The following is a 68,574-nucleotide window of genomic DNA, read 5'->3' on the forward strand; positions in this document are numbered from 1 at the left end:
ATATTAGCATTATATATTACTATATTGAACTATACCACTATACTGTAATATTATTAGTAATATTATATATAATATAGAATATATAATTAATATTATTATATGGTATTATTATTAGTGTTATATTGTATTACATTATAATATTATTATCAATATTATATGTATATACAATATATTATATTATAAAACTGAGGGCGGGGGCCAGGTAAATGACCTCGGAGGGCCGCATCCGCGCCCCCCCCCCCCCCCCGGGCCTTAGTTTGGGGGCCCCTGATCTAATGCATCTTTTAAAACTTGGAGTTTGTAGTTACTGCAGCTGGCTGTAAATCCAGAACTGAGCCTAGAGCGCCCTCTAGTGCTTCAGTTTGCAAAGTATTGAGAGGGCTTTCTTGTTTTGGTAGTGGTAGTTGTTGACGTTGCTTGGCTGTGTAGTACTGTAACTGTAAATTTGAGTCAACAGGAAGTCTGAAACGACCCTGCATCCTTAAAACACGCCATAACCTCTGCCCTCCTGTACTCTCATGAAGTTGGGATTGGCACAAGTGGATTTATTTTGCTTGCATAAACAATGAAATAAATGTCACAATTATAACTGCGGCCACTGGAGTTTGTTCCAGGGCCAAACCGGTTTGATGTGGGGGATCTGCCAGTGATTACAATCTTCTGCAGAATTTAAAAAATCTGAGGTCAATGAGACAGGGGCACAGCTTGGAGAAGGGGAAAAACTTGCTGCTACACAAGAGGGTATATTTAAGTAGGTATTAAGTGCAAAGGCAGGTTTACAGTTGAACACAAAGAAATCAAAAATAATGATCACAGACAGTTTACATAGCTTTACAGACATTTAAATAGTTTAATTTTTTTCTTTAAAATGACTCTTTATTTTCTCATTTCCCCAAAGTAGTTGAAATAGTGACATTCCCATTTATCTTAACCCCTGCCCTGCAAAGAGAATGATACAAACTGCTGGTCTATGGGGACAAGCAAACTCTTTTCACACCTGCCTTCTTACAATATCAAAAGCCACAACAAAATATAAGACAGCAGCACAAAGTTCAACACAAGCCTACACTGGGACCACACACACACCATTCCTCCTTCACCCTTTAATGAAGTCATATCCGAGAACTATAAAAGTAACCTCAAAATTATGATTACGTATGTTGGGAAAAGGAGCAAGTTATTCCTTGCCAAGTTACAGTTGTGATGTAAGATAGCTATAATCTTGTTGCTTGAAAAGGAAATCACTACTTAGAAAAAGATTTATTTGTAGCTAGTTACTTTTAAGCTCTGGTGACATCCTGAGAACTTTTCAGGCAAGGGCCAGCATCCTGTTGGTGACATTCACATGCACAATATTGAATTATCCCTGCTCATATCAGTGTGGGGGATGTATTCAATGCATCCTTTTTGCAATGGTCTCCCTTCACACAGCTTCTTCCTGTACCCCCCCCCCCCCCCACAACCATTACAATCCCCATACAACTACGGATAGTCCTGGGACTACCCGTGGGCCTGTCCCCACAGGGCCTATGGTACATTAGACCCGGGTTAATTTGGGATACAGCAGGGTTTTCCTGCTTTGTCTTCAATTAATCCCTTTTACTGGAGGTGTCATTTGGACACCTCCAGTAAAAGTGTGAGAGGACCTGGGATATGGGTCCTATCTGGATGGGCCCTTAAAGAGCCAGTTTGAGGAAAAAGGCAAGATACGGGGTGTGAAGAGGAGTATATAAGGGAAGATAATCACAAATTGTTCTTGTTCCGTACCTTCAGGTAACCTGTTTATGGGGACCCTAAGGTCAACTAAAGGAGCCCCGGTGGCAAAGTGCGTTAAACCACTGAGCTGGAGACCGAAAGGTCCCTGGTTCAAACCCCGAAAGCGGCGTGAGCGGCCGCTGTTAGCTCCAGCTCCTGCCAACCTAGCAGTTTGGAAACATGCCAATGTGAGTAGATCAATAGGTACCGCTCCGGTGGGAAGGTAACGGGGCTCCATGCAGTCATGCCGGCCACATGATCTTGGAGGTGTCTACGGACAACGCCGGCTCTTCGGCTTAGAAATGGAGATGAGCACCAACCCCCAGAGTCAGACATGACTGGACTTAACGTCAGGGGAAAACTTTACTTTTTTTAAGGTCAACTAATCATGGGATTTTCTTGATAAGATTTATTCAGAGGGTTGTTGTCTTTGCCTTTCTCTGAGACTGAGAAATTGTGACTTGCTCAGGTTCAGCTGGTGGGTTTCTATGGCTGTACTGAGATTCAAACTCTGGTCCTCCAGAGTCCTAGTCCAATGCTCAAACCACTATGCCATGCTGGCTAAGTTACAAGGCACCATATAAAGGCTGATAAAAGAGGCAATGGATCTAGACGAGCTAGCTGTAGAGCATCATGCTACTGAAAATAATGTTGGATGCAAGAGTGTTATGGAAAAAGGGGCACCAGCTTTCTCTGTACTTATATAATAGATGGGATCTCGAAATACCATTTAAAGCAGTGCTACCTAAAGTGGTGGCCTCTGGACCAGTATCTGTCTTTGAGCCATTGGATAATGGTCCTTGGTGAGTTTCCAGAAAATCAAGAAATATTTGTGGGCAATGGGCACAAAATCGAGCAGCAGTTCCAATTGAGAGCCTTATTCAGCCTAGTGCCTCCTAGATGTGCAAAGGTAACGGAACTTGTAGTTTAAACACAACTGAAAAACAATGGATTGAGAAAGGTTGAGAAAGTGATTTATCATGTTTGGCTTGGGATAGGTAGATCGAAATTCCAATGCCAGCTTGGTTTGGTGTGATGGAGCCCATCTCTTTCAGCCTGACAATCAGAAGTGAGACACAAACTTCTCATCAGACCACAGATCTTTGGCAGGAGGAGGGTGAAAATGGCATTCTGCTGCACCCTGATCACCAGCAAAACAGATGCCTGCCACTTGATACAGCTGCTGATTGGTAAAATATGTTGGGGGGGGGGGCGGTCAGGTTCAAAGATAATATACAGTTCCACATTTATAATTAGGTCATGATATACGATCTCAGTGAAAATTTGTAAAAAAAATTGTGTTGTTATTATTAGCACTGGGGAATATTAAATGCACGAAGTTTCAATATTAACTTCATTAGCTAGCAGTTAGGATTTCAACAACAAAAAGTGGTAGTGTTTCATAATGCTTTTAATCAGATGGTTTAACACTATGTAGTTTAGGATTTCCAATTGCTTGCATTTGTTCTGGAGATGGAATAGTTAACCATGGGAGTGGAATGCTTTTCTGTCAGGACCTCCAGTTGGAGAGATATTTATTATGGTATTTTTGTTTAACAAGAAAGGGGGTGGGAGATTGGGAAGTTGGTTAAGGCTTGAGAAAAACAGTTGGCAAGGAAATAATCAGGCAGGAAACAGGAAATGATGTCACTACATAAAAACAGGAAGCCATGATTATAGCACAATGAGAGCTCCTTGCTTTGGGTTGAAACTTAAGGGGGGAAAACCATTGCCACCTACCATCTGCACAGCCAGAGGGGGCAGTTTTGGCTCTAGTTATTTCAGCCACAATCTTTTATGTTATGAGAGGCAAACTTCTATCTTGTCTAGTCTGGGAGATGGGGCAAGAAACATTTAATGTAATGTACTTGATTTTAGCCAGAAGGAGCCCCCAGATGGCGTAGTGGACTAAGTGACTTGAAGGTTGGGTTGCTGACCTGAAAGCTGCCTGGTTCGAATCCCACCTGGGGAGAGTGTGGATGAGCTCCCTCTATCAGCTCCAGCTCCATGCGGGGACATGAGAGAAGCCTCCCACAAGGATGGTAAAAACATCAAAACATCCGGGCGTCCCCTGGGCAACGTCCTTGCAGACGGCCAATTCTCTCACTCCAGAAGCAACTCCGGTTGCTCCTGACACGAAAAAAAAAAAAAGCCAGAAGGTAGCTGCAGAGCAAAGTGTGGAGTGAACCCTGGTACAACATAAACTCGCAGGGATGGAGAAAACCTAAAAGAGTCTGAGCAATGTGGAGTAATGAATCAGTATTCATTTACCATGTCTGAAGCGGATTGCGAATACAGTTATAATGCATAAAACCCCACAAAGTTAAAGACTTGGCATTGTCTTAAATTTCCTTTGACCAGAAGCTGGCCATTTGGAGTGCCTCTGGAGTTGCTGTAAGAAGGTCCTCCGTTGTGAATGTGGCAGGGCTCAGGCTGCGTTGTAATAGGTGGTCTGTGGTTTGCTCTTCTCCACACTTGCATGTCATGGACTCCACTTTGTAGCCCCATTTCTTAAGATTGGTTCTGCATCTCATGGTACCAGAGCGCAGTCTATTAATCGCTTTCCAAGTTGTCCACTCTTCTCTGTGCCCAGGAGAGAGTTTCTCATCCGGTCTCAGCCACTGATTGAGGTCCTGGGTTTTAGCCTCCCACTTTTTGATTCTCGCTTGCTGAGATGTGCCTGCGAGTATTTCTGTAGGTCTTTGAAAGCTATTTCTTGTTTTAAGGCATTGGCATGCTGGCTGATATCCATACAGCCGATGGGTCGGAGATGTCACTGCCTTGCTCCTTTCATTACTGGCTGCTACTTCCTGGTGGATATTAGGTGGTGCAATACTGGTTAAAGAGTATAATTTTTCCAGCGGTGTAGGGCATAGACATCCTGTGATAATGCGGCATGTCTCATTAAGAGCCACATCCACTGTTTTAACGTGAGAGGTATTTCACGCTGGGCATGCGTCTTCAGCAGCAGAGTAAATTAATCAGTAAATCCTTGGAAATTCCTAACTGCAGTACAGATTTGCACACAGACGTTTCCTGTTGCCCACAGCTTGGCTGTGCAGATCTGGAGATTTAACAATCTTGTCTCCTGCCTGGAGATGACCTATGAAAATCAGAGACTTCGGAACATACCCTGAAATTTAGCAACCCTAATTTCCATCCAGTGTAATTTTTCTCTCATGCATCCTCAATACCTATTTCAGCCAATGTTGAACTTCTCAGTGGAGTTTGGGGTGGGGGTGGGGGTGGAGGGCATCCAGAAATGTCCTGGAGGTACTATTATACTTCTAAACAAGGGATGTGAAAAATATACACACAGTTCTAAATTTTAAAATGTGGATTGTGTGTATATTTTTCACATCCCTTTCACATCCATATAAGCAGATTATGCCAAATCCCACTCTGAAGTTACTTTTTATTTCCATCATTTCTACCCTGCCCTTCTCACCCGAGGGGACTTTTAAAAATGAACAATTTATAGCTTCAAAGGGCAGCCCAGTTGGTTACTTAACATTCTTGCAATTGCTAAAAGACATTCTTGTTATTCCAAAGTGATCAAGATAATTATTTTAGCTACTGGTAAGCTCCTGCCAACTTAGCAGTTCGAAAACATGCCAATGTGAGTAGATCTATAGGTACCGTTCCGGCGGGAAGGTAACGGCGCTCCATGCAGTCATGCCGGCCACATGACCTTGGATGCGTCTACGGACAACGCCGGCTCTTCGGCTTAGAAATGGAGATGAGCACCAACCCCCAGAGTTGGTCACGTCTGGACTTAACGTCAGGGGAAACCTTTACCTTTACCTAAGAAAACTTCAGAATGCTACAAGCTATCAACCTGTGGTACAAAACACACTTGAGTAGTATGGTCACACATCCTCTAACTATAAAAAGTAACAAACTATAAAAGTAGTAGAAGTGACACAGTTATGAGTACATTGCATAAGGAGTGAACTGATCCCTTGCTTCGGTAAAAGTTATAAAGCAACAGAGTTATGCCTTATCGATTCCGAAATGAAGAAATGACATAATGGCTGGCATCTTGTTAGCAACTTATGTGAGTATAAGTGCAGCATTTGGATGGGGTGCAGCCTCAGAAGGGGCCCTGTTGCTTACCAAAGAGGAGGGGAAACCATTCAGACCTTGCAGATCTAGGTTCTTAAGGAAAGGAAGAAACAGATGCACCTCATTTGAGAGCACACCCCTAATTTCCCTCCTCCTCTCAGATGAGACCAACTCCTCCATGGTTCAAATCACCTTTTCCCTTCCAATCAATAAGTGACAGCATGGAAACTTCACTGATGTTGGGTGAAGGGAGGATGCAAAACTATACAGTACGACTTCAATATCCCTAGGGCCGATATCAGTGGTTTCATTTCTCCACATCCTCTCTAGGCATTTTTTAGGTCCTCCAGTATGGTATTCTTGGGCTAGATGTCCTTAATTTCAATCAGGCTCATTATTATCCATGGTTTTGTGTATCCATGCAAAGTTCAGGAACATATCCCCTGAGGATACAGGCATCGTACTGTATGTACAAAGCTACATGCATACTGGATGAGGGATGTCGGCCAATGTCTTACATATAGCAAGTTCCTGCCACAGACTGAGTGGGTTCTTTCAGTGTAAGACTGTAACAGTTCTTAAACTGTGTACAAAGACTTTGATATCTCTGAGACTGTGCATTGTTCTTTACCTCCATAAAGGAAATGCTTCCTTTTCTTCCTGCAGACTGAGTCTTTACTCATTTCATTCCATTTTTATCCCACATTTCCCCCAAGATACACAGCATAGGTTAAAACAAAAGGCAGCAAAAAACAAAAATGTAAAGAGATAAGAATCAATGTTACTCAAACATCACTTATTTAAATACCATACATGCATTGAAATGTAACATTAAGCATAAAAACATAGCACTCATACACTTATTAAGGCCTTCCTGTGTAATTGGTTCATCGCGCAAAGCCTGTTTAAATATATGGATGGAAGCCAAGCAGAGAGGGGCCAATTTAGTCTCTACCAGAAGTGAGAAGGCTATCCTGCAGATTTCCACCACGCAGTCCTGAGACAATGGTGGGACCAAGATAAAGTCTTCCTCCTAAGATCCCATAATGTGGGGAAGGGAAGTTCATATTATGCAGATATGGTTTTCAATTACAATTTTCAGACAACTTTTTCTTTCCACCTGCCACCCTGGTTCTGATCTGGTATCCTTCACCTTACTCTTGGGCTGTCTTGAGGCAGAAATTGAGAGATAAGCAGACTAGGAAACTGTTGAGTTAGGAGTTCATGCTGTGTCTGTCTGGCCTGCATAGCTACTCAGAAACTAGTGGGTATAGGCATCCTCAACCCGGAATAATTCAACCTGCTGCAAAATGGCACCTGTCATTTTTACAGTCCTCTAAAACCATACACCTCAAGCTGTTTTGGGTTATTAGCAGTTATTCCCCCCCCCCCTCTTCCCTCCAATATGCCAGGGATAGGCAATATGTCTGTATCTGTTGGCAACCATTGTTAATTTCCTGGAAATTCACTAGGGACTGGCAGCTGATGGACACCACTTTGAATGACTAGTACAATCCTGAGAGAGAAAAATCACTATGTGTAGCATAATTTAGATGGGATTATACAATATTCAGACCTGGCACTATCATTAGGAAGATCTGGGGTATAATATAAGCGGAGGAAAGATTGGTATTGTACTTTGTATTATTCTTGTATTTTAACTGCCTGGAATTTGAGAAACTCGGGAGATTTCCGCTTTGTGCACCAATATAACTTGATGTATGTTCTATTTTGATATAGACACTCTTTTTATCAGTTTGATTGTTTGCCCATTTATGTCCATATTGGACCTATTAATGCTGTGGATGATTGTTTACATTTCCTGCTCTTAATTATGTTTTTTAAACTATGACTTGTTTAATTTGTTTTTAAATGTGATGCTTGTTGTTTTAACTGTTTAATTTTATGATGTTATGTGATTTGTATTGGACTTGTCCCTGTGTGAGCCGCTCCAAGTCCCCGTTGGGGAGATGGAGGCGGCATACAAAAAAAAGTTATTATTATTATTATTATTATTATTATTATTATTATTATTATTATTGTCTCGCTTTTGAAGACTGTCAACCTTGACTCAGGGTGGTGAGGAGGGATACAATTTGATGTCATCGTTATCATTGTCATCATAATTGTCAACATCATCATCTCTAGCCTGCCCTGACTGCATCACCAATGGAACAACACCCTCATGTAGCCGTCAGTGCACAATTATGTGTGTAGTTTTTAAGGTAGATATCTGAAGAAGATCATCATGGTGCAGGATCTGAGTGTTGGATTTAACTCCAGTTCAAATTCCAACTTCCCATGAAAACCGACTCAGGTGATTTTGGGTTCCTCTCTCCCTGTTGAGATGCTAGTTGAGTACAATCTACTTTGTACTTTGAACTAAGTTTGCAGCAGTTGAGGAAAGCTGAAAGCAAAAGAGGAGGCAAAAGAAATCAGGACATTATAAAAAAAGCTGAAGAAGTGTGACAGCAGAGGATTCATTTGGTCAGTGCCTGCCAAATTGAGATTGCTAGTGGTTGTACTAGAGGGCTGACGTACATTTGAAATAACCCGAAGGCACGAAAAAACTAGCTTAATGGTCAAGGGTACAAGGCCGTCTTCCCTGGCTGTTGCTCTTATCTCTTTACAGTTTCAGGAATGTAGCTCACCTGGGAGGGATGCAGATGACAGAGTGTGGTGAGCTCTTATATAAACACAGTATATAATCCCATGGGCCAAGTGTATTGATATCTTTTGCAGAATTTGGTGATCTGGGGGTCTTTACTTAGGAGTGACTTTGGTAAGAGCAAAGTTCCTGTTCCCAAGAATGAAGAGCGTTAATGCAAAGCTCAATTTTTCAGACAATACCAGAGCCTACAGATCAGTCCCACCTTATGTTTTGTGTGTGTGTGTGGTGTATGTAGTTCTGTTAGCCAGAAACAGGCCAAATGTTTTAGAAAACAAACCTTGACCCACACCCTGCTGTGTTTACACTGTCAGCAAAAACCAAAACAAAAGCAAATATAGGTGAGGAAGGAAGAACAGTACAGGCAGTCCCCATGTTACAAACGGGGGGAGACAACAGGAATTGAGAGAAATCTACCCCTAGGAAGGGAAATTCATTCCCTGGAATAGTTATCATGGAGAAAATAGGACAAAAAGTGAGGCGAAATCTTCTGAACAGGGGCACAGGGAGCAAAACAAACACCACATGGGTGTTCACCCTTCCCTATGCTATCCAAAACTGAAATATATTTATATTTGGCTCTAGTTACACTTAAAAAATGTACCTGTTCCAACTTACAAAAAAATTCAACTTAAGAATAAACCTACAGAATCTATCTTCCTCGTAATTTGAGGACTGCCTGTACACTTATTTTCAGGCTGCAGCAGATACAGCTCTCAGACTTGCCCCTTGGTATTGTTTTCGGTTTTATCTGGAAACTCCAAAAACTGTGTTTGGGTCTCAAAATGCAGGTTTTCAGTCTTTGCCTAAACTGTGGGAAGGATTTCCTTACTATTTTTCTGCTTGACTGTTTTTTGTTTGAAGCAGGACTTTCTGTTTGTGTAATCCCTGTGTTCAATTAAGAGAAGCATCTGTTGGGTTTATTTCCCATTGCCAAGAATGGGCTGCAAATCAGGAGCATCTGCTCAGCTTTTTTTTTGTCAATGGCTTGTTTTTCATAATTTGCTCTATGGGGCGAGTGTTTAGGAACGGGAGGGAAATCTTTTTATTTCTGTGTTCCATCTTGATTATTGTTTGCCTCAGATGGTAGTCAAGGAGACTGATTAGCATTTCCAACTAGGAAAAGAATTAAAAAGGGAGGCACATGAGTTTTGGAAAAAGTAAACAACACTGGATGTTGTTAAAACACAGGAAAACAAAGGTTTGTTGATTGTTTTTATACTATGATTGTGCTTTATGATAGAAATTCTGTTGATTTGATTCTTAAATTTATTTCAAAATATCTGTTGCAATCCGTTTGCTATCAGAAGAGTTGGATTTAAGCTGATTTAGTTCCACTGACTTTATGGGCATGAATTCAGGTACTTTGGAGTAACTAGGCTGGGGTTCAAGAAGCATTTACCTTACAAAAATGAAAGCCGTTTTAACAAATTTGTACCAAACAGGAAGCCTTTAGACTGAGATTTATATAAGTGATATACTTTTTTTCATTCATAATCCACAGGCTGACTGAGGAGCAGCAAACAGATTAGAGAGCAGATGAAAAACTAACACAAAACCATTAATAGTGCAATTGAACCCTGGAGTGCTTTTGCTTACAACTTCTGTCTAGGCCTAACTATTGGCTTGGGGAAGGGTGCTCAAAGTTTTTGAGACAGATGCACTAATTTATCAAGGCTTTTGATTATAGGTCAGTAAAGGAACCTTTAGAGTGTGGACAGTAAGTTCTATAAGTAATTAGTTACAATTATAAACCTAATGCCTCCAAATCTGCTCCTTTTCAGTTTGTTGCATTTCAAAAGTAATTCTGCTCATTCATTTCTCAAATACAGTTAAAGAGCTGCACAGGTATGAATGCTCAGAGCTGACTTGTGATACAAAATGCTCAGAGCCGGCCCTAGATCATTTTCAAGTGTAGGCGAACAGAATTTTGCCCCCCCCCCCCAAACCAATCACTGAAAAATAAAAGTGTTGGATAAGCGAAAATGTTGAATAATAAGGAGGGTTTAAGGAAAAGCCTATTAAACAACAAATTACATTAAGATTTTACAAATTAAACACCAAAACATCATGTTTTACAACAAATCAACAGAAAAAGAAGTTTAATACATGGTAATGTTATGTAGGAATTACTATATTTGCGAATTTAGCACCAAATATTGAACAGGGATATAGGGCAGTGTGGACTTAGATAACCCAGATAGCCCCCAGAAAAACTCTAAAATCAGGACAATAAATAAAGAACAACACTCTGAAAACAGAAAAAATCCAGACAGTAAACAATCAGGGACAGTTAACACCTCCCAAAAAAGATTCTCCCAGGCAAGAAGAAGCCAGGCCTTGAAGCCACAGGGCCATTAAATGCTAATCAAGGTGATTAATTACAACATTCACACTTGTTTCAAAGAAGAGTTCTTTCTCCACCCTGGACCTTCTACAGATATATAAACCCCACTTACCTAGCTTCCAAGTTCCCACAGACCTCACAATCTCTGAAGGCCCCAAAGGTGGGCCCGCACGGCACGAAGGCGGGAGGCCCAGGACGGGCACCGGGAGGCCCAGCGCGGCCGCCAGATGGCCCGAAGGAGAAGGAGGTTGGGGGTGACGCCATCCTCCTGGGACGAAGGTGCCCCCAGGACGATGGCGCCACAGGCAAGTGGCCTAGTTCGCCTTATGGTTGGACCGCCTCTGAAAATGCTCCTTTGTTTACCTGGGTGCAGCCACCCTGTAGAATTAATGCAGTTTGACAGCATTTTAAATGTCATGGCTTTTTTTCCCTGTCAGGAGCGACTTGAGAAACTGCACGTCGCTTCTGATGTGAGAGAATTGGCTGTCTGTAAGGACGTTACCCAAGGGACGCCCGAGTGTTTGATGTTTTACCATCCTTGTGGGAGACTTCTCTCATGTCCCCGCATGGGGAGCTGGAGCTGACAGAGGGAGATCACCCTGCTCTCCCTGGATTCAAACCGCCGACCTGTTGGTCAACAGTCCCGCCGGCATAAGGGTTAAACCCATTGCTCCACCGGGAGCTCACTGTCATGGTTGAACACTATGGAATCATGGGAGTTATAGTTTCTTGAGGCCGAGAAGGCTAAAGAACTTGTAAAACTACAGGATTCCATGGCAGATAAAGTGGTTTAACCCTTTTTTAATTTTTTAAAAATTTTTTGCTTTTTGTTTTTTTTGTGTGTCGGTATATTTTTGTAGATTGTAGACTTTTATCTTTCTCTCTTTTCCCTACTTTTCTATACCTTGGTTGTTCTCACTCTTTCGATGTAGTAAAAAAAATATAATAAAATTCTTTAAAAAAAAAGTGGTGTCAAACCCATAAGCAAAATTGCTTTTGTCATTTTCTCAACAATTACAGCACAGTGTGAAGCACCCACATAAGGCATAGCACAATTGTCCTCCACCATTTAGATAGGTTACATTCAAAAATGTAGAAGTAACCTTGAATTATCATTACTATAAAAAAGTAAGTTTATCTCTTGTAAAATCATACATTCAATTACACCTTGGTTATTAATTTGCACCTTGGTTATTAGGAAATAATTACAAATAAATCATTTAGAACTAAGGTCTGAGAACTTTAGAATTTGCTAACCAAGTATAAAGTTTATTATTGTCCTGGATTGTTTTCCAGAATGATCAAAACAGACATAAAGTGTACTACTTCTTCTTGCTTTTTACACTTTTATCCCCAATATAAATACTTTTTAAAATGTTGGCTTTTAAAAAAATACAGGATAAAACTTATTCAAAATGAGTGTTCACCAGCTCAAAAGAAGTGGATTCATTTTCCAAAAATACGAATGTAAACTTTGAAGAGGTAATGCCTGACAAAAATATTGTTACGTCAAAGCCGCTTAACCTCTGCAATACTGAGATACACCTGGGAAACCTGTAGGATCATGAAATCAATGCCATAAATCAAGAAACCACAGTAAACTTTTTAGTAGCAGGAAGGTATTTTCATTATTTGAAAAAAAATAAAATTAAAACTTTTCTCATCACATAAAAACATTACATAAGTAATAAACATATTTACACTTCTGTCTTTGATTATAAATATACATTATATACAAAATAATGTTATAAAACGTAGAAAGTTCAGTGCTTCTGATTTTCTTTTAAATTACTGAAATACTAGACTTCAAAATAAACTACAAACAGACACTAGTATAAATCCATATTATTGATTTCTGAAGGTTGCCTCCATGAAGGTCTCGAGTTGCCAGACCAGAAGGTCAGTAGTGAATACTCCAAGCAAGATCTTGCCTGCACAATTCAAGGCTGTAGGTGGACTAACCCAATGCTGGGGTTTACAAGGTCAGGAACATTGCTCTTCCTCCACAGAAAGTACAACACTGGCTTCCTTGAAGGAAAATTTGCTTCCTCTCTCTGCTTCCGCCACATTCTCAACTTGTTTATCACTACAAACATCACAGCACTTCCTATCTGAAATGTCTATTATTATTGCTGTAAAGAGTCTGTGTGCACTATGTTTTCAAATTCAGAGCTGCTCCTTTGGGTTCAAAATTATAAGGTTATTCCCCTCCTTGTAGGACTGTGAAGGAACGGACAAGCAGGTCAATCCAAGAGATTGTTGACCCCCCCCCCCCCTCCAGAAGTCCCTTTTATAGCTTAGTGTTTGCTGGACTTTGGGGTAAGGGACTGAATGGTAGTGATAATTGTTCTTCAGCAAAAGGTATTAAGGCAGGGCTTATGACACTTCCCTGTCTGTATAAAATAACAGTTTACCCTTTGAGATTTATGGTGGCACCAGACTCAGACATCTAACACAAAATCCAAGTCCCTTCCTTATGCATATGAAGTAGAAGCACCCTTCTCTTCATGGTGACTAGTAGTGCAAAAGGCATCAAAAAGCTGATTGATTTTAAACGCACTTGTAAGGCTTTCAACAAGCATGGAATTAAGTTTCCTTGTATAATGGAGAAGGAGCCCCCCTTCTTTCCCATCTAAGTCCACGAATGTTCCTGTGGCTCAGTAATAAGAACGGATTCCAACTTGCAGCTTAGTTCACCAAAGCATAATCCTCCTCCTCAAGCAATAAGATGCTCACTCAGAATCCATCTTTCCTTACATTGTCTCTGAGCAATACGCAGAAGGGAAAGGAGATGTAAAACAGAGAAGAAAAGGGATCAGTTGCCACTTCTGGCCAATACTGCTTGGGTACTGTGCGTTGGGAGGCAGGTATGTCTTGATTTGGGCTCTCTAGATTCTCAGACACGCTTTAGGCACTTTCAAATCCAGAAAAAATGGTGATGTCATTTATTCTGTATCCACTTTCTGCATAGAAAAACATGTTTCTTCATTCATTCTTCTCACAGTATTGCTGGTAGGCTCTGTGATGATGCCTTCTGCATTGACTGGCACCTCCCAAACTGAAGTTCTGTAAAGTCACACAAGTGTTCATGAGCAACTGGCAGCAATGTACTTTCAAAGGCTAGAAAGAGATACACTCTCTTCCTCTCTTGTCCCTGTAGGACAGTTACATTCCTCCTATTAGGCTTCAAAATAAAATAACAGGAGACGAAAGGTATATTGCATCTTTTAAATTCGCAGTTCTGTCCAGTTCACCCATGTCCGTCTCTCCTCCTCCTGAGAGCAGCAAATTGCATATCATTAAAAATAGTAAAAGGTCCAATCCAATTCTGAATTGTAAACAATGTAGCAGGAATGTCCATCTTGTAGCGCTGCCAAAACTGAGGTGCAAAAAGAGCAGCCTTCATTCTTATACCTGTCCACAAATAAAACAGGAAAAAAGAAGAATGAGAAAGAGGCATATTAATTTGTTCAATGTAGATTTAAAATTATGTGTTGGCAAATAAAAACTCGGAACCTCCAACTTATATCACTATCTTAAGTCTCCTTTTAGTTATAGTACCAATAAGGTCTTTGGGACATGCATGTTTCTTCTTTTTCTGTGTACCCCCTTAGAGAATCATAAAGTTGAAAGAGACCACAGTGACAGATAGTCCAACCCTCTGCCATGCAGGAACACACAATCAAAGCACGCTTATTTAAGATGGGTGTTCTAGATCAGTGGTTCTCAACCTGTGGGTCCCCAGATGTTTGGCCTTCAACTCCCAGAAATCCTAATAGCTGGTAAATTGGCTGGGATTTCTGGGAGTTGTAGGCCAAAACACTTGGGGACCCACGGGTTGAGAATCACTGTCCTAGACTGATACAGAATCATGGTCATAAAAACATAGAATTGTAAGAGGTCTCATCAAAAATCAGGTCCAAACCTTCTGCTCAATGCAGGCTCTCTAGCTGAAGCATCAGTGACAGGTCGCTGTCCAGCCTCTTTTTGAAGACTCCCAGGGAAGGAGACCCCAAAACCCTGCTGAGCAATTGGCTTTATTGCCAAAGTGCTCTCACTATCAAGAACTTCTTTTAAATAGTCAATCAAAGTCTAGCCTCATTTGGTTAAAACAATCAGACTTAGTTCCAACCTCTGATGCAGTCGAGAACAAGCCTGCACTCTCCTCTTTGTGTCAGCCCTTGAACATTTCTGGACTATCAGTTTTCATGTATTTCTTTTCTATGTTTGGTATTCTTGTATACCATGGATTGATCCCATATGTAACTGCGCTGGTCCCCAACAAAGGCTTATAGAGAACATTTAATTTTTTTTCTTATTCTCAATAAGAGAAAGAAACCCTGTTGACACTTTGATTGTGGCGTGAATTGATTGCATATCTGCTCATGTAGAAATATTTCCAGATTTTCTCCAATCTTCCCTTCTGGCTCCCTCCCTTTTCTCTAGCACTACATTCCATTTTGAAGATTACTCCACAGGATTACCTTTTCAGAAAGAGTGCAGCAGACATATGGGAACATTTCAAAAGGACTCTTCCATGGGAAGAAAATCCTCAAGGAAGTAAGACGCAAACTACTGGTAGAAACCTGAGATTTCCCTCATTTCTGTTTTTGTTTTACTAAGCTTTATTTGCTGGGATGATCTGAAGCAGCAGTAAAATGTGTCATTTCCTCCTATTAGTTTTCATCACAGCTGATAAATGTGATATATGTAAATGCTTCCCAACCCAAAAATGCATTTCTGACATTATCTACAATATCACATTATCTATGTATTTATCATTTCATAGGTGACATCTGCTTGGGAAATGTACCTACCTCTGTGGCTATAACACACTCATTTCGCTCTTCTGTTATCACAAAGACAGACTGGTACATGGAATCCCTTGGGGAGCATATTGCTGATATTCTACATTCTGGCTTTTCACTGTAGAAAAATACAATGACACATAATTAAAATCAACACATAAAGCATTCTAGTTTCATGAATTAATATGTGAAGAAAGAATAACCTGAGATAGTTGCAGCTGAAGGAAAACATACTGTCATGGAAAAAATACAGCTATGTAACTATACTAGTCCTCAACGAAGGCTTATAAAGGGTAATTAATTTTTTCTTGTTCGGAGTAAGAAAGAAGTTGACATTTTGATTGTGCACAAGAATGAAAAGACTATATTTTTAAAATTTGTGCACAAGTTTTTGTACAAAAATGTTTTGTATAACATTTGTTATTTCACCAAGAAGAGAGAAAAAATTTTTCTCATTTATGCACGCAAGAATCAAAGAAGGAAATATTTACATCTCCATTTCCAATACATTTTAGTGCTACATTGTACACACAATGGAACACAGAACTGAATTATGAAAGGAAAAGGTATTTGGAAAGAACAGAAACTGATCCTTCATTTCAAACTAGCTGAATTATAACCTGCCAGCCATATGGTGTACCTGATTTTATACCCCATACATAAAAATGGCTACCATTCTCTGCTATGAAAGCATTTTCAAACAACATTGCGGTGAAAGACAACTGTTCACCATTCCTCATACAGGATATGACTTGCATACAGGATTGCAAGTCAATCTTTGAGCAATGCGCAGTGTGAGAAAGATTTAATTATGTTCTTCCAAGGAGTCCTTCCACATGGAAGCTCACTGTGGGCGTCATCAGATGGGTTTACAGCGCTGTGGAAACAGAGCCACACAGAGACCATCATATGATATTAAGGGACTCTGTGGAGCTCCATGTCCAAAGTGCATGGAAACGGAGCCCTAGGAGTTGGGTGTCACCTGACTCCAAACATCTTTAAGATGCGAGAAAGTGGGGGAAAGACAGGCATCAATGCGGTAAGGACGTGGGATGGCTGACCATCCCACAAGATGGGGAAAGACAGGAGGGAATGTTGTAAGAAAGTTCCCTCCACTTTCCCACAGAAAAACTCATTTGATCAGTTGGTACTAAACTGTATTTCTATTTAATGACTCTGACAGTATGCCACCATCATTTCTAGTGCTGAAGGGGGAAAGGAAGACTAAAAAACTACTGTTAGCTTTTGGATGGTTTGGCAGTTTAACGTGATAATAAATGCTAAAAACCCAGACAGTTTTAATGACAAATTTTAAACTTGCATCTTATGTTTAAGCTTTGTTTCACGTATTTTAATATGTATTTTGCGGAAATATGTTTTAATATGTGTATTTTAAATAATGTTTTAGCTGAATGTGTGTTTTAGCAATGTTGTAACCTGCCTCGAGCCATGAGATGCGGGCAAGAAATAAAGTTGTTGTTAATAATAATAATAATAATAATAATAATAATAATAATAATAATAATAATAATAATAATAAATTATGGCCATTTTTCAAAATATTCACACACTAAAGATTTGAAACTTATGAGGCTCTGTTTATCATTTGGCCACATGTTGTTTTAAACTGTGCTAATAACATCCCTAACCCACAAAACCAATGAAATATGCTAAGTAATTCAAGTTGACTCTGCTGAAGGGGAGGTGCCTTTGAAAAATAGATATCTCTAAGAGGAAGAATCACAAAACAACCTTCACTTCAATAATGACACAATTTTTGTTCAGGGAATTAGTGGCTTCCATTTGGGCTGTGCGTCAACCCAAGGTGTCTCACACAAAGGGGCTATTACCACCAAGGGAAAAAATAGACCAGACGAAAGACTAAAAAAACTAATACTAGACAGGAAGAAAAACAGGAAAACTTTAAAGATGATTTTTTAAAAACCCAAATAAGACTCTAGAGTATACAACTACTATTGCAGACAGAGTAGAATGGGAGCAAGCCACCTGAGCATATTAGTAGCAAGCCACCGGAGCATATTAGGAAAGAGAGGCTAGGACTATTTCAAAAACTCTTTTGTTGTACGCAGTTCCAAAGCAGGGTTTGTGCATGTGCTAAACCCATGCAATACACAGAAAACAAAACCAAAAAAATTGCCTGGCTTACAAAATTTTAAAATGTGATAAAAAGTTATATTCATCTAATTGTTAAAAATGGACTGCAGATTCTATGACTTGTGGAGACAGTGTATTGTACAATAAAATTAAAACCTCAAAGCTATACATTTCCATTTATTTGCAATCCTCTAAGAAATCAAGCAAATCTTTGATTTGCTCTCTTCTTACATTTTTAATACTCATAAGTAAGTGTTCACATTTTCCTACTATAGAGAGAAATGAGGTTTCTGAAAGACATGTTTGTACCTGTGTAACCAGAAGGCTGATTTTTCTCCTATACACTTTTCACTTTTATGGTATTTGTCTTCCTGAACCCCTCTACTTGTCAGCTCCTTCACCAGGTTATAATCCAATGTGTGATTCTTCAGTTTGTAATTTGATTTCTCCAGCACACAGTCTACTTCGAGGTCTTTATTTTTATTGGTGTTTTTAAGTTGTGCAGTCGGGATGAGATTTTCTTTCTGGAAGTCAGTCAGGTTGTTCATGGTTTCAGAGTTATGTTCTGGCCGCCTCTGCATTTGCCGGATGACTATTGCAATCATGCAGCATAGGATGAGGAGAGCCACTAGCCCAACACCCATAGAGATCGCCACCCACGGAATCGGTTTCAGAGGCTCTGGGTCTGTCACTTTAAGAAGATACACTGACGATTCACAATAGCGGCCATTGAAGCCATGGGGACAGTGGCAAGCAAAACTGGAAGCAAAACGCCCAGTGTAGCATGTCCCCCCATTCTGGCATGGCCCAGAGGCACACTCATCTCTAGTTCTTATATCACAGTTTCGACCAGTGAAGCCTGGCAAACAAGTACATGTGTAATCATGTTTATTCAAAAGATCATGACAGGATCCTCCATTGGAACAGGGATTTCTAGAGCATTTGCTGACGTTTATCTCACACTTCTGTCCAGAGAAGCCAGGGCGGCAGATACACACATGTTGCTGGCCCAAGACAAAGCACTGCCCACCTGTAAAATAAAACACAGAGAAAGGTCTATTTAGTGATTTCTGGATGTCACATTGAATGCAATAGTTGCATAGCTAAATACAAGTGTTATACATATTTCCAATCAACAGAATTAGATTTATAGAATATATACTGCAATATGTAATCATCAAATATGATGTGAATGCTGCCAGTTCATGTGAGGTGGCCTAGGAAAGCAGTGTGGAAGAGGTGAAAGGATTTATGGAAGGCTTTAGTCATTAGGAAGCATTGAGTGATGTATCCGGAGAGAAGGAAAAGAGAGGATCCAAAGGTAAGGGTATGTAAATGCAAAAAGGAATTCATCAAAAATATTTTTATGAGTAGAAAGGAATTAATAACAAAAGGAGATACAGCAGTTTGTTTGGATCTAATATGTCCAGTTTCCTGAGAAAACCAGGAGTAAGGGTCAGGATTCACATCTGCCTCTCTTGTATGCCAGCTTCAGTCCTATACTACAATCCATTACTTGACCAATGATATATGACAGAGTCCCCCATTTCAGATATAAGAGGTTACTCTGGTTCAAACAAAATAGGACTGAAGTGCTGTAGCGGAGAGGGAGAGTAAGGAAAAAGCACACCTAAACCATTATTTGTGCTGCCAAGATTGTTAGGTCTAATGGGTACGAAGTTGTAAAGCTTTAGAAGCAGTATGAATTGCTATGAATTATAAAGAGCTAGTGCAAAGACTAATAGGGTACATCTACACAACACTCATAGTTTATGTGTCTATTTTTAAAACTTCTTAGTTCTTACTCAACCTCATTTTAAAAAGTGTCAACTAGATACACAATAAAATCATACCATCAGTCTATTAATATCCAACAAACTAACAATGCAGCGAAAACAGGGTTAGGAAAAGTCATATATACAACAGCAATGTACAAAGTGCAGCAATACAAATTCAACTAAAGCCTGGGTGAAGAGATAAGGCTTTAATTGATGCCGAAATCTCATGAAACTCAATGCCAACCATGCCTGAGGAAAAAAGGAATCCTGCAGTTTGGATCCCAGCAATAAAAACACACTTTCTCAGATTGCTACATATTAAAACTCTAGAAATTGCAGTATGATAAAAGGGCATGACCACAGATTCTTAAAATCTGAGCAGTCAAAAAGTTAAAACCAAAATTGGATTTAAGTTGCTCGTACTATTATCCATAAAATCATTTTGATGAAAGAATATACCATTAGCACAGGGGTTGTTGGTGCACCTGTCTTCTTTCTTCTCACAGTTAGATCCGGTAAAGCCCACAGGGCACACGCAGGCATAGCTGGTTCCTTGTTCCCTTTCCAGGCATGTGCCACCATTAAAACATGGAAAATCCATACAAGTCAAGGCACTGTGCTCACAGTTGACCCCATCATATCCTGTGGGACATGTACATTTGTAATCTTTCACTAAATCCTGCAAAAGAAACAAAGAAGACATTTCAAATTTAATTATGATTCTTGAGATATTTTGTATTATTCAGTTTCTCTGAGCATTACAAATGAACCTCAAACAAATCAAAATAAAAGGAGTTGGCAGCTTCACTTATAAATGGGGTTACAACAAATATCTAGAGCTAAGTTCAATAGTTGTTTTAGAGGCATAGCCCCAACTAGAGTAGATCCAATGAATCATTGAGAACAATATTTATACTCCATGGATGTATAGTTGGGACTAGATATTGGATTCAGATCCTAGCTGGAGAAAACTGATTCTATGATGGAAACTCAGGAAGCATTCAAATATTCTGATTTCTGCATAATCCCTTCGCTTTCTCATTTCACTTCTCTTAAGAGCAAATCTCATTATAACTGCATTAGACCTATGCATTATCTGACAGTGAAATTCTAACACAGGAGCTGGAATTGTGTTGCCCTCCAGATCGCAGCATACCCATTCACCACAGCAAATGCAAGGGGCAGTTCAACATCATCTGGAAGGCCACACAATCCCAATAATTAACATAACATAGGTCCCATGGATTTCAATGGGTCTAATATAAATATGACTAAATCTTGATCCTACTCAATTATTAGAAAGTCTTACAGGTGAAAAAGAGGGTTTAAACCCTCATGAAGTTAAATGAGACTCCTCAAAAGAAATGCACATCCAGTACTGGAAGCAACATTGAAAACACCTTTATACTTCAATTACATTTGAGCAGTTTGAACCACCAAATATCTCAAGAAAATAGTAGTGAAGGGATGGTGTAGGATACTGTAAGTTATTTGGATCTGATGGGGAGGGGAAGGAAGAGGAGAAGAAGCTGGAAGAAAGGGATGAGGAGGAATTAAGTTTTCCTTCCAATCGGAAGCAACATTTCTCAAGAACATATGAAGAGTTCTGTTGGATCAGACCAAAGGCCTCTTTCATCCAACACTCTGTTCTGAAAGAATAGTTGTATTTTGGAAACCTACTAACAAGGCAAAAATGCAATGGTACCCTTCATCTCACAGAGCCATACTGCCTCTCGTCTTGGAAGGCACATAGAATCATCCAGAACAATAGTCATGGATAGATCCAACCTCCATAAAGTTATCCGATCTTCTGTTAAAGCTATTCACAATGTTGGCAATCAGCCTAATGTTTTTGATTATGTACAGTGTTAAAAAATACTCCCTCGATTGTCCAATCATTTAGCCACAGTGGATGACTGTATTATGAGTGAGGAAGGCAGCTACTTTCTACGCTCTACCTACTTTCAATCTATTTTCCCCACACCATACATAGAGAACCCGCTTGCAACTTTTACTCTTACAACAGTAGCTCCAGCCCCTTGATATTTGGTTGTCCTTTTTCTTGTTCTACAATACACTTAAAAAAAATAATAATAATAATAATACAATGTTCAGAAGTGTACACACCATTCTAGAGGTAGTTTTCTAAGAGGATGACACAATATTGACAATTTTACTTTCATATGTAGGAAGTTACTAATTTGTGGACAAGTTTGCGCTCACTATTGAAGTTCATAAGGGTGAATATACTGGTAAAGCTATGGTGCAGATGAAAGAAGGTGCCCACGTGTGAAAGAAAGAGAGTTTCCCTGAGCTCTTTAGAAGTATAGGATATAAACATTTTACTTGTATGATAGATATGGAAATCAACTTCATTTCTTGTTTTGTTAGATTTATGTCCTATATATACATAATTAGTTCTTACCGTGCAGCTGCCTCCATTCTTACAGGGATTACTGTCACATACACTGATATTCCGTTCACAGTCAATGCCAGTAAAACCTTCTTTGCAGGAACAGGTGTAACTCCCCTGGCCGGTATTTGTGCAAGTGGCTCCATTTTTGCAGGGTCTGTGATGTGTACAGTAGTTTAGATCTGGGAAGACACAATGGACAGAGGAGAAAAGGTAAACTTCCAGTCAGTGACATGCCTATGTCTTAACAAATAATAGCATTTAAGATGATGCATAAGTGACATCAAAATGTACAAATTTGGTCTCAAACACCTTGAATTATATGTCCACAGAAAAAATATAAAATATCCTGGCTTCAGGATCAACTTCCTGAACCAGATGAACTACTCTGCGTATCTAATATAAACAAATGTGCCTAAGGCTGTGTAAAGACAGTATTGTTGTCTGTAACATCGTTCTCAAATGTCATCACAATGTATATATGTTTGTTTGCTGTTTTGTTTGTTTATTTCAGTGCAGTGGAATGTGAGAATTGCTTGGAATTTGGTGCCTGTGTATTCACATATTTTGCCTGGGACTGGGGAAAGGACACAAGGGAAGGTGATTCCCTGAGTATTATCCTTTTCTCTTTCATGATGTGATTTTCCTATGTGATTTAGCATCTGTAGCTCAAATCTCACCTATGCCTAATACTGAAAATTCTTGCACAATCCAGTTTTCTTTTAGGCTTACCAGTTTGCTTATTAAGGAGTGCATATGGTTGGCCACACCCAACCATGGCAGATATTTTGAAAACCAGAAGGCACTTCCTTCATTTCAGTCATTCAATGAAATCACATTCAAAACAGCAAATTTATTGCACAGTCCTGGGAGCCCTGACTTCTCTTTTGATCCACAACATGATCTACCAAGGAAACACCAAATAAGATGGATTTGCAGGTTTACCATGAACTTTTAATGTGATAAGCATAACCAATGCTAGGGCATGCTGTTGAGCACTACACACTTGCTGTTATTGTTGTGTGCCTTTAAGTCATTTCTGTCTACCCTATGGTGAACTTAACATAGTTTTTATTTAGCAAATTTATTCAGGTGGGATTGCCCTTGTCTTCCTCTGAGGCTGAGAGTGTGTGACTTGCCCAAGATCATCCAGTACAGTCAATGATCAAGAGGGACTTTGAAACCTGGTCGTACAGTGTCCATCCATGACTACACCATGCTGTCTCTCTACAATTGATGAAATAGCCACAATCAGTGATCACACTAAAATTATAGCATCCCCGTCATCTGTATGCCAACTGACCTTGATCACAGAAGAGGCCTCCCCATCCTTCGTCGCAAATGCACTTCCCTGGTTTTGTACAGGTTCCGTGTCGACAACCCACATGAGGAATACATTCATCACAATAAAGGCCTCGCCAACCATTATTGCGACATCTGAAAAGAAATTAATTGAAATGTTTCAGTCTTTGTGAAATGATTTGGAACTATGGAAGTCAAAGGCAGTTGTTATTTTTTAACCAGTGATACCAATTCAAATATGTAGATTGAATACAGCAAAGAGGTGGATTTTCTACATTAGTATTCTCATTCAAATCTAGTATAACAACTTACATGCACTCTCCTGGTTTTTGGCAGAATCCATTCTCCGAACAACCAGCCAAACAAATAGCTGTGAAAAAAAGTGGAAGTACAGCATTGTTAAAAACCAACATATTTCAAAACACTTATCACATTTGTATCCTATCTAAAAAATAGTATCTAAAGGTGCTATTTATAACTTGCACTCACAGAAAAACAAACATCTTCAGAAGATAACTTATATGCTTTGCTGAGAATTATGCAAACCAAGGCCCCATTTACACTGCCATATAATGCAGTGTGAACTACATTACAGGCACTCCCCGAGTTATAAACATTGACTTACAAACGACTCACAGTTAAGAATGGGGTAAGAACAGGAAATGACAGAAATGTACCCCTAGAAAGGGAAATCAACTTCTGAAAGAGTTACCATGGGGAAAAGGTGTCTCCACTGAAGCTTTATCACCAATTTTTGTTTCCACAACAAGCCAAATTTTTCAAAATCCAATTCTCACAGGGTAGAAAGTGAAATGAAATCTTCTGAACAGGGGCATAGGCTGTCCAAAGCTACACACATACCTATCTATCTATCTGGCTGGAGTTACACTTAAAAACTACATTATATGTGTGTACGCTGATCATATAAAACATTTTCAAACTGCATTATATGGCAGCGTGAATGGGTCCAATATACAGTCAGCAGATATACTTGCTTTCTGTAAGGTAGCACATTTATATACATATGTGAATCCAACATTTAAAGAGAGCTAGCAAAGCCTACAACACCCACATTGTTCCCACAAATACTGTTTTCCTGTAAAGCCAGGTTTGCCTTTGTTTCCACAACAAATATAGATCAGGTTTCCTAAGGCGAGGAAGAACACGGCTGCATTTTAAAAACCATACTAGTTTGATCAGGTCTGGCAGCAACAATGGTGTCTGTACACACAACTTTTAGCAATGGTGCAACTCTAAACTTATCTAATGAACCTAGACTCAAAATTATAAGGTCCATATGAAAAAAAAATCAGTAGTTACTATTAAGAACCCCTTTTCAAAAATTGTTTTTATATTTGGAAGTGTTAAAAATGAAATGAAGGTGAGATCTAATGACAATGAAAATACTTTGTATCTTCAGCTCAGTCTAGGGGCATTTAATTATATCACCTGTTGCATTTGGTGCAAACGAGGGGACAAAGTGAAAATGGTTTAGTTGCAATTGGAGCATGTATGGGAAGGAGTCCAAAGACTGTATTTCCCTATCCAAAATTCTCTTTTGCACACAGAAACCCTGATCTTGGAGTCCACAAGATGTATTGATTGACAAAAATCTTTCACAAGAAATGTAACAATTGGTACCAAATTGGCAAGATATCTTGGAACAGTTATATTCCCTGTTTACAAAAACAAAACCCCCAACCCTTCAAATGAGATGTGATGACAAATTGTCTATAATTTCATAGCCTGTTCAGAACCTCTTGCAGGGGACATTCATCTCCACTGACTACTGTAGCAATGAAGTGGGGAGCATTTTACTTTCTCTTCAGACTGAGCCCATGTTTTTTATTCTTAAGTTGGAATCCAGGGAATGGGGGAAACAACTGCTCTTTGATATGGCAACTATATTTTTGGTAAACTTATCGAAACAAACGTAACATTCCACACCTAATTTATTACATGGCAAATGCAAACAAAGGGTGAAGCTGATTTACAGGGGTAAAAAGTTCAAGGGGTTTGGAGGAAGCCTTTCTTTTCGGTCTGCTCCAGATAAGCATCCATTGAAGAGTTTCCTCACATTATGAGGGGCCCCTGGGAAGGCAGGAAGGGAGCAGCCTCCACGCCAAAGGGACTTACCACTGAACCCACATGCAGAATCCTCTCCTGGTTCTCAAATGAACATGCGGCGCAACAGTGGATGGATCTACACTGAAGAATGAAGGCGGGTTGACACCACTTTAACTGCCAGGACTCAATGCAATGGAATCCTAGCAGTTGTAGGTTTACAAGCTTTCTCTGTCAAAAGGTGTTGGTGTCTCACCAAATTACAAATCCCAGTCGTGGCAGTTAAAGTGGTGTCAAACCGCATTAATTCTAGTGTGGATACACCCCATGCTTGGCAGGGAATGACACTCCCACCCAGCACATGTCAGAGTCTGGAGTCGGGTTCTTTTTCATAGCTGCCTCCTATCTTTATCCCAAATTCAAGAAACTCCCATAGAGTTGTGAGTTTTCCGGGCTGTAGGGCCATGTTCGAGATGGCAGTTGGTTTTATCTACTGTTGTTTTAGAATTGTATTATTTTGAATTTATGCTATATGTGTTGACGAGGGTTGTTGTTATAATTTTATATGACTTGTTTTATACTTTTGTAATGTTTTTACCTGTTGTATGTTATACGTGCATGCTGAAGTGCCTTGTAAGTCGCCCCAAGTCTCTTTGGGGAGATGGTGGCGGATATAAATAAAGTTTATTATTATTATTTGGAGCCCTGGTGGCGAAGTGTTTTAAAGCACTGAGCTGCTGAACTTGCAGACCGAAAGGTCCCAGGTTCAAATCCCGGGAGTGCAGTGAGTGGCCACTGTTGCTCCAGCTTCTGCCAACCTAGCAGTTCGAAAACATGCCAATGTGAGTAGATTAATAGGTACTGCTCTAGCAGGAAGGTAACGGCGCTCCATGCAGTCATGCTGGCCACATGACCTTGGAGGTGTCTACGGACAACGCCAGCTCTTTGGCTTAGAATTAGAGATGATTACCAACCCCCAGAGTCAGACATGACTGGACTTAACGTCAGGGGAAACCTTTACCTTACCTTTATTTTTATTTATTATTATTATCTCCTGATGTTTCGCCCACATCTATGGCAGGCATCCTCAGAGGTTGTGAGGATTGTTGAAAACTAAGAAAGTGAGGTTTATATATCTGTGGAAGGTCCAGGGTGAGAGAAAAGACTTGTCTGTTGGAGGCAACTGACCACTTTGATTAGTGTTGATAAGCCTTGCAACTTCAAAGCCTGGCTCTAACAACCACTATGTCAAACTACACAGAGAAGCCACTGAAACCCACAAGCATGTGGACAATTTCAACAGAAAGGAGAAAACCATGAAAATGAACACAATCTGGCTACTAGTATTTTAAAAAACCTCTAAAGTCAGGACAGTAAATAAAGAATAGCACTCAGAAAACAGGGAAATTCTAGACAGGAAATAATCAGCGCCAGCTAATACCTACCAAGAAAGGATTCCCCCAAGCGGGAATCAGCCAGACTTTAAAGCTGCAAAGCTTTTCAGTGCTAATCAAGCTAATTAATTGCAACATTCACACTTGCTTCCAACGGAAAAGAGTTCTTTTTCCAACCATGAACATTCCAGATATACCGGTATAAACTCCACTTGCCTAGTTTCCAACAGACCTTACAACCTCTGAGAATTCCTGCTATAGATGCAGGCAAAACATCAGGAAGGAATGCTTCTGGAACATGGTCATACAGTCCAGAAAACGCACAGCAACCCAGTGATTCCGGCCATGAAAGCCTTGGACAACACAACTCCTGTAGAACTTGCCAACAGTGGCTGTGTGCACGCACATACTTCGGAAGTGGGGCGTCATGCATGCCTGGAAACACTAGGGGGAGCTGTTGACTCTCTGACTTCTTCACCTCCAGCTGCTGATTTCGAGAGGCAGCCAGACAGCCACTCACTCACCTTCGGTGCAATAGTTCCCTTTCCAGCCGGGCAGGCAGGCCAGACTGCCATCAGATTCGCAGCGGTAGTGGCCGAAGACGTCGTTGCGGCCCTTGCAGAGGCGGGAGCAGTTGTCACCGTAGTAGTGCTCGTTGCAGACCACGCGGTAGGAGTAGCGCAGCTTGGCCCGCTCGTTACTCTGCTCGTCCTGGGACCAGGCCTCGCCCACGGCCAGCGAGCGCTTGATGGCCATTTGGCTGATCAGCCATTTCTGGGCCGGGGCCTCGGACCCTGAAGGAAGGAAAGCAAACACCTCAAGCACGAGAAAGATGGGGACTCGAGGGTCATCTAGGCCAACCCCACTGCCATGCAAGAACGCACAAAGGAAGCAAGCCAATCTCTCAAGGGCCTAAATCAGACATGGTCAAAGTTGGGCCATCCCTCCAGGTGTTTTGGACTTCAACTCCCACCATTCCTAACAGCCTCAGGCCCTTTCCTTTTCCCCCTCAGCCGCTTAAGCGGATAATAACACAGCCGTACCCAAAAAAATATATAAATACATCTTGGTGTCTTTGCTTTTGGGCCAGTTTCCGTGGTTATTTGGGATGCTGAGAAAATTGCATTGGATAGACCACATTAGCTCTAAATTATTAATTATGGATTTCTGTGGTCAAGCAGATGGCAACTAATGGAAGGCATGTGTTCTGTATCAAAAACTAGAGCTGATGTGGTCTATCCAATGTAGTTTTCTCAATCAACACCAAATGATTAAACCGAATCTAAAGTTGACCAAAACCGATTCGTAACCCTTTTGGTACTAATGTTGGAGAGTGGTCCCCGGTCATAAAAAAGTTGGGAATCACTGGCTTATACTATGCACCTCACTCTACTCTGCCAATACAACTTGCAGTGAAATTGCCATTAGCCTCACGCCATCTCCTGTGGACACTACCACAAGCCATGACTTTATTAAAACCATTCTCACATTATGCTCCAATTTGTACTTTGTCTCCAGTGTCATCTCAAATCAAACCCAAGCACAAAAGTTTCCATCCACAAGCACCTTCACAAACCAAAACCAAGCAACGCTCTTTCCAACTTAAGGTATGCTCACACAAGAATCCCAAACGACAACACAGTTCAAATGGAAATAAAATTCTAGTTGGGTTATTGTGAGTTTTCCGGACTGTATGTCCATGTTCCAGAAGCATTTTCTCCTGACGTTTCACCCACATCTATGGCAGGCATCCTCAGAGGTTGCGAAGTTTATATATTTGTGGAGAAAGAACCCTGTTTGTTGGAGGAAAGTGTGAATGTTGCAATTAATCACCCTGATGAGCATTGAAAAGCATTGCAATGTTTCAATGCAGCCAGGCTTTGAACCTGCAAGGCTTTTCAGTGCTAATCCAGGTTGCAGCATTCACACTTGCCTCCAACAAACAAGATTTCTTTTTCCCACCCTGGACCTTCCACAGATATATAAACCTCACTTGCTTAGTTTCCAATAAACCTCACAACCTCTGAGGATGCCTGCCATAGATGTGGGTGAAACGTCAGGAAAGAATGCTTCTGGAACATGGCCATGCAGCCTGGAAAACTCACAGCAACCCAGTGATTCCAGCCATGAAAGCCTTCAACAACACAAAATTCTAGTTGTTCCAGGTAAAGAGACTCAAGTACATGGCAATTATGACAATGCAAGTTGCATTGCAAAAAAAATGCTGCAGTATTCCACAAATGTGCCAAATAATGGTGATTTTAAACCCCCATTTGCCAAAAGTACAGGGAAATATTGGCGAGTATTTGATAGTAGTAACTGAGGAAGGGGGTGGTAGTGTCCGACTGAACAAATGAGGAGGGAAAAAACCTCACTGTTTTTTCTTGTTGTTGCCTTCAGTATCTATTATTGTTAACCACGGCCCTGAGAAGTTTTGCAGAAAGCCTTTCAAAGTAAAAGCTCTGCTGCTGTTGAAATATCCTTTTCCTTTATGTCAGAAAAACATCCCAAAGCCATTATTCCTTTTCCAAAGGGCGGAATTTGAAAAAGGTGTAAAATACAGGAAAAGGCAGTCAGGACTTTTTGGCAGCCTTGCCGTTTTCTCACCAAAGAGCTCCTTTCTTTCCCACGCCAAAAATAAACGGGAGGAAACGCAATTGTGTGGAGATTAAGTAAGGGACAAAATCAAAGCAAAACTTGGTCGCAATGCAGGGGAAAAGCTCTGGCTTGCACACTCAAACCCACCAAAGAAAAGATACTCTGAGGAACTACGTGCGGACAAACGTATTTATTTTGCTGAGGTGACAGCTGTGTTATTATAATGTTGATAGATTTAATTATTCTGTGATGTAAAAAAATAAATCCTTCACAAGTTTATAACATAAAGCAAGTTCTGGTCCTCTATCGCCCCCTAGTGACTACAGAGTGAAACGCCATATTCACCTGCTGGATGGTAACCTTCAGGCGCATGCCAGGCTTCAATGATCAAGGAGAAAGTTCCCTGTGAATGGAAAGAAAAGAGCAACACATAGAAATTAAGACAAGAGGCGAACGATTGTGAAAAGTGATCGCAAAGGGCCCACAGTCCTCTCCGGAGTTTCCAAACAATTGAGTGAAACCACTAAACCTCTTTACCTGGCAGTGCAGGTGGAGGCAATCCATTTCAATTAATCTAATTGCAGATTGCATTACTTTGTCCGAGTCGATGAAATGGAGCTTCCTGGGGCAGGAGTGTTTTCATCTCTTGGGAAAACGTCCCTAGACTCTCCCTAAGGAGGAGCGGGATGAGCTCTCTCTCTTTCTGTGCCCTCCTTCCCTCTTCTCTCAGGCTGCATCTACACTGTATAATGCATGCAGTTGGACCCACTTAAACTGCTGGGGTTTGATGCTGCAAAGTTGTAGTTTTGTAAGGTCTTAAGCTTTCTCTCCCAAACAATGCTGGTGCTTGACTAGACTCCATGATTCCACAGCCTTGAACCGTGGCAGTTAAAGTGGAGTCAAACGGTAGTGTAGATGCACTTTCATTTATTCCCTCAACCCCAGCGTGATTGTATTTGAAAGCCTCCTTTCCCCCAACAGGCCCAGTATTCTTAAAGCACATCTATGTTATAAGAAAGCTTTGCCTGTGGCTTCTTAGGGCTGTACTGCTGACTTAAAGGTTGCTGGTTTGAATCCACAAGATGAGGTGAGCTCCTGTCTGTCAGCTCTAGCTTGCGGGGACATGAGAGAAGTCTCCCAGCAGGTTGGTACACATCTGGGTGTCCCCTGGGCAACATCTCTATAGACTGCCAATTCTTTCACACCAGAAGCAACTTGCAGTATGTTCTCAAGTTGCTTCTGACACAATTAAAAAAGAATCTACACTGTAGGATGATTGTAGTTGGACACTATAGATTCCTAGAGTTGGAAAAGACCCCAAAGGCTATCCAGTCCAACCCCATCCTGACATGCCATGAACACACAATCAAAGCCTTCCTGATAGACAGCTCTACAGTCTCTGCTTCAGAATCCACCACCTTCCTAGGGAGCCAATTTTGCTATCAAACCACTCTCAATGCCAAGAAGTTTCTCCTAATATTTAGATGGAATCTCCTTTCTTGCAATTTTTTCCATTGCTCTGAGTTCTAGTCTCCAGAGTAGCAGAAAATAAGCCTGCCCTCTCCTCAATGTGACACCCTCCCCCTCCCAGTCTTCTTTTCTAATCACACCCAGCTCCGGGTTGCTGTGAGTTTTCTGGGCTGTATGGTCATGTTCCAGAAGCATTCTTTCCTGATGTTTCACCCGCATCTATGGCAGGCAACCTTAGAGATTATGAGGTCTGTTGAAAACTAGTCAAATGGGGTTCATATATCTGTGGAATGTCCAGAGTGGGAGAAAGAACTCTTGGCTGTTTGAGGCAAATATGGATGTTGCAATCGGCCATCTTGATTAGCATTGAATGGCCTTTCAGCTTCAAGGTCTGGCTGCTTACTGCCTGGGGGAATCCTTTGTTGGGAGGTGTGTTCATTTTGTTCATTTTCATGGTTTCCTCATTTCTGTTAAAATTGTCCATATGTTGTGGGTTTCCATGGCTTCTCTGTGTAGTCTGACATGCTAGTTCTTAGAGTGGTCCAGCATTTCTGCATTCTCAAATAATATGCTGTGTCCAGGTTGGTTCATCAAGTGCTCTGCTATGGCTGACTTCTCTGGTTGAATTAGTCTGCAGCGCCTTCCTGTTCTTTGATTCATGTTTGGACAAAGCTGCGTTTGGTGGTCCCTACATAGACTTGTCCACAGCTGCATGGTATACGGTAGACTCCTGCAGAGGTGAGAGGATCCCTCTTGTCCTTCTCTGACTTGAGCATTTGTTGAATTTTCTTAGTGGGTCTGTAGATAGTTTGTAGGTTGTGTTTTTTCATTAGCTTCCCAACGCAGTCAGTGGTTCCCTTAATTCAGGCATGAGCAAACTTTGGCTCTCCAGGTGTTTTGGACTTCAACTCTCACCATTCCTACCAGCTGTTAGGAATTGTGGGAGTTGAAGTCCAAAACACCTGGAGTCTGCCCATGCCTGCCTTAACTCAATCAGAGAAGTCAGCCATAGCAAAGCACTTGATGAACCAACCTGGACACAGCATATCATTTGAGAACACAGAAATGCTGGACCACCATGTCCGACAACACAGAGAAGCCACTGAAATCCACAAGCATGTGGACAATTTCAACAGAAAGGAAAAAAAACCATGAAAATGAACAAAATCTGCCTACCAGCATTTTAAAAAAAACTCTAAAATCAGGACAGTAAATAAAGATCAACACTCAAATAACAGAGGATTTCCAGATATGAATCAATCAGGGCTAGTTAACACCTCCCAGCAAAGGATTCCCCCAGGCAGAAAAAGCAGCCAGACCTTGAAACTGAAAGATTGTTCAGTGCTAATCAAGGTGATCAACTGCAACTCAAGGAGACAAGAGTTCTTTCTCCCACCATGGACCTTACAGAGATCTATAAACCTCCCTTGCCTAGTTTCCGACAGACCTCACAACCTCTGAGGATGCCTGCCATAGATGTGGGCGAAAAGGTCAGGAGGGAATGCGTCTGGAACATGGCCATACAGGCTTGAAAACTCACAGCAAACCACTCATTCTGGCTATGAAAGGCTTCGACAACACATAACCAGCTCCTCATGTGGGTTGCCCCTCTCTGGACAGGTTCCAGCTTAGCAACATCCCTCTTGAATTGTGGACTATGGCTTCTTTCAATCTAGACCAGGCATGGGCCAAGTTGGGCCATTTGTCCAGGTGTTTTGGACTTCAACTCCCACCATTCCTCACAGCCTCAGGCCCCTTCCTTTTCCCCCTCAGCCGCTTAAGCGTGAGGAATGGTGGGAGTTGAAGTCCAAAACACCTGGACGGATGGCCCAACTTGGCCCAAGCCTGAGTCCTCCTCCACTCTGAGTGTGCCCTCACCGGCCAGGTGAAGTTGAAGGGCAGCTGGAGCGGGCTGGCGGGGCCCTCGTTGGCCCGGATGGTGAAGGAGTCCGTGCCCAGGACCGGCGTGACCAGGCTGCCGAAGGTGCATCCTCCGGGGGAGATGACAGCCTGGAAGTGCTTCAGGCAGACGCGGAAGAAGGTGCGGCATCCAGCGGCGGCGCAGGTCTCCCCACTGGCCAAGGCGCGCCGCCCGTTCACGAACTCGCTCAGCTGCAGCTGGAAGACGCCCGAGGCGGAGACCCGCTGCTGCGCGGAAGGAAGGAAGGAAGGAAGAAGGAGAGAAGCCCTGTCAGAGCTTCGCCACGGATCCCTACTGATCCCGACTACTATCATTACGATCCCTACGTTACCTGGAGCGCCAGGGCGAAGGCGAGCGTCAAGGGCAGGAGGCGCAGGGTTGCCATCCTTTGCGGTGGGAAAAGCCGGCTTCTCTTGCCAAGGTCTCACTTTCCACTTTCCTCAATCCAGGCGCTTGCAAGCATCCACGACTTAATCCTCTCGTCCCAAAAGGAAACTCCTGCTGGACGACTTTGATAAACTCCCAAGTAGAGGAGGAGGAGGAGGAGAAGGGCTCGAGCAAGAGCTGAGATGGAAACTCTCCTCCGCTGCCTCCTCTGAGTGGAAGCGCGGCTTCCCCGGGAGCTGTTTATATACGCGCCTCGTGGCCTCGCGAGCTCATTATGTAAACTGTCAGTCAGACTCGGGAGGCCCCGCCCCCTCCCTGCCTCTCTCCCTCTCTTCTCCTTAGCCCCCCTTTTTTTGTGGAAAAGGGAACCAAATATTACTGGACCCTCCTATAATGCAGTTTGAAGTCCATTATATTGTCAGTGTTTAGACACCTTAGTTTAAACTGTGATCATATAATTCCTGCACAGCCATATACAGTAGAGTCTCACTTATCCAACATTCTGGATTATCCAACGCATTTTTGTAGTCAATGTTTTCAATACATCGTGATATTTTGGTGCTAAATTCGTAAATACAGTAATTACATAGCATTACTGTGTATTGAACTACTTTTTCTGTCAAATTTGTTGCATAACATGATGTTTTGGTGCTTAATTTGTAAAATCATAACCTAATTTGATGTTTAATAGGCTTTTCTTTAATCCCTCCTTATTATCCAACATATTCACTTATCCAACATTCTGCCGGCCCATTTATGTTGGATAAGTGAGACTCTACTGTAATTCAGATTATCAAATCTGATAATAATCCAAATTACAGTAGAGTCTCACTTATCCAAGACTCGCTTATCCAAGGTCCTGGATTATCCAAGGCATTTTTGTAGTCAATGTTTCCAATATATCATGATATATTGGTGCTAAATTTGTAAATACAGTAGAATCTCACTTATCCAAGCTAAACGGGCTGGCAGAAGCTTGGATAAGTGAATATCTTGGATAATAAGGAAGGATTAAGGAAAAGCCTATTAAACATCAAATTAGGTTATGATTTTACAAATTAAGCACCAAAACATCATGTTTTACAACAAATTTGACAGAAAAAGCAGTTCAATACGCAGTAATGTTATGTTGTAATTACTGTATTTACGAATTTAGCACCAAAATATCACAATATATTGAAAACATTGACTGCAAAAATGGCTTGGATAATCCAGAAACTTGGATAAGCGAGGCTTGGATAAGTGAGACTCTACTGTACAGTAATTACAACGTAACATTACTGGGTATTGAACTACTTTTTTCTGTCAAATTTGTTGTATAACATGTTTTGGTGCTTAATTTGTAAAATCATAACCTAATTTGATATTTAATAGGCTTTTCCTTAATCCCTCCTTATTATCCAAGATATTCGCTTATCCAAGCTTCTGCCAGCCCGTTTAGCTTGGGTAAGTGAGACTCTACTGTATCTGCTTTGAACTGGATTATATGAGTCTACACCAAGCATGGGCAAACTTGGGCCTTCCAGATATTTGGGACTCCAACTTCCACAATTCCTAACATCACAAACTGTTAGAAATAGTGGAAGTTGGAGTACAAAACACCTGGAAGGCCCAAGTTTGCCCATGCCTGGTCTATATTACTAGAAATAACTATACCCAGTCTCTGGGTACATATCCCTTTGGAAATTAAAAAAAAATGATGTAATATCCGTTTGACAAATGTGAATCTCCATGAACATGTGGAGAGCACCTTTTTGAAAACCACTTGTTAGAAGTCAACCCTTTGAACAAGTGGAACTCTCTCCCCCAGACAGTGTTGGAGGCTCCTTCTTTGGAGGCTTTTAAGGAGAGGTTGGATGGCCATCTGTCGGGGGTGCTTTGAATGACATTTTCCTGCTTCTTGCAGGGGGTTGGACTGGATGGCCCGCAAGGTCTCTTCCAACTCTACGATTCTATGATTCTATGATTCTATGATATTAATAAGCGTTCATATAATGGCACACAGGTAACTCAGCTGTTAAACTGAAGAACCATGTCTTTGAACTGCCAAGGACAAAGACATGTCACTACAAAAATATATTTGGCTAGCAGAGGATGGTTGTTTCTTTGCAGTTGTAATTGCCCAAGAGCTATACACCCCCTTGAAACCTCTTAGTTTAAAATATGCACTCAGAGATAAAATAACATGTCTTCTTTGAAAAATAACATAGCTTGTTTACTCATAAACATCTTGTATTAATTCACCATACAGGCACATTTCTTATTTAAGTTCAGTTATAGATAGGATGTAGTTCTCTGTGTGTTGAGTACACAGGGTAACCATTGTATTCACTGAAGTCTATAAGTCATATTTCTCTACTGAAGTCCAAAGAGCAACATGCATCCATCTTCACTGAGGTCTGATGCAAATATGCATCCACCTCCACTGAGGTGTAAAGCAGACAGAATACAAAAATGGAGTCCTGCATCTGAACATGCTCAGTACAATCACATGTCTATAACCCTTCTCAAACTAAAGAGATACAGTCAAACTGACAAATCAACATACACACAGAATACAGGTTAGTAAATATATCCATTAACAAATAAATAGTGAGAGGCTTCGTAGGTTGCTATTCCTAACAGCCAGAGTTGTAGCACGGGAAGCCAAACTGGGTGACATTGCTCTAGCAAGGGTGCCAGGACTGTAGGGAGAAAGCTAAACTGGGTGCCAAGGTTGTACTTGAAGAGCCCAAACTAGGTGCCAAGATGGTCACAGGGGAAAACAAACTGGGTGCCAGGACTGGAAGGGAGGATGCCAAACTTGGTCTGTAGCAGAGAGAGCTAAACTGGGTGTTAGGGCTATGCCTGAAGAGGCCAAACTGGGTGCCAAGGTTGTATCTTAAGATGCCAAACAGGGTGCCAAGGCTGTAGTAGGGGTGCCAAATCGGGAGTCAGCGCTGTGGCTGAAAAGGCCAAACTGGGTACCCAGGATGTAGCTGAAGAGGCCGAGCTGGAGTATGAGACCACTTTAACTGTCAGGATTGAATGCTAGGAAATCTTGGAAGTTGTAGTGTTACAAAGTTCAAAGCCTTTCCTGCCAACGATGCTGGGGCCTCACCAAACTACTAACTCCCTTGATTCCTTAACATTGAGTCGAGGCAGTTAATGTGTTGTCAAACTGCATTCATTCCACAGTGTAGATGACCTCAAAGTTAGCAAGGGAATAGTTGAAGGTGTGGGCACTTTTCCAAGTCTGGCTCTCTACAATGCTAGAAATGTGGGGTCTGAAGGAGAATTTCATGGGGAGGGCACTGAGTTCTTATTCTGAGGCAACTGCTCTCCATTCGCCTCTGTCCATAGTTACACACCTGTGGCACATTTTGGATTCTACATTGGGTTTCCAAATGGATAGGAAAGATTGTCTGGGAGCAGATAGACAGACAACCCTTTTAAAGGCAAATTAAGGACCTCAAAGTCTAGCTAAATCATTTTGGGAGCCAGGCTTATTTGAGGGAGTCAATGTGTTGAGTTTGGGGAAGGGATGCAGCCAGCCACACTCTTGCTGGGTGCTCTTCAGCATCCAGAAAACAAAACCATGGAGGGCCCTTACACTGTACTATAAATACAGTTCAATATCACTTGAACTGCTATGGCTCAATGCTAGCAAATCATGGGATCTGCAGCTTAGTGAGGCACCAGCACTTTTCGGCAAAAAAAGAGTGAAGACCTTGAAAAACTATATCTCCCAGGATTCCATAGCATCGAGGCATGGCAGTTCAAGCAATATCAAACTGCATTGATACCACAATGTAAGTGCTTCCCATGGTTCTGTTTTCTGGAGCCTGAAGAGCACCCAACAAGAGTGTGGTCCTTTGCAACCAGTCTTCAGCCTTCCCAATTTCCAAGAGATTGTGGTAAATAAAACATCTCATCAGGTGTTGCTTCAGTTTTTAATAATCCGCTGAACTATTTGGCAGTGGCCATCTATGGCTGGTTCTACACTGCTATATAATTATCAAAGCAGATAATCCATATTATCTACCCTGACCTGGATTATATGAGTCTACACTGCCATATAATCCAGTTCAATGCAGATAATCTGGATTTTATATGGTGATGTAGAAGGGGCCTAAGAGAGGTATTAATTCTGAATCTGAGGATTCTGGGGTTGGATTTACACCACCATATAATGTAGTTTGAAGTCCAGTGTACACCTACCCTGTTTCCCCTAAAATAAGACATCCCCAGAAAATAAGACCTAGTAGAGGTTTTGCTGAATTGCTAAATATAAGGCCTCCCCCGAAAGTAAGTCCTAGCAACGTTTTTGTTTCAAAGCATGCCAAATGAACAGAACACTAGAGCATGCAGGATCGATAAATGTACCTACCATAGAGTGTTGTATATGTAAATAATGGTAGTAACAAGAAATTCTTGATAGGATTCACAGTTTGTCTGTTTATGCTGGTTTGTGATGACAACTACTGTACAGTATATAATAAAGGTTCATTTTTTTTTGTTCAGCAATAAATGTGAATTCTTCTTCATGGAAAAATAAGACATCCCCTGAAAATAAGACCTAGAGCATCTTTGGGAGCAAAAATTAATATAAGACACTGTCTTATTTTCGGGGAAACACGGTATATAATACAGGCCCCTTCTACACTGCCATATAAAATCCAGATTATCTGCTTTGAACTGGAGTATACAGTAGTATAGATTCATATAATCCAGTTCATGTTGGAAATAGCAACCTCCCAAGCCTTTCACTATTTATTGTGAACATACTGTGAACATTATTGTGAACTAATTACTGTGAAAATTTATTTAGATTTTATGTCACTATATAATTCTTGTCTGATTCTGACTATATTGGTTTAGGTTATTGATGTCATACTCAATTCACTGATATTATTTATTTATTTATTTATTTACTACATTTATATCCCGCCCTTCTCACCCCGAAGGGGACTCAGAGCAGCTTACAAATTAAATTTACATACAATATTATGTTATTAGCATAGCACAAAACTGGCATTAAATTACTATATTGTACTATATCACTATATTGTAATATTATTAGTAATATTACATGTAATATATAATATATAATTAATATTATATTGTATTAATTAGTATATTGTATTACAATATAATATTATCAATATTATATGTATATACAATATATTATATTGTATATGTATATACAATATATTATTATATATACAGTATATACAATATATTGTATATACAATATATTATATTATTATATATTATTGTAAATTATATTGTGTATATTAGGTTTAATTTGATGTTAGGTTTTTAATGCTGTATTCATATGTGAGGTCTTGTTGGGATTTTATGCCAATATTTATCTGTTTTTTTTAAAAGGCATTGAATGTATGCCATTGCTTGTTGGCATCTGCACTGAGTCCCTTTGGGGAGATAGGGCAGAACAGGAAAAAAATTATTATTATTATTATTATTATTATTATTATTATTATTATTATTATTTGTTAATGTATATATTTGCTAATCCGTATTCTATTTGTATGTTTGCCAATTTGACTGTACCTCTTTGGTGTGGGAGGGATTATAGATATGTAATTGTACTGAGCAAGTTCAGACTCAGGACTTGGTTTTCTAGTCAGTCTGTTTTAGTCCTCAGTGGAGGTGGATGTCAGTCTTCTTTACACCTCAGTGGAGGTGGATGCATGTTGCTGTTTGGACTTCAGTAGAGAGGTATGCTTATGTACTTCAGTGAGTACAACTATACTTAAAGACTATGGACTATTGATGAAGAATGAAACCCTGTATACTCAACACACAGAAAACTACATCCTATCTATAAATGGACTTAAATAAGAAATGTGCCTGTATGGTGAATTAATACAAGATGATTGTGAGTAAACAAGATGTGTTATTTTTCAAATAAGGTATTAGTTTTTTTCTCTCTGAATGCATATTTTAAACTGAAAGTTTTTAAGAGAGCATGTATCTAGCTTCTGCCAACCTAGCAGTTCGAAAGCATGCCAATATGAGTAGATCAATAGGTACCGCTCCGGCGGGAAGGTAACGGCGCTCCATGTAGTCATGCCGGCCACATGACCTTGGAGGTATCTACAGACAACGCCGGCTCTTCGGCTTAGAAATGGAGATGGGCACCAACCCCCAGAGTCAGACATGACTGGACTTAATGACAGGGGAAAACCTTTACTTTATATCTTTTGGGCAATTACAACTGCAACTGCAATTTCAACTTTAAAGAACCAACCATCCTCTACTAACCAAATATATTTTTGTAGTGGCATGTCTTTGTCCTTGGCAGTTCAAAGACATGGTTCTTCAGTTTAATAACTGTGTGCCATTGCATGAATGCTTATGAATATCACTTGTTCAAAGGGTTGATTTCTAACAAGGTGATGCTTTTCTTGACTAGTGGTTTTCAAAAAGGTGGTCTCCACATGTTCATGGAGATTCACATTTGCCAAACGGATATGACAGCATTTTTCTTTTTCAATATGGTTATGACTGCCAATTATTTCCAAAAGGATATGTGCCCAGAGAGTGGGTGCAGTTATTTCCAACCCTGGCACCCAGTTTGTCCTCTCAGACAAGCACCATGGGCCTGCCTCCTGCCCAGCATCCCCAGAAAGGCCTCCCTTGCCTCCTGGTTTTGGGCAGAAGTGTGCCAGTCCAGGCCTTGGCTCCCTTTCGATGAGGGCTTATTGTTGGGTCGCGTGTCCCTCATTCAAGCCAAGCCAGAGAAAGCTTTTCACTGGGCTTTTATTTCAGCTTGTTAAAAAGAAAGGGGGGCGGAGGGAGGGAAGGAGGGGGGAGAAGATAAACCTTCAGCTGTATGCTAATCAGCCCTTGCCACCTTTATGCCAGCCTCTGTCCAGAAGGTTTATGGTGCCCCTCACCTGTAGAAACAACAACAACAACAACAACAACAACAAAAGAAGAAATGAAATCACAAGTTAATGCCCAGTCCTTTCTTACCTGGATGTTACTGATCTCAGAACCAGCTTCACAGAGAATATTCTATTGTGTTTCGATTGGGGAAAACATCAAGGGGGGGAGGGGTTTGCTGCCTCCACTAAACAGATGCCTGCCAGGGACTGGCTTTTAAAAAAGACCTTTAAACAACTTAGAGATGGATCTCTTGCCACCACGGTGCCAACCAGAGACGAAACCCGAGTGCAAAATGTTAATTTTGGGATGCTGTACCAACAGGGATGGGTCAAACTTGTCCCTGCCAGATGGTTGCTGGCAGAGAAAGAGAGAGAGAGAGAGAGAGAGAGAGAGAGAGGGAGAGAGAAAGAGAGAGGGGAAAGGCAAAAATCACTTGCCTGGGAACAAGGGGAAACTTCTGTGGAACTCTAGAAAGTTATGTGTTTGTTTTGAAGTCCTGCTTATGCATTTCGAGAGGCCTCCACATTTCACATTGACATCAAAACCTCTCCCTTGGACAGAAAAGGTTCACTTGGGATGCATCTACACTATAGAACAGTGGTCCCCAACCTTTGGGCCTCCAGGTGTTTTGGACTTCAGCTCCCACAGTTTTTAACAGTTGGTAAGCTGGCTGGTATATCTGGGAGTTGAAGTCCAAAACACCTGGAGGCCCAAAGATTGGGAACCACTGCCATAGAATTAATGCAGGTTGACTCCACATTAATTGCCATAGCTAGATGCTAGGGAATCGTGGGGGATGTAATTTCACCTACCCTGTCCAAGAGTGCTGGTGCCTCTCCAAAATACAAAGCCCATGAATCCATAGTATTGAGGCACAGCAGTTAAAGTGGTGTCAAAACACATTAATTCTGCTATGCAGATGCAACCCTGGTCCCTGGGTATCTTCAAACCTGTTTCCCTTAAAAAAAGTGCACCTGTTTTGTTGACCCTTCACTTAACTTGAAGCCACCTGCCTTGTATTGGTGCTTTAGTGTCATAACCATAGTTTGATTTCCACCCATTCAGCCATCTTTTGATTTAGATTTCGCCTTTTCTCCAAATTGGGTCCTTGAAGTGGCTTACGAAGCAGAGAGAACAAGTGAACACACATATGGGTTATTGTGAGTTTTCCAGGCTCTGTGGCCATGTTCCAGACACATTCTCTTCTGACGTTTCACCTACATCTATGGCAGGCATCCTCAGAGGTTGTGAGGCCTGTTGGAAATTAGGCAAGTGGGGTTTATATATCTGTGGAAGGTCCAGGGTGAGAGAAAGAACTCTTGTCTGTTTGGGGCAAGTGTGAATGTTGCAGTTGGCCGCCTTGGTTAGCATTGAACAGCCTTGAGCTTTAAAGCCTGGCTGCTTCCTGCCTGGGGGAATCCTTTGTTGGGAGGTGTTAGCTGACCCTGATTGTCTTTTATCTGGAATTCCCCGTCTTCTGAGTGTCGTTTTTTATTTACTGTCCTGATTTTAGAGTTTTTTTTTAATATTGGTAGCGAGATTTTGTTCATTTTCCTGGTTTCCTCCTTTCTGTTGAAATTGTTCACATGCTTGTGGATTTCAATGGCTTCTCTTTATAGTCTGACATGGTAGTTATTAGGCTGAAAAACGGGAATTCCAGAGAAGAAACAATCAGGGCCAGCTAACACCTCCCAACAAAGGATTCCTCCAAGCAGGAATAACCCAGGCCTTGAAGCTAAAAGGCTTTTCAATGTGAATCAAGGTGATTAATTGCAACATGTACACTTGCCTCCAATAGACAAGAGTTCTTTCTCCCACCTTGGACCTTCTACTGATATACAAACCTCCCTTGTCCTAGTTTCCAAAAGACCTCACAAACTCTGAGGATGCTTGCCATAGATGTGGGCGAAATGTCAGGAGAGAATGCTCCTGGAACATGGCCATACAGCCCGGAAAACTCGCAGCAATCCTGATTCCGGATATGAAAGCCTGCGACATCACAGCTTCAAGCCTGTTTCCCCCTGAAAGGCGCGCCTGTTTTGTTGCCCCTTCGCTTAAGGCGAAGCCCCCGCCTTCTTCTGTACTGGTACTTTGCTGTCATAACCATAGATGGTTTTCCACCCATTCATCCATCCTTTGGTTTATATTCCGTCTTTTCTCCAAACCGGGTCCTTAAAGCGGTTTACAAAGCAGAGAGAACCACAAGTGAACACAAATATGGTTTAAAATATACAAAACTTGCGTGCAACTAACAATCACATTGAAGCTAGTGTATGTCTTCATGTTGTATGTCCTCAAGTCGTTTCCAAGACATGGCAATCCTAAAGCGACCCTATTTCCTTCTTCCGGGGCCCCTTAAGCTGCTGAGGGTGAAAAGGAAGGGGCCCGAGGCTGTTAGGAATTGTGGGAGTTGAAGTCCAACACACCCGGAGGGCCGAAGTTTGCCCAGGCCTGGCGTAGGGGCTTCTCCATCCCTGGCCTCCAGCTGGGTGCCTAATCTAGTTGTGCTCACTCAGGTGGCCCTCAATGCAAACGGGGCGGCCAGATAACATCGGTGTGTTGTGTTTTTTTGCGACGGCAAGGAGCGCCTGTCCGAAAGGGAACAGAAGGGGCGGCGGGGCGCGTGAACGCGGGCCCGAAGGAGGCAGATGTTCCCTCGGGGAGGGGGCGGTGGGGTGTGTTTTGATTTTTGACTCGGAAGGGGAGCTTTCTGAGGCCCTCCCGAGCCACCCCACGCAGGGCCACGGGGCGCCATCTGCCACGGGAAGCCGCGCGGCGCAGGGCCGCTTGGCGAGCCTTCCTCGGGCCGCATCCTCCTCCAGATGGACGGGCGCGCCCTATTCTTCCCGGCGGAGAATGTAGGTTACAGCAAGGCAGGCGGGCCAGGAGGGACTCCCCTCCCTCCCTCCCTCCCTCCCTCTCTCGCCAACCCCAGATCTCCATGTGGGGCTTCCCCTTCCCTTATTAATCGGCACGCTTGGGGCACACGCGGCCGCCTCTCTTCCTGGATCAAAATATTATGATCTGGGCTGGCGTCGGGAGGGGGCTGTCCTTCTAAAACCATCCCTTGGAAACTTTAAAACTTCCTCACTTCTCCTCCTCCTCTTCCATCAGACCTAGTAGGGTGCATGTACAAAAGTAGTTTGACACTACTTTTAATTACCAAAGCTCAGTGCAGGGCCGTAGCCATAAAAAAATTTCGGGAGGGGTTTTGAAAATTTCGGGGGGGGGGGGGTTTGAACCCCTGACCCCCCCCCCCCCCCCGTTCAGACCTGTCCATATCTGCTTGAGATAGTGCCTGGAGGGACTCTTAATTTTTTGCGTCTCATAGACTTAGCATAGGGATTTGGTTAACCAGTTAAAATTCATGAGTAAACCAGGTTTTTTTAAAACTTGAAAAAATTCCACAGGCTTGGCTCAGTGATACAAGAAGCAATGCTTGACTATCAAGCAAAAAGTGGGCGCTAGAAACATCATATGAAAGCTGACTGGCACAACCTGGGGATCACAACCAGATAAAGTGAAGACATCTGTCTTTTCACTTTCCTACTCTGCTGCTGAATATGCATGCCCAGTGTGGAATACCTCTCACCACCTTAAAACAGTGGATGTGGCTCTTAATGAGACATGCCACATTATCACAGGATGTCTACGCTCTACTCTCTCTCTCTCTGTCGCATAGTCGTTTCCGACTCTTCGTGACCTCATGGACCAGTCCACGCCAGAGCTCCCTGTCCACTGGAGAAATTATATTTTCTCCTGCACCACTGGAGAAATTATATTGCTTAGCTGGTATTGCACCACCTGACACCCGCCAGGAAGTAGCAGCTAATAATGAAAGGACCAAGGCAGTGACATCTCGGGCCCATCCTCTGGATAACAGCTAGCACACCAACAACTTAAATGAAGAAATGGTTTCCTAAGATCTACAGAGATACTCACAGGAACACCTCAGCAAGTGAGAGTCCAAAAGTGGCAGGCTAAAACCCAGAACCTCAACCCATGGCTGATACCGAATGAGAGACTCCCCCCAGGGCACACAGAGACTGGGCAACTTGGAAGGCACTGAACAGACTGGGCTCTGGCACCACAAGATGTTGAGCCAACCTTAAGAAAAGGGGCCACCAAGTGGAGTCCACGACATGTGACTGTGGAGAAGAGCAAACCACAAACCAGCTATTACAATGCAGCCCGATCCCTGCCCCATGCACAACGGAGGACCTCCTTATAGCAAAACCAGAGGTAATCCAAGTGGCCAGCTTCTGGTCAAAGGACATTTAGTATAATGCCAAGTTTTTAACTTTGTTTGTGTTTTTAAATACATACAATCTGGCTACTGTGATCATACATTGCAACAGTCTATCATGGCCATTTGTATCAATCTGACCAAGTAGAAAAGTCTCAGGTTTTAACTGGATATTTTCCCCAAAAACTTTCTGGATCACCTTATGTATTTGCATCCAATATTTCTTGGCATGTTTACATGCCCACCACTTATTATAGAATGGTCCCACTTGCTGTTTACATTTTCAACAAGTGTTGGAAGCCTTTTTAGATATCTTCAAAAACTTTTCAGAAGTCATATATCATTGATACATCATTTTATAAAAAAATCTTTCAAATTATAACATAACGTAAACTTGTAACCCCTTGTTCCTTATTTTCTCCCATTGATCCACATTTTGTGTCCACTTTGTCATGCATTCTTTAACTTGCTTGTCTGCCATTTTTCATTTCAATAACATCTTATACATTTCAGAAATTAAATGTTTATAATCAGTACATAATTGCAACTCAAATTCTGATTTACTCAGTTCAAAACCAGCAAATTTCTTGTCTTGGATGAATCTCTCATTAACTGTAAATAAGAAACCACTAAAAACCAAACCCCTCTGCAATTGTTTTCAGTCCTTGTTTTAATCCTATATTCTCCTTGTACATTTTCTAGGAAATCTTGACAAGTTAGCCATTTCATCTTGCCTTGTGTCTCTTTTCTATAAAATGCTTCTTGGCGCCTTCGGGCATAAGATTAATTTATACCTCTCCCATATTCATAATAGGGCGTGTCTAACATAATTATTTTTAAAGTCCACATTCACTTTCACTTTGTCTTACCACATGTAACCATCCCAACCATATCCCAGAACATGTCCCTCCAGTGCCAACATCCTAGTATTACTCAACAAAACCCAGTCTTTTATCTAATCTAAACAGTAAATAGAAATGTAAAGTTTCAGATCAGATGAAAAAGTAAAGTTTCAGATCAGTCTACCCATTCCTTTGTATCTTGTAGTAGCAGGTACATTAAAAAAATGAAAACACAGAGTAGGAGGTATTCAAATGCCAGCCTTGAACTTTTTGGCAAGTTGTCATGAAGGTTACCTATTTGCTGGTACATTTTAAAGGCATGGAAATACAGACTATGTGGCATTATAATGAAGAAAAACAACAAATAGCACTAATAATAACCACTACCACTACCTAACAGGCCAAATAAGAAAGAAGCAAACAATTCAGCTTTTGGATTCCTTCAGGAAGTCAAATCCTTAGTTAATTCAGCCTTTTGGTTTTCTCATATCAGTGACATGAATGTCCAGGCATTCCTCAGGTTAAAAAAAAGTAGACAAGTCATGGGCATTGCTTCTTTAACAGAAACCTGGGTGAGGAGGAAAAGGTGGCTCAGAAGACATAATAAGATTTGTTGAAAAGGAACATTTCTGTCAGAGACTTTGTCACCTGGGGCATTACCATCATGTTGATCACGATGCCATTGTGACAAAAGGACAAAAAATAAATTTTAGTTTTAAAAAGTGAATGGATTACACATGGCATATCAATATATAAATACAATCTTAATTTACCTATGTTAGGCATAAGAACATCACAAAACCTAGAGCAAGGAGGCATGAGTTCTGAAAGTGTTTAGATAAATTACCTCCAGAACATATACAAAGTGCAAACCAATCACTAAAAATACATATTTTGTGGAGGATTCAGGCCACGATGTCCAATAGGTCTTCTTCATATTTTATTCCAGAGCACACGATAAAAAGGCTGTTTCAAGGTCTTCCTCTTCATTTCTGACTCTAGGAAGTGAGCCCACATTGGCTCAGTAAAGCAACTAAAAAGATAAAGGTATTTTCTAAGGCTGCTGCAGGCAGGACAGACTAACTTCTTCTATGAGCAGGATTCTCCATTCAGGTCATCACAAGAGCTATTATAGTCAGTGGAAGGGTGAATTACTTTTCCAATTCCATGATTATTCCATCAGTGTTGACTATGAATATATTTCTTAGCACAATCCTACTTAGAAGTCCCCTCTGTGTATTCAGGAGAGTTTACCTTCCAGTAGATGAAAACAGATAGAACATATACAGCTGAAGTTACTCTGTGAGAACTCAACTATTAATAGTTGTCTTAATCTTTTTGTGTTTGATCATTCAATACACTTCTGACTGGGACCCTCAACTACACAGGAGTTCTGGTCTAGTTTTTCTTGATTATTTTTGAGGGAATAAATTGTTGTTGTTGTTGTTGCTGCTGTTGTTGCTGTTGCTGCTGTTGTTGTTATTATTTGTATTTATACCCTGGTTTTTCTCTCAACAAGGAGGTTCAAAGCAGCTTACTTCATCAAGTTCACCTCTTCACCCAGTCTTAGGAGTGATTCAAGTCCTGTACCCCTCTTTTTCTAGGGTTCAACATCTCTTCCTGGTGATACAAAACAGATGGGAAATCTTCTCGAAACTCAAGGGTGTTATATGGTTGAGATTGTAGCTATTAAAGTGGCTGCAGTAAAATAATAAATAAGAGTTATAACAGACCACCTGCTTTATGTTTACAAAAATAGATAAAAGTTGTAATATGTAGCATAAGACAGCTAGATCTAAAAGTTTGCACAGGGTAGGTTAGTAGGAATGCTCTTCACGTTATTGCTGTCTTGCCTGAATTTGACCAACCATATGGGAACACTCAAGATAGGACCTGCGTGGGCCTCAGCTCTTTATTTGCTTGTTTGTTATACTAAAAGGTCACATTCTTAAGCTCTACATGAATCAATAGAGAATAACCATGCATTTAGTTACAAACAGTAACAGAGCCTATTATTTATTATTATGATGTTTATTTATATCCCACTTTATCTCTCCTGAAAGAGACTCAAAGTGGCTTACATTAAAAGTATGGCACATAATTTAAAATATGCAAATATGCAAAAATTAAAACAGAATTAAACATAGCAGTATTAAAATTCATAGTTAAAATCCATTAAAACATACTAAAAGCTAATGTCACCCACTCAAATATATCTTACCAGACAGACAATCCTATAGGTACTTGTTCTATGAGACTTCTTTCAAAGTGAGGGAGTACAGGGTTACAACAACTACAGATTAATTCTGTGGTTTGTAATCAATATATTGGTCAGTTATATTTGCATACACATGCATATAAATGGCATGATGGTTCTGAAGAATTAAACTTCTCCTTTTGAAAGGTACATGCATGCATCAGAACAAACACTGGCCTAATTCTATTGTTAGTCCTTTGGGATTTACCTATATGCAAATTCATCATACAACAATTCATTGAATGGGTCTAATCTAGCTGTTCCTAACCAACTAGACACCAGTCAGTGTCTTAAAACAGACATTCCACTTTCAGCCACCTATACATCCCACAGGATGGTAAAACATTAAACATTCGGGCATCCTTGGAGAAGGCCAATTTTCTCACACCAGAAGAGACTTGCAGTTTCTCAAGTTGCTCCTAACACGAAAAGAAATTCTTTGGATGGATTGCAACTCACATATTGCAATCCCAACTAGAACCTCATAAGCATGAACAATACATTGTTGCACATATCTATGGGCGGTATAAGGTTATAGCCTTGGTGAAAAACAAAACAAAACTGCATTTCTTTAGCCACTTTGATTCCGAGTATGTTCCTGACAAATTGGTGGAAAGTATTATTGGGTATTTTATCAAGCTTATTGAAAAACAAATGCTGCTAAAAAAGAATCAGCATGACTTTTGTAAGTCCTTTCTCCCTAATCTTTTTGAAAGTGTCCATAAAAACATATTGGAAGGAGTGAGTCAGTGTATTTTGGCCTTGTATCCTATTGCCAGTTCCAACTAGAGTAGACCCATGTTGACTCACTGTTCAACAATTGATGCAATGGGTCTTACCTACTTGAGACTAATCAGTGAAATTCAGGCCATTCTCTCCTTGATATATTTTTTAAAATATCATATCAGATTTCTGTGCAAACTTAATGATTATGGAGTAAGAACGAAAAATATGGATAAAAAATGATCAAAGAACAGAAACCAGAGAGTAGGAAGTTCTCACACTAGAGGGTTATGAGCGCTGAAATCCTGTATTAGGAACTGACTTTATAACTTGCATGGGCTTATTGCAATGATGGCCTTCAGGGATATCTACTGGGAGTGGGTTTTTAAACTTGTTTTAGATCCTTTCGGTGTTCTGTACTAGTAGCTGGACTTTCCCAAGGCTCTTGAAGTGATGCTAAGGAAAAGGAGGCCAAAACCACCAGCTCCAAATCACCCATTTCTCCAGTGATTCCCTTCCTTCGTGGCCACTATGCCAGCAGACATTTTGTCCGGTTATAACTGCCTACTCCAGCACAGTTATACCACCATTTTAACACATCAGATGACCCTAACATTGCAATCTTATTAGTGACATGTGCATGCATAAGTGTTTCTTACATGCATGCATGTCTTTTTCTGAATAAGGCATGGAGGCTATTCATTAGCCCTTTGGATAACATCTTTCTTTATGGCTGTCAAGGGTGCCTGCTATTGCTTCTTACTGGTTAGGAGAGAAGAAAGAAGAGGGCAGGGATAGGAAAGCGGAAAGTACATTTCAATTTCTTTCTTGGGCTGAGACCATCCTTCATCAATGGACCTGTCTCCCTGCTCCTTCTCCTCCCCACAAGTAAGCAGCAGCAGCAATCCCTCTTGGGGCTTCACAGCTGGCATGGTGTGTGTGTGTTGGACATGGTGCAAAGGTTTAGAATAGCTCTCTGCCCCCCATCTCCAAAAAGACACACATGGGATCAGATACAGAATGGCATGGGTAAACTGTTATGCTCTGTTGGCTTGAGATAGGATCTTGGCCACTGTGCGTGAGAAGGTGGCCAAGTTTGCTGATGACACTAAATTATTTAGAAGGGTAAGAACAAACAAGGATTGTTAGGAACTTCAAAGATATCTTTCTTCATTGAGAGCTCTCTGGATGTCTCTAAAATGGCAAATGAGATTCAGTGGAAACTATTGGAAAGTGAGGCACACCGTAGCAAATTTCTGGCATTAAAAGAGCATTCAGTTGATCACCTAGAAATATAGCTGAATCACACAAAGGAAAATAAATGGTAGGCAAATAAAGAAATAAAGATCAAGACTCAGAAGATAGGGGAATTCCAGACAAGAAACAATCAGGGCCAGCTAACATCTCCCTACAAATGAATCCCACAGGCAGGAATCAGCCAGGCCTTGAAGCCATTCAATGCTAATCAAGGTGATCAATTGCTTCTGGAACATGGCCATACAGCCTGGAAAACTCACAGTAATCCATAGAATCGTAGAGTTGGAAGAGACCTTATGGGCCATCCAGTCCCTGCCAAGAAGCAGGGAAATTGCATTCAAAGCACCCCCGACAGATGGCCATCCTTCCTCTGTTTAAAAGCATCCACCACACTCCAGAACAGAGAGTTCCACTGCTGAACAGCTCTCACAGTCAGAAAGTTATTCCTCATGTTCAGGTGGAATCTCCTTTCCTGTAGTTTGAAGCCATTGTTCCGTGTCCTAGTCTCCAGGGCAGCAGAAAACAAGCTTGCTCCCTCCTCCCTATGACTTCCCCTCACATATTTATACATGGCCAGGCCTGTAGCCAAATTTGGGGGGGGGGGGGGATAGGGGTTCAACCCCCCCCCCCAATTTTCAGGTTAAACAAAAAAAAACCTGGTTTACTCATGAATGTTAACTGATTAACCAAATCCCCATGAGTGTCCACTGAAGTTTATTTGTCTTGAGTGTCCACTGAAGTTTACTGATGGATCCTGATTTTTAAATTATTATGCGTTATGGAACTACTCTTCATGATTAGCTAAAAAAAATCATGTTTTTTCAACCCTCCCCCAGGAATTTTTTTTCTGGCTATGGTCCTGCCCTCACATATTTATACATGGCTATCATGTCTCCTCTCAGCTTTCTCTTCTGCAGGCTAAATATGCCCAGTTCTTTAAGCCGTTCCTCATAAGGCTTGTTCTTCAGGCCCTTATTTATTTATTTGCAACATTTATATCCCGCCCTTCTCACCCCAAGGGGACCCTTGGGAACAAGGCCTCAACCAATTCACACCCAGTTGTTGAATTGGTTGAAAGTAGGTGAGATATTCATTGGGGAACTATAGCAAAATCTGCTGCAGGATGTCCCGCAGTTTTTGCAGCTTAATAAACTTTTCACCGTGTTTTTATGATAGAACCAATTAGGACATGACATCCATAACCAAGTACAGTAGAATCTCACTTATCCAACACTCGCTTATTCAACATTGTGGATTATCCAACGCATTTTTATAGTCAATGTTTTCAATACATCATGATATTTTGGTGCTAAATTCGTAAATACAGTAATTACTACTTAGCATTACTGCATATTGAACTACTTTTTCTGTTAAATTTGTTGTATAATACGATGTTTTGTGCTTAATTTGTAAAATCATAACTTAATTTGATGTTTAATAGGCTTTTCCTTAATCCCTCCTTATTATCCAACATACCGTGTTTCCCTGAAAATAAGACAGTGTCTTATATTAATTTTTGCTCCCAAAGATGCGCTAGGTCTTATTTTCAGGGGATGTCTTATTTTTCCATGAAGAAGAATTCACATTTATTGTTGAACAAAAAAATGAACATTTATTATACACTGTACAGTAGTTTTCATCACAAACCAACATAACCAAACCAGACAAACTGTGACTCCTGTCAAGAATTTCTTGTTATTACCATTATTTCCATGTACAACTCGTATGTACATTTACCGATCCTGCATGCTCTGGTGTTTTGTTTGGCGGGTGCCGAGCATGCTTCCAAACAAAAACTTTGCTAGGTCTTACTTTTGGGGGAGGCCTTATATGTAACAATTCAGCAAAACCTCTGCTAGGTCTTATTTTTTGGGGATGTCTTATTTTCGGGGAAACAGGGTATTAGCTTATCCAACGTTCTGCTGGCCCGTTTATGTTGGATAAGTGAGACTCTACTGTATATTAAAAAAATGTGTTACACAGGGAGTGCTGTGAAACACTGGAGGGTGGGAGGCAGGGAGCTAACGCCGAAAGGTGCATACTCCTTCCTTTTCTCTCTCTCTCCCTTCCAAGCCTGCATTTGGGCCTTGTTTTATTCTGGGGCAGTCCCCTCACCCCTAAATCCTCCCGCCCGGCTCTGCAGAGGGGTGTTAACTGTGGTCGATGTGGGCGACAAGGGCTTGGAGAGAGGTTTCCCGCCCGGGCACAGAAGGAGGGGAGATTTGCAAACTGTTGCTGCCACATGGCTCCATTCTCATTGTAATGAGGCCGGCGCGTGCCTCATCTGTTCCCGGGCAGCCGCCACGAGCCCGGCCCACGCGCCAAATGGGGCCCGGGGGGGGGGGGGGGGTAAGGGAGGGCGTGCTGTAGGGATATCTACACCAGGCTGGGGCAAACTTGGGCCCTTCCAGGTGTTTTGGGCTTCCACTCCCGCCGTTCCTCGCAGCCTCAGGCCCCTTCCTTTTCCCCCTCAGCCGCTTAAGCGGCTGAGGGGGAAAAGGAAGGGGCCTGAGGCTGCGAGGAACGGCGGGAGTGGAAGCCCAAAACACCTGGAAGGGCCCAAGTTTGCCCCAGCCTGGCCTAAACCTTGTGCTTGCTTAGAGAACTTCCAAAGCCTTTCCTTTTGGAAGGAGAGCGCGGGCTCCTCGGTGCCAAATCGATGGCTTCCCTTCCCATACAAACAAATGCCTGTTTATGCCTCCAAAGTTCCCTCCATCTGTCTGGCCGCGAACACCTGCCGTTCAATAAATCGATTCCGCAATTTAATGTAACAGCTTCGCGGGACATTCTTCCTCCTGCCCTCCTCCCTCTCTCTTTCTCTTTCTTTCTTTCTTTCCCGGCCAGATGCCACCGCAGATCTCCAGATCTTCGCCTCGCTCTTTCTCTCCTCCAGGAGGGAAATCCCAACTCTTCCAAAGCTGTCGGAGGCTGCCTCATCTCCACTGCAGAACTAATGCAGTTTGACACCATTCTAACTGCCATTGACTCGGAAGAAGCTGTTTCAAAGCAGAAAAGGTTCAAAGCAGAAAAGAAGCTCCATTGCGAAGTCAAAGAGACTTTTAAAAAAAGGGATAGACCAAGAAGCTGTACCGATTCCAACAAGTCATAAAGATGTTGCGAGTTCCAGCAGCGGGAGTGGAGCTGGAGTTCAGGTAAACATTGGTGGTTGGCCACGCCCACTCTGGAACTGGCCACACCCACGAGGAGTGTGGCCACGCCCCCTTTACCTCACTGGAAATCTCCAACTTTGACGCAAAGCGGCTTGATACTACTTTAACTAGCATGGCTCAATGTTGTGGAAGTCTGGGATTTGTTATTTGTTGTGCCAGAACCCGCTGGCAGAGAAGACTAAATACAGTAGATTCTCACTTATCCAACATAAACGGGCCAGCACAACGTTGGATAAGCGAATATGTTGGATAATAAGGAGGGATTAAGGAAAAGCCTATTAAACATCAAATTAGGTTACGATTTTATAAATTAAGCACCAAAACATCATGTTATACAACAAATTTGACAGAAAAAGTAGTTCAATGCGGAGTAATGCTATGTAGTAATTACTGTATTTATGAATTTAGCACCAAAATATCGCAATGTATTGAAAACATTGACTACAAAAATGCGTTGGATAATCCAGAATGTTGGATAAGCGAGTGTTGGATAAGTGAGACTCTACTGTACTTTGGAAAACTACAACTTCTATAGTATTGAACCATGTCGGTTAAAATGGTGTCGAAATGCATTACTTCTACTGTGTAGATTTACCCAGAGTAGCAGATAAGCATGTCACAATCTCTCCTTGCTTCCCTGAATGGAAATTTGAGTCAACATAAACAAGGAAGGTAGTTTCAGGTAGTGAACTTAGGAAAAGGTTAACTAATGGCTTTTATATATTGACAGAAAGCTTACATCCTATCTACTAGCTAATGAAATTAGGTAAAGAAAATTGTAACTCCCCATTTTTTGGGGTGAAATGAAGAATGGCTAAAGGAGAGTCAAGGAACAGGAGCAAGAATTGGAATAAAAAAGGTAAAGACTGAGAAGCGGGGAAAGTCATGATACGTATATATGACAGATGACTCTTAGGAACTTTTTCAGGTCATATTGCCAGGTTACCTGACTATCTTAAGTGGATGAGGGGGAGAGGCTGTTAGGAATTGGGGGAGTTGAAGCTCAAAACACCTGGAGGGAGGGCCCAAGTTTGCCCATGCCAGATGCATTAGATTCATACATTAGTTATACAGAGGATAATCTCCCTATGATAATTGAGGAGTTCTATTGCATTGAGAGTGAATGTCAATCCACTTCAATTATGTCCAGTGCAGGCACACTGCAACTATGCCATGTAAGACAACTTTGTGTTATGGCTATAGTTAATTTTTGGACAACAGCACACAATAGAAGCCAATGCCTATGCCACCTGGGGGATTCCGGGAGTTGCAATCAAAATTTGACAATTTTCACAATTTTGATTTTAACCAGAAAAATACCCCAAGGAGATTCAGAAGCAGGGCAAAACGGTGTTAGTTATTCAGCACTGTTTGTCTATAGCATCTGGTAACCAGCTTCTGAACATGGAAGTTTCGTTATGACTTATTAACTGCGTAAAGAATTAGTTCCTTTTGGGATCCAGGAACCTGCTGGCACTTGATATCATGGATTGGCCCAGAGCATCAGCGCATCAGGTCTGTACTGATTAATATTTCCCTATAGTGTTGTTAGACTTCTGGGAGTGGTGATATGCCTTTTATTGCACATTCCTCTTTACGACTTGTCATTAATATTAGAGGCTGCAGCAGCTGCAATGCCACCAAGCCTTACTGAATGCCAAAACTGAGAGGTGAATTTATGGTTTCCACAAGGAGGGGCAGCTAAATCGATGGAATCACACTGACTTATGCCAATTAGGAATCTGGATCTTAGGTAATTTTGTTCACTTGCCAGTGTAGCATATATGGGTTAGGGAATACCTATTTCTACAGCTATGAATACAGCACTTTCAGTGTCAAGGCTCAAGGATATAGAACCCTGAGAGTTATAGTTTTACAAGGTCTTCTCTGCCCAAAGGGGCTGGTGCTTCACCAAATGACAACTCGAAGGATTCCATAGCATTGAGCCATGGCCATTGAAGCAAGTCAATTACAGTCATGTCAAGCAGATTTAATCTACAGTATAGATGTACCCTAATACTGGGGACAACAGATATGTAAATTCATATCTGGTAATGCATAGGAACTGTTAAGAACAAGTGTAACTACTGAAGATTTTAGAGATTGCAAATTCTAAGACTCCATAGCACTGAGCCATGGCAGCTACAGTGTTGTCAAACTGCATTAATTCTACAGTGTAGATGTATCTTGAGTGGCTTCCCTCAGAGAGGGATTGCAGAAGGATACAGACGGATAGCATCTTTGGCTACAATCTGCCAAGGCCCTCAAGAGACTTCAGCAGATGATGAAATCTTTCTTCATCTTAACTAGATGAATTGCTGATGATGTACTTGCCTGAAATCATGGTATGGCTGTACAGGAAGCCATTGCAGCAAAATTGTGTGGGGAGTGGGTTTGTTCACTGCAGAAAGTGGAACAGAATATCAAGCAATGCAACAATTTAAGAAAAAGACATAGATTTAAAACAGACTTAGAACCAACATAGTGTGAATCTTCGACTAGGACTCCTGGAGCCCAGGGTTTTGTGATGTCCCAGAGACCCTCGGGTCATGACCCTGTATTCGTTGCAGACCAGAGCAACGAGGATATAGGGGTTATGCCGACTCAGCAAGATTCCGTTCCCTTCCAGATGTTCCCTGTTGACAGTTCAAGCCCAAAGCTCATTAAAAAAGCCCTTGAGGCCGAGCCTGTTCCCAGCGGTTCCCCTCCCTTTGATAGGAGGCTGTTTTGGGAAACAAGTCGCCCGGAGAAGGCTAACTTACGGAGAAGCGCGAGATTAGCAGCCAGAGAAACCGTTGACTAACCCGTTTCCCTTGAGAGTTTCCAGGGAGGCTCGCATCTGGCGAAGATGTTGTCTCTAGCCAGTTTTTCCCTTGGGAAAAGTGTTGGACACCTGTTTTGAAGGGAGATTTGAAGTCCCTTAAAAGTTCTGCGCGCTGGCTAGCCAGCGCGGTGTCAATGTGTCAGTTGGAGGATTAACGTCGCCTCTAGTTCCTTGTGGCGCTCTACTCTCGAGTAGACTGGGCGTTGCGCCTCGCCTTCTAGTCAAGTCTGGGCCACGATTGGATCCACTATCTTCAGCCTTGCCTTGTTTTCTTGCCTTGCCTCGAACTCCCTTGCCTTGGACTTGCTTCCTGGGACTCTTGCAAAAGACCTGGATTATTCCCCACTCAAACTTCTTGGAAGTTTGAGTGTGTTTCGGTTAATTTGGATTATCATCTTTAAACTCTAATACTGGACATTGGACTTTATAATACTGGACTATATTTGACCTTTCCCAGAAGGTCTATTGTTGGACTATATATTCTGCTTATTTTTGTTTTCATAGAATCATAGAATCATAGAATAGTAGAGTTGGAAGAGACCTCATGGGCCATCCAGTCCAACCCCCTGCCAAGAAGCAGGAAATCGCATTCAAAGCACCCCTGACAGATGGCCATCCAGCCTCTGCTTAAAAGCCTCCAAGGAAGGAGCCTCCACCACAGCCCCGGGGCAGAGAGTTCCACTGTCGAACAGCCCTCACAGTGAGGAAGTTCTTCCTGATGTTCAGGTGGAATCTCCTTTCCTGTAGTTTGAAGCCATTGTTCCGTGTCCTAGTCTTCAGGGCAGCAGAAAACAAGCTCCCTCCCTCCTCCCTATGACTTCCCTTCACGTATTTGTACATGGCTATCATGTCTCCTCTCAGCCTTCTCTTCTGCAGGCTAAACATGCCAAGCTCTTTAAGCCGCTCCTCATAGGGCTTGTTCTCCAGACCCTTAATCATTTTAGTCGCCCTCCTCTGGACGCTTTCCAGCTTGTCAACATCTCTCTTCAACTGTGGTGCCCAGAATTGGACACAGTATTCCAGGTGTGGTCTGACCAAGGCAGAATAGAGGGGGAGCATGACTTCCCTGGATCTAGACGCTATTCCCCTATTGATGCAGGCCAGAATCCTGTTGGCTTTTTTAGCTGCTGCATCACATTGTTGGCTCATGTTTAACTTGTTGTCCACGAGGACTCCAAGGTCTAAGATATTAGATTGTTTATTGGCTTTGGTGTCTGGTTTCCAGTGCTCATGCAGCCTAGAGTATCACAGGTTTGAAGCTCTGCATAGCCGTAGTAACCCACTGAGTGATCCTGAGTAAGTCTCACACTCTCTGCTTCAGAGGAAGGCAATGGCAAACCCCCTCTGATCAATTCTTGCCAAGAAAATTAAATTATAAATTCATTTTAAGATTCCCATAAGTTGAAAACTACTTTAAGGCACATGAGAAAACCCAAGTGGACTTGTACGCATCACTACCAGGATGCTAGCCTGAACATGTTACAGTCGTTCCTCCACATTTGAAACTTTGATTTTTGCAGATTTGATTATTTATGCATTTGATTAAAACATTATCTCTAGCAATCTTTAGGTCCTCCAGTATGACTGTATAGTCAACATCCTCCAGTCATGGTGGAGAACCTAGAGATTTTTAGTGAGAATATTTCCTTAGAAATCTCTCAAAGTCTTCCAATGCAATTCTGTGGTCAATTTCCAGCAGAAGTAACTAGGTAAAAAATAGCAATTCCTTTATTTATGGTTTTTCATGTGTCCCTAACCTCAGCAAATGTGGAAGGTTGACTGTATCAGGCATGGGCAAACTTCAGCCCTCCAGGTGTTTTGGACTTCAATTCCCACAATTCCTAACAGCCTACTGGCTGTTAGGAATTGTGGGAGTTGAAGTGCAAAACATCTGGAGGGCTGAAGCTTGCCCATGTCTACTGTATATTCACAGGTTTAATTTGAACCATGGCAACCACATCATGATGAGAGCCATTGGGGTGTAGTGGTTGGTTGCAAGGTGAGATGACGACTATGGGAGACTCAAGCTTGAATGTCCACTCAGCGAAAGAACCCCATTAGGTGCCTATGGGCAAGTCACTCTCTCTCACCCAGAGGGGAAAACAATGGCCAACTGCTTCTAAACAAATCTTGCGAAGAAAACCCCACGATAAATTCTCCTCATGGTTAACATAAGTTGGAAATAACTTGCTGGCGCTTAATAACACCAACAACCTAATTATAGTTTTGAAACATGCAAATAACTAAGAGATAACTATTAAGTACATATAGAAAATTATTCCAGGCAAACTTTTGTCCTGGCTTTTCATTTTTTCCATGTTAATTACTGGATAAAGGTCTTGCATTGGCAGAATAGAATTTACACTGTTCGTATAATTTTTCTTGCTTGATGTGGTTGATAAGCAATCAAACAGATTTTTTAAAGAGCAGAGTAGAATAGAAGTAGAAGGAAAACATAACTGAATTGTCATATAGTAGTAGTAATAATAATAATAATAATAATAATAATAATAATAATATAAAACTTTATTTGTAACCTGCCCTATCTCCTCAAGGGGACTCAGAGCGGTTTCCAGCAAAGGATGGGAAACATTCAATGCCATAAAACAATACAGAATAAATGGATAACCCCAAGAATAAAAATCTATAGCAATTACAATAACTACTTCATAAATTTAAATAATTAAATAAAACATGGGAAATTTTATTTAATTAATTAAGCCATTTTTTCATGTCAGGAGCGACTTGAAAAACTGTGAGTTGCTTCTGGTGTGAGAGAATTGGCTGTCTGCAAGGGTGGTGCCCAGGGGATCCCCGGATGTTTAGATGTTTTTACCATGAGGCTTCTCTCATGTCCCTACATGGAACTGGAGCGGATAGAGGGAGCTCATCCATGCTCTCCCTGGGTTGGATTCGAGCTGGCATCCTTCAAGTCAGCAACCCAACCTTCATGTCAGCAGCCCTGCCGGCACAAGGGTTTAGCCCACTGCGCCACTGGGGGCTCCCAATTAAGCCAATGAAATAGCAACTAATTAGTTTAAAAACAGTTAAAAATTAACTAAGCAATTTTTATATAATTTATTCGCTGTCAGTAAACCAGGGTAAGGTGCCATGTTTTAATGTGAAAGGAAGTAATTTCCTTGTCAGTACCCATTGATTTTGAGTCTGGAGAAGAATGGTGCGTATATTACTCTGGTTTACTGAGGTTTTACTAGTTTATGAGTTTTTATTTTGAAACTGGAAAGTGATTCTGAGAAGACAGGTCAAGCATTGGCAGAAATGAAAAGAAATTAAATAGACACCGTAAACTCCAACGGTTAGCTTGCCATCTGTCTCCAATGCCTGACACTGGAATACAATTCATTATTTATCCCCAGTCATAAATAATAAATTATGAAACCTATATTCTACTGTATATACATTCACATTTCTATACATTCACAACCACAATATTTTTTTAAAAAATTCTGGCATAGATTTTCTGAGCATCTTCGTGTAGGTGTGATGGACAATTCTGGTGTTGCAAAAGTATAAACAGCATTGTCTATTGTGCAAAACTTTTAATAAAACACAGTGTTAATATTATTCACCTTGGACCCACTGTTAAGTACAACAAAATTCTACCCACTGGGCCATGTGGGTGGCTACCAGCTGCCATCTTTCATTTATCTATTGCCATGAGCTCATTGAGTGATTTTGGTTAATAAATCATTTTTATTTATTGATATTCCATTCATCCATAGAAAAAGATTCCCACAGCAGTTTCAAATTGCAAACAATGATAATTAAACAAGCAAATAAAAAAATCTGCAGGAAGCATCTCAACACTAAAACAGTGTTTAAACTAAATCCTAGAGCAGCATGTCTCAACCAGCGGGTCATGGCTCGGGGGTGTGTGTGTGTGTGCGAGGGGGTGTCAGAGGGGTTGCCAAAGACCATCAGAAAACGCAGGATTTTCATGTTGTCCATGGGGGTTCTGTGTGTGAAGTTTGGCCCAATTCGTCGGTGGGGTTCAGAATGCTCTTTGATTGTAGGTGAAGTATAAGTTAAGTTAAGGTTTCCCCCTCACATTTAGTCTAGTCATGTCTGACTCTGCAGCTTGCTGCTCATCTCCATTCTAAGCCAAAGAGCTGATGTTGTCCGTAGACACCTCCAAGGTTATGTGGCTGCATGACTGCATGGAGTGCTGTTACCTTCCAGCCGGAGCAGTGCCTATTGATCTACGCACATTTGCATGTTTTCAAATTGCTAGGTTGGCAGAAGCTGGGGCTAGAAGCAAGAGCTTACCCCGCTCCCCGGATTCAAACAGCCAACCTTTCAGTGAGAAATTTCAGCAGCTCAGCAGTTTAACTTGCTGCACCACCGGGGGCTCCAGGTGAACTATAAATCCCAGCAACTACAACTTCTAAATATCAAGGTCTATTTTCCTACAAACTCCACCAGTGTTCACATTTGGACATATTGAGTATTCGTGCCAAGTTTGGTCCAGATCCATCATTGTTTGAGTCCACAGTGCTCTCTGGATGTAGGTGAACTACAACTCCAAAACTCAAGGTCAATGCCCACCAAACCCTTCCAGTATTTTCTGTTGGTCATGAGGGTTCTGTGTGTGAAGTTTAGCCCAATTCTATCGTTGGTGGGGTTCAGAATGCGCTTTGATTGTAGATTAACTATAAATCCCAGCAACTACAACTCTCAAATGGCAGAATCAACTCCCCGCCCAACCCCACCAGTATTCAAATTTGGAGGTATTGGGTATTTGTGTCAAATCTGTTCCAGTGAATGAAAATACATCCTCCATATCAGATATTTACATTACGATTCATAACAGTAGCAAAATTACAGTTATGAAGTAGAAACAAAAATAATTTTATGGTTGGGAAAAGGATTTTACCTGGAGCTAAAAAAGAAACTCAGAACTTCTTTGGAGAAAATTCTAGATGTGGAATGTCATAACTGGTCAGGCACATTTACAGTATAGATTTGAAACTGATAGAACCAATGTGGCTTCCAAGATGTAGCTTTGCGGGGGCTTTCAAGCATCTTCTGACTTTAATTAAAATTTGAAAAATTATATTTCCACCTTGCTTCTCCTTTAATGAGCTCATAGCAAGAGGTTTGTTCACAATTTCTAACCACTTCCTAGAACTACAGTTACTAGATTTCTTTGGCAGAGAGCCATGGCAGACACACAGATCTGAGTCAGTATTAAATGTGAAGTGCTGGGTTGTTCCTATATGAATTTATTGCATAGAGGTGGAAACTAGCACAGAAGTCCATGGCTTCATTGCCTGTCCATAGCCCCTGATAGCACCAGGTCCTGGGGCTTACCTGATGCAATGAGAACTGTGCTTTTAAATTTTTTTACAGATCACTTTATAATAGTATTTCAGGAAATCTCACTATCAAACCAATGTATCAAACCAAACTGATGCACTATTTGTTTTATCTTGAACAGATTGTGTTTAGTGGCCCTCTAGTTCCATCAGTATTTTATGTGGGACCCAGAATTCATTATTGCCAGTGACTCATTATCGATACTTTACAGGCCTTTGACCTATGTATAATGAAACAGCGATGTAGCTTCCTTCTTGTAGCTCTAGAGCTACATCTCTTGACTGTGCAAGGGAAATAAGATGTGTTGTGGGTGTTTTGCATGGTAAAAGGTCTATAAATATATCTCCACTGCTTCCTCCTGACAGTGGCTGACATGGAGAATTTAAAAATACCTGTTTTGGCAGTACCCTAGTTTTCTATTCAGTGAGAAGCAGAGATTTGGCCTACATCCTGTTTGCAATCATATTCTGCCATCATCACCTCCTTTTCCTTTCCCCCAAATTAACAACAACTTATAGGACATTTTCCAGAGTGAGACTCTGGAAGTGGAATACATAAATAAAATAAACCCAGTAACCTCAAAGTGCTGCTGAGCATTGTATCAAATTTTGCTTATGCTTTGATTCAGTTTCTGCTCATCATTTATTTTATATATTATTTTCCCTCTATTTTTCTTGTTGTTTTGATTTTCTTATGCCCAGATAACATTACATCTTCTCATCTTCTTGTTTAAGTTGTCTAACCTTCTTGGGATGTCACTTTTGCTGCTTTTCCATTCCCTTCTGCTGTTCCCTTCTGTCCCTGCAAATTTCCACCTGGCTTTCCATAATGATTTTCCTACACTTGTGTTTAGTGTAGACCTACCAAATGGGATTTTCTGTGATGGAGCACACAGAGACTCAGTAGTAATAAGGGAAAAGGACAAAGTGTTGGAATTTTCTCAGTTTCACCTGAAACATGCACATGCACATTAAAGTATGCATGTACACATTTGCCAATGTTTGCATGACCATATCCAGAGTGTGGAAACCATACATTGCAAACTGCCTTAGTTCTCCAGTTGGGAGGAAGACAGGATAAAAATCACCAGTCAACCAACCAATCCTTCATGGCTCTGCAAAGTTCTTTTCTCTAAGCCTTTTTTAGTTCAATAGCTAGAGGTCATTCATTAATGGACTATGAGTATCAATGGCTAGAGTATGGGATGATATTTGTCTAAGGGGGCATAGAACACTGATGGTTACTAAATCCTAATACTGTATCACCTGGCTGAGTGAGACAAGGCAGAGGTGGCTGCACATTTGTGATAAAAACCAATGCAGAGCGTGGAGAAATTATGTTTTGGCCTAAAACCCCATAATTCCACTGCCAGACGGTCATCAGCCATGCTGGCTGAGAGATTCTGGGAGTTGCCATCCAAAAAGGAACTTGACAAAGCTTTTCTAAGCCCTGAACTAAAGGTAGCAGTCACTAAGGAGACAGAGGCTGGAGTTTTATAGTCAGCTGAGGAGAATTAATATTTCGTCTGCCTATTAGGATATCATGTACTGCTTCAAAATGTAGTATTGCCATATCTGGTTTGGTGTTTGTGTACTATATTTTGTAACATTATAGAAACTCTCATAATAGTTGTGGCTGGAGGCTTCCTTGCTAGGTGTAGGTGTGATTGTAATCCGTGTTCCAGAGCTAGCTTTAAAGGAGCTATCTAAGGTGCTGAACCTATTTGGATTTATAGCAGTGGTTCTCAACCTGTGAGCCCCAGGTGTTTGGGGCTACGACTTCCAGAAATCCCAGCCAGTTTACCAGTTGTTAGGATTTCTGGGAGTTGAAGGCCAAAACATCTGGAAACTCACAGGTTGAGAACGACTGGGTTATAAAGTTCCGCTCTTAGAAAGATCTTTTAAAACTTTGACAAACACCTGGTGCAGAGTCTCTGTTCCACTCACAACAGCTGCCAGGAACTCCAGTGTTCAAAAGATGAGAGAAAGAGTCTGCAGAATGGAGCTAAAGGGTAGGCAGGTATTAGAGTCTAGATGCAGGCATTGGAGAAGAGAAGTCTTGGTCAAGGCAATTGGCAATAGAGTTATTATCTATCTTAAGTAGACTCCATCAAAAAACTGGAATGGAATACTTCTAGTAATATCCACTGCTGAAGAGAGAAACATGGGATTGGTTCTTGGTTGAAACCAGTAATGGGCTGGATGAGAGTGAATAAACTGCAGCTGAATCCAGGCAAGACAGAAGTGCTCCCAGTCAGTCCAGAAGTGGGTCGGGAAAGAGGGACTGATCTTATGCTTGATGGCTTTCTCTGGAAATGCAAGCATGGAGCCTGGGGGAAAAGTGGGAAACTAATACTAATAATATTTATTGTAGGATTGTGAATATTTTATGATCATGGAAATTGGACATTACCCTATGCTCAGCCGTATGCTTCAGTTAAGTTAAGCATTCGAGACTGCCATTTTTTCCCCTTTGGAGTGATTCATACATAGTCATTTTTCTTCCTGAATAAAATTTCTATGTGTAGGAAAATGTGTGTGCAGTGCATCTATCCTGTCACCCCTGAAGTATGTGGCTATACAAATAAATGTTCACACACTCATCCATTTCAATGAGTATATTTAAGATTGCTTCCACATTCCTATTGCATCTGCTTTAGGTGCAGATAGGTGTGATTCTGTAAGGTGTAAAATGATGATATATATAGTTTTAAAACCCCAATTGTTTTTGGCCTACAATTCTCCAATTTTCCAAGCCAGTATAGTTGAACGGCATTATAGAATATGTGGTCCAAGAAGCAATTTTCCAAGCTCTGAAGCACAAACATTAGTTTACCTGCTGGAGTTGATATGCAAGGAGATTTGGGAAGACCTTTGTTGGTCTATTCAGAAGAGTTCGGTACAGAGTTGTTGTGTGTTTCCCAGGCTGTATGGCCATGTTCCAGAAGCATTCTCTCCTGATGTTTCGCTCACATCTATGGCAGGCATCCTCAAAGGTTGTGAAAGCCTTTGACAACACAGTTTGGTACAGACTTAACCTTGGATCCTCCAGCCAGGCACTTTAGGAGATAACCTTGTTATTATGCACTTTATTTTGACCCCCCCCCCCTTTACTCTCCTGACCTTTTGTGGTTGAAGTTCATATTGTTTTAATACTTTTTGTCTTGTTTTATGCATTTGTTAAAATTGTGTCTGAATTTGTTTGTGTTTTATATTGCTTGTTACTTGTTTTATTGTCTTGTTTTACATTTTATCTTGTTTACATCATGTCCTTTGGGTTTGGCCCCATGTTAGCTGCCCTGAGTCCCTTCGGGGAGATGGTGGCAGGATACAAAAATAAAGTATTATTATTATTATTATTATTATTATTATTATTATTATTATTAAAAAGTGGGACAAAACTGAGAGCCTGTATGAATAGAGCAGTGTTATTTCAAGATTATTCAGTAAATAGACTTCCTACTTAGCTGCTTACACATGCGGAAACGCTGGGATTAGTTTACGTGAAAGATGAAAAGTTTGGCAATACTAGGTTTTTTAAAATCAGCAAATAAAGAGAATGGGAAAAACAAGGGACTTGAGTTAGATGGTGTTCAATTGAGTCTTTCCCCCCTTCCAGGATAAAGGAAAACATAAGGGTATTTCCTGAGAAGGAAGAACATCATACTTAAAATGTATTTTTTAAAAAAAAAAGAAAAGAAAAGTAGATACAAAACTCCCTGGAAATTGAAGACTTCTGGCTTTGAAATGGCCTATTCCTGGTCAAAGGGACTTGCTGGTTACTTTTTTCTAAGCATGTAATGTAAACCTGGGAATTCAGTGGGCATTTTTGTTGTTTTGAGGGTATCAGATTATGAGCCGTAGAAATTCATGGTGTAACCACCCTTTCAGTTCTACAATGATGCCTCGGGGTCTTGCTAAATTAGGGCTACTGTGGGAAATTAAAAGGGTGCCTAGATCCAGATTGCTGGTGCTATATCTGGTCAGGGAACGGGAGGACAAGTGTAAGAATCAGAAAGAGCAGAAGAACCTTTTAATGAGGTGTGTTAAGACTTTTATATTATGTGGTAGTGCATTTTAAACTGTTGTAATTTGGTTTAATTCTTGGGGTATTGAATAGGTTTTACTGTGTTTGGTTTATAATTTGATGTAAATAAATAAATAAGTGAGAAGACCTTTGTAGTGGGACCCTTCCAGGCACTGACAGCTTCCCAAGGGTGACACATCGTTGAATTAGCTCTGAATTCACAGTCTAGTCTTCCAAAAAGCTAGCTGGGTTTGTCAGTTGCAGTGTCAAAGGAATGGGGGCAAGCAAAAAAGCATCTAGCAGCATCTTTCAGAATAAGGAGGGTTTTTTTTAGCCATAAAGGTGCTGCTAGATTTCATTTCCATACTCTTCAGCATCTCACAGATGAAAACTGGGACACACATGGTCAAGCAACATCCAAGTGTGGCTGAGACAGCAAATGTTAGTCATGAGAAAGAACACACACACTAGCAGAGACTGTTGCTATTTGTTTTTGCCCAAACTTATAAGGAACGACATGATTCTGCCTCCCCCTTTCTTCTTCTTAGTAAGTTAATTTAATGCAAACTCATTTTACAATTTGATCTCTGTTTACAGCAATGAAAGTAAGCTGAAAATAATAAGGGAAGTTGGAAGAAAAGACATTTTAAAAGCAGCTGATAAAGTTGAACCACAGAGGATTAAACTGTGATAGCTGGAGGGCATGCATTTTGCCTTTTCCGCATTCCTTGTATTTACAGTTTGAATTCTGTGCTGCATGAAGAAATACTTCTTTTCATTGGTCTCAAGTCCTCCACCATTCAGCTTCAGTAGATGACCCTGACTTCCAGTGTTTTTTTTTATTGTGATTCATATGTTTTTATTTTCAATTTACATATTCACAAAAAAGCTGTGAAGCAAATCTATATGCATGTATATCTGCATGAACTAATACAATACTTCCTAACATCTATACAATATTCATGTTTGGTTATGCTCTCCCCTCTTCCCAACCCTCCTAATTTAGTGACTTCCCGTCCTTTGGGTTGGAGACATCCATATATAATACCATTCTTCCTTCCTATTACATTGTTTTTCTAATCTTCCTTCTGGCCTGATATTTATAAATTCCCGACACAGATTCTAACAGGTTAAATTACAAAGCCTTCTATAGAAACCTTCCTTCTTTCTTTTTTAAACATAGTTTAGAAATGGTCCCCAATCCTTGATAAAGTTTTTTCATATTTTTTCTTTGTTCATCATTGCTCATTTGTCCATTTCTGCCATTTTAAAGACTTTAACTATCAATTCTTCTATTGTTGGGAAGTTTGCCTTCTTCCAGAACTGTGCATATACTGTTCTTGCTGCTGTGATCATATAGTGAAATACTTTATAGTTTAGAGATTTTGTTTGGTTATTTGACATTCCCAGTAAAAATAATTTGGCCTCCAATTGTATCTTTGAATGAAAACTTCTTGCAGTATTTTTTGCAATTGCCCCAGAATTCTCTTGCTTTTTTTTTTTACAGGTCCAACACATGTGGAAGAAAGTTCCTTCCTGTTCTTTACATTTCCAGCATTTGCTGTTTTTTCTCTTATACATTTTAGTTAGTTTTGCTGGGGTCAGGTACCACCTGTTCATCATTTTATTAAAAAATTCTCTAGGATCGTAGCATTGAATTTTCTTTAAGCCAATAGTACATATTTTCTCCATTTATCTAGTTCTATGTTGTGCTCAACATTTATTTATTTTATTATTTATTTACTATATTTCTGCCCTGCTCTATCTCACCCCGAAGGTGACTCAGGGCGGCTTGCATTTTGTGCCCATTTAATCATACAGTCCTTTATCAGTTCTGTTTCCATTTCCAACTTCAGTAATACTTTATATTTTTTTCCAAATTCAAATTCTGATTGGTCTCTTTCAAATCCCATATTTTTACTATCTAGTAGAAATCTTTCTTTCAGTTGCCTATATCTGTACCACTGTAGGTGAAGTCCTGCATCCTTCAGTTCCTCTTGAGTTTTAAATATCTATTTTTCATCTTCATGTATTATTAAATCTCTGCATGTAATGGAGCTCCATTGAGTTGCTGATCTTGCTGACTGAAAGGTCAGCAGTTTGAATCAAGGGAGCGGGGTGAGCTCCTGCTATAAGCCTCAGCTTTTGCCAACCTAGCAGTTCAAAAATATGCAAATGTGAGTAGATCAATAGGTACTGCTCCAGTGGGAAGGTAACGGCGCTGGCCACATTACCTTGGAGACTTTTACGGACAATGCTGGCTCTTCAGTTTAGAAATGGAGATGAGACCAACCCCCAGAGTTGGACATGACAAGACTTAATGTCAGGGGAAAACCTTTACCTTTACCTTATGTAATTCAGTGTTCTCCTTTCTTATCTAACTTTTTAAAAAGCTTCTTCTGTTGAAATTGATAATGGGGTTTTTGGACATAGTGTAATTTTGTTCTTGTTCCAAATTTTTAGCATAGCTTGTCTTATAAAATGGTCATTAAAGTCTGCGTGTACTTTTGCTTTTTGATACCATATATAGGCATGCCATCCAAAACGTAGATCATGACCTTCTAATTTTAACAGTCTCTCATTTTTTAAGGTTAGCCAATCTTTCATCCAAACTAGTATGAATGCTTTGAAGTACAATTTCAGGTCTGGTCACCCCAATCCAGTATTTTTTAAAAAGAGGGAAAATATCTCCCTGGACTCTTTCTTCACATCATGTCCAATTTTATACACTTCAAATTGTTAGGTCTCATATAATCACAGTGCAAAGAGGACTGCTCAGAGAAAGCCTTAAGATCAGCATGCAGATGCCTGTGTGACAACAGCAAGAAGCTCCTTCACTATCCTGCTCCCTGTCAGCTTATGGCTTACTGAGGAAAGCATTAATTTATTATACTTAACAAGAATGTAAATTAATTGCTATGAATACCTGTGCTTGGTAATATTGTCTCAAAGTCAATCCCTATTGTGTTGATTTTTTTTGGCCCGAATAACATCAAACTGGAAAAAATGCAACTTTGCAAAATAAAATAAAATTACATTCTTTCTTAACTTAGTTCATTGGTGTACAGTGAATTCATCAAACACCTACTCACTGTGCTCAGTCTGATGGTCTTCTTGGCTTGGTACCTGGGGTGAATTTTCTTTAAGAATAGACCCGGCTCTGTTTCATGCCTGCCATGTCCATAATTGAGATATAAGGATGGATAACAGATTCTTCTTCAAATGCTGAAAAAAAATCCCAGGACTGTCCCTAACCTACATTAGGGATGGACAAATTATGGCCTGTGGACCATATGTAGCCGTCCTACCAACCTACCACCACCAAATGGTAGCAGAGTGGAGACGGCAAATAGCTGAAAATTTCTTTGAAAACAGGATCAATGGGGAGCACATGCCTTATTTTAAAGCAGAACTGTGTTTTGAAAGCCTCCCAGAAATATGATCATGTCTTGAAACAAGGTGCACACTTCCCACATGCTGTGTTTTCAAGTGAATTTGCAGTTTGTTTTGGTAGCACCACTCCACCCAAGATTTAGATTTTCACTTGCTTAGGGGCAGCTGGGTCTAGTCACCAGTGGGTTGGAGGGGGATTCCTGCCCCTGTGATGTCAGCCACCTTTAATTTTAATCCTCTAGGGCAGTGGTTCTCAACCTGTGGGTCCCCAGGTGTTTTTGGATAACAACTCCCAGAAATCCCAGCTAGTTTACCAGCTGTTAGGATTTCTGGGAGTTGAAGGCCAAAACATCTGGGGACCCACAGGTTGAGAACCACTGTACTAGGGGACTATAGTATTTTGTGACATAAAAATGAAGCTTGTTTTTGTGGGTAGTCCCAATGGTGCTAGTGTTCAAATGGAAACGATACAAATCCAAACAGCCTTTGCCCCCATAAAATACAGCCTGTCTATGAAATC

General features: G+C 41.1%; 1 protein-coding gene across 2 annotated transcripts; it reads right to left on the reverse strand.

The window, feature by feature from the left end:
- Positions 1–12,076: 12,076 nt before the first annotated feature.
- Positions 12,077–33,286, reverse strand: dll4 (delta like canonical Notch ligand 4). Of its 2 annotated transcripts, none has more exons than XM_062968167.1 (11): positions 33,030–33,286; positions 32,656–32,922; positions 29,653–29,710; positions 27,234–27,503; positions 23,564–23,621; positions 23,253–23,386; positions 21,962–22,131; positions 19,996–20,215; positions 18,068–18,788; positions 15,653–15,761; positions 12,077–14,249 (listed from the first exon to the last, which is right to left on the reverse strand). In XM_062968167.1, exons 1-11 carry the CDS (start codon positions 33,081–33,083, stop codon positions 14,244–14,246), a joined length of 2,067 nt encoding a protein of 688 aa, XP_062824237.1. In that variant the 5' UTR covers positions 33,084–33,286; the 3' UTR covers positions 12,077–14,243. The 2 variants fall into 2 exon arrangements, with proteins under 2 accessions (XP_062824237.1, XP_062824236.1); XM_062968166.1 differs by having other exon boundaries at positions 32,656–32,925.
- Positions 33,287–68,574: the final 35,288 nt, after the last annotated feature.

Source organism: Anolis carolinensis, chromosome 1 (genome assembly GCF_035594765.1).
Source record: "Anolis carolinensis isolate JA03-04 chromosome 1, rAnoCar3.1.pri, whole genome shotgun sequence".
Taxonomy (NCBI): Eukaryota; Metazoa; Chordata; class Lepidosauria; order Squamata; family Dactyloidae; genus Anolis; species Anolis carolinensis.

What these genes read in the sequence shown, in the direction of transcription:
- dll4 (XM_062968166.1), bottom strand. Translation starts at nt 33,083, where the DNA reads ATGGCAACCCTGCGCCTCCTGCCCTTGACGCTCGCCTTCGCCCTGGCG. An exon ending in AGGGAACTATTGCACCGAAG is followed by an intron (nt 23,622 to 27,233) that starts GTGAGTGAGTGG and finishes TTTTTTTCACAG; the next exon opens with CTATTTGTTTGGCTGGTTGT. An exon ending in CAAAAACCAGGAGAGTGCAT is followed by an intron (nt 23,387 to 23,563) that starts GTAAGTTGTTAT and finishes ATTTCTTTTCAG; the next exon opens with ATGTCGCAATAATGGTTGGC.